Here is a 72089-nt window from a genome sequence, read left to right on the forward strand (position 1 = left end):
GTTGTATCTTATCTAGGAAATAAAGCTAGTCATACCTTCAGACCGGCCAGCCCCCGCTGTTCTTATTCATAAATCCAAATCAACATAAACAACAAACTTAAATTAAAGAGACTATGGCTGCAACTAATGAGTATTTCCATCATGGATTGATCTGCAGATAATTTTCTTCTTTCAGCTACTAATCGTTTGGTGTATCTTTAGTGAAGTGGTGTATTCTTTGCAGCAATCTTGCAAAGCCCAGGTGATGTAATGGAATGTCTTGTTATGTCTGACAGTCCAGAGAAATTCAATTTACAAAAATAAGAAACAGGGAAAGACAACTGAGAGGCTGGAACTGGACACTAATCGCCTCAGAAATTACCCCGAGAGACACGCTGAGCTGAGAGAAACATGGGTTGAGCACAAAAGCAACACAGAGACGCCCAAAAAACTAAAAAGATGTCCAAAAAACCAAAAACTAAAAAGATGTCGTTTGGAGTGAGACGTAATCTGAGCCAGCTAGAGGGAGCAACCCTGAAAAACAAAGCATTATGGGTAAAATGAGAGGGATTTTGACACCTGGCAGATTAAGATGTGCAGTCGATGTTCCCTCGGGCAAGGCACTATACTGATTTACTGAAGTGTGTGTGTGTGTGTGTGTGTGTGTGTGTTCATGACCCCTGCTAAGGCACAGTCTGTTGTTTGGTCACGCTCTCTCTCTCTCTGTCCATCCACACCCTCTTTCTCTCTTACTCTTCTTTCTCTGTTTTCTTTACTTCCTCCTTCCACTCTTTTCTCCCTCTCCCTCTCCCTCTCTCTCTTTCTCTCTCTCTTTCTCTTCCTCTCTCTCTCTCTCTCTCTCTCTCTCTATATATATATATATATATATATATATATCTCTGACTCCATCCCAAACAGGCTTCTCGTGTCCTTCATTCATGCAGAAAAAAAACACCACCCCCCTCGTCTCTTCTCTTGCTTTCTCCTGTCTTTCTTCTCATCTATCCTTAATTTTATGTTTGGCCACATCCTCCTCTTCAAAATTACCATCTGTCTCTCTACCACACACACACACACACACACACACACACACACACACACACACACACACGCGCACGCACACACACACATCTTTACACTATTTGCCAAAACTTCCAGTACTTTTTAAATATGTTACTACAATTTTCGGTAAAATATGTGTATGTTTGTTCCAAGTGTATCTTCAAAGGTTTTAAAGACTGGTGTTAATACATGATGTTCTTATTGGTAATTAACAAAAGGCTGAGGCTGTATTCGCAACCGCCGACTACATACTGACGATCGCTGTATGCCGTATGTAATATGAAACTGTTCAATCAAAAGCTGAAGGTAACAATAACACAGCTAATGTCAAACCACCACTGCTAATGCTCTAAAAAACAGAGAAATTATAAATGTGGATTTTCAGAATTTTCTGAAAAGATCAACATTTACCAGAGAGATAGGTAACATCTATCTGCTAGTATAAATCTTGTGACTAACCAGTCAGATAAAAGAGGAAAAATGTCTTGAATGTAGAAGAACAGTCAGGGTGAACAGCGTAAACCAGGGACTCTCCCGAGGTTGGAACTTCAAAGACTCAAATTATAATGGGTGTGGTCGGGGTGTGTGTGTGTGCGCGTGTGCGTGTGTACTTTGGGATTTTAACATGTATTCATGTATATGTGCGTTTAAGTGCTGACAAGTCTGGTCTGTAAAATATGTTAAAATATACATTTGAAGTCTGGGCCTTGGGTTTCATCTCATTACCATGACGACATGATGTTGGAGTCGACTGCTGACAGAATTCGATCTCTCCTCGTCGCTCACACCTCTTTCTCTCTGGTTTCCTTGTCGTGATCAGTCAAACCGGTTCATTGTCTCTGCTGGTGATTTAATTTCAGAAGACGTCAGATGCAGTAAACTCCTCGTCTTTCTTCCTCTTTTGTTCTTTTGTCGTGTTTTTGGCTAGCAGGTCACTGAACGTCTCCGCCTCTCCTTTCATCTGTCTCTTTGTCTCTTCCTGTTCATGTCTCTTAGTTATCTCCTGCCTCACTCCACACACACATACACACACAGGTTGGTATTGCCATGTGTGCGTGTGTCCCACAGTGTTGTGTGTGTATGTGCATTGTAACAGCGGGAGATCCAGGAACAGGCTCCGTGGCCTCCTCATGCCCAGTGACACTGAATGCTCCTGGACTACGACTGGGGCGGATCCCTCCTGCCGGCTCTGCAAGCTCAGCTAAATGTTTAACAAAGATGGAGGCAGAGAGGGAAGTGTGTTCCTGTGTGTGGGTGTACGTGCAACCAGCAAATTTGCACAGTTGAGGCGCTGGAACCACCAACGAAAAACCCACTGATCTATTGTCAAAATATTTGCCAGTTAAAAAATCAACTAGATTAATCAAGTAATCATTTCAGCTCAACTCCTGTTTGAAAAAGGAGGGAAAGGAGAACTGATGTTTCAACAAACCCAACTTAAAAAAGACTAACTTCTGGACTTCTAATTTATTCCTATTGGAAATGAGCAGAGGACAAATACCATATAAAGAAAGGTGTTTTGGCAATGCAACAAATATTTCAGATGTTCTCTCTACTACATTTTTGCCCTGACAGTGGGAATAAAGAGATGCAGTGCAGGAGGAGATAGTGAAGACTGTGCTGGGTTTAAAATGCAATGACATTCCCTAATGTGTGTGTATATATGCGTCAGAGAGGGTTAATGCATGCACGGATGGGTGTGTGTGCGTGAAGTCCTCTTCCAGTAAACGTGGCTGCAGAGGCTGACATGGCGTTTCCAGGAAGTGCTGACATTTAATGGCCACTGTCTCTTGAAATGTGTGTGTGTGGGCATAGTGTGAGTCTCTGTACATGTACATGGACATGAACATATACAGTGTCTGTCTGTGTGTTTGTAAGATTTTGGAAGTGACTATTGATTGGCTAACGGCCTTTTGTGCCTTTTGAAATGACTGTGTGACTAATAGACACATTCGGAGAGCAGACACACACACACATCCATGAACACATCCTTCTGTGAGTGCTGTGCTGGCTTCAGTGTTGTGATTGTGAAGCTCCAGTACATTTCAGAGAGATGTGACTCCAGCTGCAGTAATGTGTTTTTCCGGAGACTTAATATCAGGTTTTGAAGGCTGCTGCTGAGCTGCTGTGATAAAGACATGAGAGAATGAAATAAGAGCTGAGTAATTCTCCTTTTTAAAGCTGCAATAATCAATATTTTTCTGGATGAAATTACTCTTCAATGAAAAAGGGGGGTTGGTCAAAGCGAAAACAAAGAGAATTATCACCTGAATGCAGTTTCCTTCAGTTCTACACACTGTTTTATATCACTTCTCAGTTTTATTTGTATAATTGCTCCATGCCTGCACTCCTCAGCATACAGTTTTCAGGCGAGATTTCTCTAGGCAGATGAATCAGTAGCTGCTAAAATAGACCTGATCAAATATTGATCCTGCTACTGTGTGTTTTCCACCTCAGCCTGTTAGTGGTGCAGGGCTGCTCTCCTTCACCACAACCTACAGTACAGCAGCAGCATCTCAGGTGGCCGGTCATGTGAGCTGTCATGAATTAACCTTCATTCTGTGAGTAATTTAATGATGGGCCAAAATGGACTTGGCTATTGTTGGTTTTGTGTGTGTGTGTACTTGACCAAAGATCATTTGTGAGGGAAGAAGCACCACTGTACAATCAGAGTGGACTGAGTGTTTCTGGAGTTCCAACAGAGTGAGACCTCTTCTGTAGTAAAACTGTCAGCTGATCATGTCGAGTTGATGTCAGGAGTCACATTCCGCCATATTTAACTTCACAGATTTGAACCCGGATCTTTAGTGTTCAGATCAAGTAGCTCCTGAAATAAGAAATAAGGTGTGTCAGAGGCTACAGCTGTTATTTCAGTGTGTCAGGTATTTAGTCAACGTTTAGGCCAGTATAGGTAATCAGACTGGACTCTGTGTGGGAGTTGGTAGAGACCAAAAACAGAGCTAAAAGAGAGTGAATATTAGACTTAGATTCATCAGGTGGACACAAAGACGACTCTGCTGTCTGATGGATATGAAAACTGCTGGCTAACGTCTGTGCCATAACAATTCTGTATGGTGATAATCAGTTTGACGTGCTGTGTCGTTGGATTTGAAAAACCAACAGATTCAGAGCTGTAGAGAGTCTTTCACTGGCTGGACATGCAGGGTGATGTGGGTCGGAGAAACTGATAAGACAGGATTCACTGTGATGGGGAGTGAAAGCAAGGGCTGAGGGACAGGAAGGGTGAAATGGACAGAGACAAAAAGAGACCAAACTGATAGAGACTCTTTCTATAAGTTTAGAAAGAAGGGAAGGGAGAGATGAATGAAGCAAAAAGTCAAAGTTTAATAGGTGAAAGCATTGATGCAAGAAGGAAAAGAAGAAAAGGAAGGAAGGTAAAGACGCGATGGGAGGAGAAATGGAGGAGGAGATGACAAGTGGGAAAGTTGTCAGAGAAATGGATGGGTCAGACATGACAGCTCCGAGACACACTGTAATCATCCTGTGTGTGTGTGTGTGTATGTGTGTGTGTGTGTGTGTGTGTGTCTCTTGTAATTCTAGATATCATATAAGGTCTCTGACACTATGATATTTTCTCATCAGTCACACACACATACACACAAACACAGACACACACAGCACTCAGTCATAAGGGAAGTCTCTGCACACAGTAAACAAACACAGACTGTTTGTGTTGTGTTTGATTTGTTGATTCGTCGGTTGCTGTGCTGTGTTTGTCAGGTTGTGTTTGCTGGTTGCAGCTTTCTCTCCCGTCCTCAGTTACAACCCTTAAGGTTAAAGTTATCAAGAGATTAATTGATGTTATGTCTGATAATGTCTTATCCTGTTTTCTCATGCTGTGTGTAACTTAATGTTGTGTTGTTTCTAATCTAGAGCTGCAATGATCAGTTAATTAATGGACAGTCAATCAAAAGAAAATTAATCTGCACCTATTTTGATAATCGATTAATGTTTTCGGCCATTTTCAAGCAGAAATTCGGCTTGTTCACTCTCAGGATTTGCTGCTTTTCTTTGTTATTTATCACAGTCAATGAAGAGTCTTTGGGTTTTGGACAAAAGACTTTGAAGCAACCTGAAGACATTTGAGATTTGAAGATTTAAACATGTGTAAATTACTGTTGTGTGACCTCATATGCAACACTACACCTGTCAGTGATGATGACAAAATGATGATGGGGTCAAAGGTCAGGGGGAGACCAGAAACCGGTGGGGTTAGTTCCTGGCTCAGTGACACATTCTCAGGAGAGATGTCTGTATCTGGTTTAGGAACAGAGTCTCTGTGTGGTTGGGAAAACCCTCCGACTGCTGTGAAACTCACATTACTCATCCTACACTGATCATTTTTAGAAGGGCAGTTGACACACGCGGTCTGTGTTTGCGCGTGTGTGTGTGTGTGTGTGCGCGCGCGTGCAAGTGTGTGTGTGTGCCATGTAGCAGACAGTGTGGGTTTGTTTGATAACAGGTCTCTGCTGAAACTGACAGTACTGTCTGAAATATGAGACCTCTGCTGTCACATCCCCTGTGTGTGTGTGTGTGTGTGTGTGCACGTGTGTGTGTGTGTGTGTGTATTAAGCTAAATACACAGGTTCGTGTGTGCTTTAGATCAGCAGACAACAAAGGGGACATCACTTCCCTGTAAACAGTGATTGTTTGTATGTGTGGCTGTAAACACACTCTACCTTTGTGTGTGTGTGTGTTTTTGTATGTGTGTCTGGGCGTGTGTATGTGTATTTTTGCCCAGCAGGCACAATAAACAGCTGTGTGTTTAAGTTTTCCTTTTGCCTTGTCACAAACTCTCTGTGTTTGCTGTATTTCCCACTTCCTCATGTGACTCACCTTGTGACATCATGTCATGACATCACTGTCTGCGAGAGGCAGGATTGGTCAAAAGGCCGACGGAGCCTCACACTCACAGTCACTCTCCTTTACTTGACTTAACTGTGTGGCTCCGGCAGTTTCTCTTCATGCAGAGAGATTTCTTTTTATGTTGTTTCTCTGTGGACTGAAGCTGTAACCATGTTTGTGTGTCTCTGCTAAGGTAAGATCTCACAGCTTCTTTGTGAAGGGGAAGTCATCAGTTAAAGGTATTTAAAGTGAAATGATGCTTCCCCCCCACGGGAAAGTGGGGGGAAGCATCATTTCACTAATTTGCACGTTGCCATCACATCCTTCAGCAGCAGCTGCTGATCAACGCTCTTACGCTTTTACTGAAGTTTTGTGAGAAAGTCTCCTGTTTGTGAAAAGAGACACAGTGAGAATTTAGTTTGGTTGTTTTTTATTTGGCTGAGCTGCAACTCCACAGAGACAAGCTTTCCATAAGTTCTTAAGTGATCTTTTTGGTCTTTTGCTTTATGCTGTGACTTTGTCACTGATTTAAGTCATGAGTTTGTTAGTCATGTTGAGCACTTCTAAGCTTGTGAAAACAGTTTTATTATGTCTTCTGTAGCTCTGGGAGAGTTTTGTCTGAGAAAATAACCCTGATAATGTCATCAGAGGGCGTTTCCAAACCTGTTTGTTTGTTCTGGTCCAAATCAGTGGGTGAGTTGATAAATGGTTCGGTTTTACTCAAATCCATGTGGCAAACCTTCCAACTTGGTGAAAGTGCAGCTCTAAAATGTTGGACTGACCCTTTAAAAACGGTTTGTTTTAGGGATGTGACGAGAGGATATCAGCAGAACACACTCAACAACTGAACCTTTTTATTCTACAAACATTTAGAAACATAACATTTAGTGTTACTGTGTTGGCTTATTGATGAATATAATGTAATGTAGCAGTCGCTTTCCTGACATGTGGACAAGGTGGAGGCACAGAACATTCTGCCACCATGGAGAGAGCTGCTTCCTCTGCTGAGCTCAGTATTTCCATAATGATGCTGGAGCTGCTGAAAGCACCTGCAGGGAGCTGTGTGTGTGTTATCAGTTAAAATATTAAATTCATTTATTTTAAATGATGAATCATCAACATCCCTAGTGCATCTGTCTGTCTGCCTGTGCGTCTGTCTGTCTGTCTGTCTGCCTGTCTGTCTGTCTGTCTGTCTGTCTGTGCATCTGTCTGTCTGCGTGTCTGTGTGTCTGCCTGTCTGTCTGTCTGTGTGTCTGTGTGCATGTTTGTTGATTTATTCTGTGTAGCTCTGACCCAGATAGACTATCCTTGTGGGACTCTGTGTCCACTGGAGCATTTAGCAGAGCAGGTTAGCTTGCAGCGTGTGATTGTGTGTATTTATGTGTGAGGGTGTTGTGTCATTAAAATGTCCCTCTGTGCCTCTCAGCTGTGTGTTCATATTCCAGGTTGCACTTACACAACAAAGTGTGTGTGTGTGTATGTGTGTGTCTGGTCATCTGGTCAATGTCGGTCATCCTTTGAACAGGCAGAAAGTTGTTCTTTTCTTTCTGCTTTTCTGCATCTAAGTCTTTAGACACACAAACACACACACACACACACACACACACAGACACGTTTTTTTCTTGTAGTTTGGGCTTTTGACTTTATGATAAAAATCACAATAAAATTTGTTTTCTCTGTATTTCTACTGAAGTCTAAATTAACTATTAAAGTCAAAAATAACATTTTTTTTTGGTGTTTTCTAATTTACAGCCTACTTTTCAACCAACAATATCTAATATCTTTATGCTATCTTTGTTTTTTTTTTTCTTTTATCATTGGGTGAAAATCCTCTTAAACTGTTGTTGAGCATAACAGGAAAATCAAGCATTTTGCTGATGAGTAGAAACATTCATACAAAGAAGGCAGGCAGGTTTATTTGTATAGCACCTTTCAACAGCAAGGCAATTTAAAGTCCTTACATAAGATATAAAAGCAGTAAGACAGGATATAAAAGAAACAAGACAATGTAAAAACACTATTATTAGGATTTAAAATGAGTCACAGTCACATAACATAGATAAAAGCTGAAAAATAATTAACCATATTAAATAGGAGAATAAAATCTACAGAACATCTGCAGTGCAGTATGCGGTATGAGCGAACGAGCGAGTTGCCTGTGATTGGCTGATTTCCCCGCCGCTCACCCTGCCTCCTCTGTGATTGGTGTGTTTCTGTGCAGGAGCAGCCGGCTGCAGCCTAGCTGAAGATGTCTGATAATGGGGAGGTCGAGGACAAGCCCCCAGCTCCGCCCATGAGGAACACCAGCACCATGATTGGATCCTGCAACAAGGACCCTGCCCCCCTCAACCACGGCTCCAAGCCCCTTCCACCAAACCCAGAGGACAAGAAGAAGAAAGACCGCTCGATCCGATTCATCCTGACCGGAGGAGGCGATAAGAGTGAGTACTGCCATCGCTGTGTGACAGTGTGTGAAGTGACCCCCCTCAGTAACTGCCAACACTCATGTTGCCCCTGAGCAAAGCACTTCAGCCCTTTTCATTACAGACAGGAGAGAGAAAGGTGCACGAGAGTGTGTGCATTGATGGAAAGCCCATTTCACACGTTTATCTTAACCTTTACGTGTTTTGACAGTTGTCTGTGTTTTACCTGGTGGGAACAAAGCAGCGAAACATCCAATTAAAGCATATAAAAGGTTAAAATTTCTCATCTTTATTGATTTTCAAATATATCTGGTAGACATAGCATTCAACTAGGAGTGAAACTATTTCAGCCACAAAATAACCTTTAAAGTCCATCATTTTACTTGCTTTTGTGGACATTCAGAATGCTCATATTTTTGTCAGAAGAATACAGACTGAAACCATAAAATCATGTGAATGTAGACAAAGTTTGTACATATAGGAGCGACCTCTGTGAGAATGATAACTACCAGAACCTGAACTGCTGGACTCAGAAATGATGCACGTTCCATTTGTGAAAGAAGCTTCAGAAGGTGTTGCTGCAAAGGCACATAAACCTGTGTGTCAGTATGTTTGGTCTCTAAGTGGTGCAGGTGGTGTTGCTGTCATGCTATCATCATAGCTAGCACTGTGTTACAAATCACACACCGAGGCCATGGGGAGTGATGTGAGCCAGTCCATAGAAAACCCAGAGTACTGTTCATCATTCCTGTCCTTCCTGCTGCGGTGCCCCAGGTTAAAACTTGCTTAATTTTCTTTAAATTCTTAATTGCCTCCTTGAGCGGTGCTACACAGCCACCGCTGCAGCTCCGACTGCCGGCTGTGTTAATACACAGGCCAAGTCAGCAGGTCAGAGTGCAATAACTGACTTCCAGAATACTGATGTGCTGTTGGTGTTACTGAAGAGAATTTCACCACAAAATCAACATTTTTTAAAATATCAGCTGTTGCATTTAGTGTATTTTCATAAAGTGACCAAAAGACAGAAAAAATAAGTTGGATTAGATCAACAAGTATGGGCAGGCATATGATCCTAAATCTAACAAACCACTTTACGTCAGTGGTTTGCATCATTGTTTTTATCATCATTACCTTCCAGGTCGCACCAGTTACAGCCTTTCATTTTTTAAACTGTGTCTGAATTCATTGTCTCTTCAGTTTTTATCAAAATCACATCGTTGCTGAAATAGATATCATGTTTTTATAATGAGACACTGCTTGATCAATAGTCAGCAAACTCCTCTGCCTCCACTTTCTCCGTCTCCCTCTGTGTCTCAGAGCAGTGTAGTAGAGTTTACATCAGCCTGGCCTTATTGTGTCAACACTGCTATCAGACGCTCTGCAGCAGAATTCAGCTCTCTGCACCTTCTCTGCAGCTTCTTTGAAGTCTGTTTTGGAAACTACTGTTTATCTCAACCATTAAGAAATGTACTGAGGTGTGGAAATGTGCTGGTAAGAAAAGAGGAGCCCTGTTCATGGAAACATGTTAGCACTCAATGTGTGTTAACAGACATGCTGTGGTTAGCGTGCTCAAGTCCAAAGCACAGCTGAGCCTGAGGCCAGCTGAGGCTGACAGAGTACAGATTAGCCTCGGTGCTTCAGTCAGTGTGGAGCAGAGTTTGAAAATCTGGACCTGAGATGTCCTGAACTGGTCACCGTACACAGGATGCCTCTGCTCAGAGGCCAGCAGTAGGATGGTTAAAAGCCAAGTGAAGCAGAACAGTGATGAAGAAGAGCGTGCTTGCTCTGCAAAAACTTGTCCTGGATGAAATGAGGCCAAAAATAAATATTATAATTAGCAGGTTACACTGTGACAGCAGTCTCCCAGCTTCTGGGTCCGTCCTGTGTGTTAATGATGTGGTGTTTTATCTCGGCCATGTAGTGTCAGTGCTGGTGGTAGGAACTTAACATGCAACACATATGTTCTTTTTTCATGTTTGCTTAATAATGGTAAGAACCATAACTTTATTTATATAAGCCATTTAAAACTATCATTAGGACAGTACATAGTCAGAGTCATTGAGTAAAAGTAACAAATGTAACAGCTAAAGGTATAAAACAATGGATAAAAGCAACACATAAAATAACAAATCAGGTAAGTTACATAATTAAGAAAAGGCCAAACTGTAAAAGCAAGTCTGGAGAGATGATTTAAAAGAGGCTGTGAATTTTCTAGATCCTCTGGTGGGCTATTCCAAAGGGTTGGAGGTCCAAACAACAAAGGCCCTGATCCCCTCGGTCTTCAGGCTTGACCGGGAAATAACTATCAGGGTCTTATCAGAGGACAGCAAGATGCAGGCTGTGAGTAGTTTTTTAGAAGCTCAGCCAGGTAGCTCCCTGCCACAGCATGCAAGGGCTTAAAAGTCAAGATTAAAAATTAAAATCAATTCTAAAATGAACAGGCAGCCAGTGAAGGGAGGCTGAAATATGAGATATGATCTTGCTTTTGTGATTTGGCGGCTGCATTTTGGACAACTTGAAGCCATGTAATCATGTTCTGCCCAAGGCAAGTAAACACGGCTTTACAGTAATCCAGACGAGAAGTGATAAAAGCACAAATAACTCTTTGATTTCATTAAAAGCAATGAAAGATCTAATTCTGGAGATATTTCTGAAGTGGAAAAGCACGAGTGAACCAACCTGAACAGTTCAACATGAACTGGAGGTTGAGGTTGTGATCTGAAGTGACACCAAAAGGTGGGTACAGCATGATGAGTTGTGAAAGTTTGCTGCCATCCAATCCTGAAGCACAGCTCGGCAAGTATCGAGTATCATCTACATAGCAATGAAATGACATGCCGTTTGATAATGAGTAAAGAAAAAAGAAAAGAAAATAGGTCCTAGAATGGAGCCCTGCAGCACCCTTTACTTGGATCAAGCTTGAGAGGAGGTAAAGCCATGAACAGACGCAGCAAAATGTTCTGTTAGAAGAATATGAAGAGAATCACTGGATGGCAGTTCTGGAGATACCAGCCAGTGTTTGTCTCCCCTATATCACTGAATCACAGTTATTAATTGGGGGAACAAAAAAAGTACAAGTAATTATGCTAGGCGAACATCCTGCTACAGAAAAAGTGTGCAGGCCATAGTCTTTACAACTCATACAACAACAGCATTACTTCGTAGAATTCAGATGCAGTGTACTGATCTAGTAGGAGAATCCCGAACATTCAGCAGAGCATGCAGTGTGTTTCAGCAGTACACATTGTATAAAAGACTGTTTACAGTATTCTTCTGCTCATTTAGACAGATGATTCTGGCCTTGTTGTGTCAGTGCTGAGAGCAGATGCACTCACTCATAATCTCCTTATAACCAGGCAATTATTTCTATTTCGTCATCCATAAAGTGACTCTGTACAGCGATGGATATACTGCACCTGCACTGAATCTGCCAGATAAACACCTGCTAGTGATGCGCCCCTTCTTTATACTGGATTGGCATTGAACTTTAGCGCTGAGTTAAGTAATCAGATTGATAATCGGCCAGATGTGACCGATCCACAGAGTTGGTGTGCAGCCTGTCGCCTCCAGCTTCCATTACTCCCTGACATATTACTGAATTATATTAAAAATGTCTTGTATTGTAGACACACTTTTGATGAACAATTGCTGTTCCACCTCATTGATAAATAAATTGTGTTTCCTCTGGCTGCTTCACAATAAAAGCCTCATGTTTCACCAGCTGAATGCTTTTAACAGGAAGCAGCAGCAGAATGAAATGCTGTGTTTGCCTTCGCAGTAACTTAACACAGCTCTGATACAACTGTAGGAGAGTGAACAATAACGAGTGAGGCCAATCTCATTGAGATAGAATTACAAACAGGAATGCTGGATCACAGAAGTGCAGTTTGATCCTGTACTGGAAAGACAGACCCAGCCGGTAACAATGAGAACTACTGTATAAAACTGACTCATGGAAGTAAAACAATGTTTGAGTGTTAATTCAACAATGTGATTGAGTCTGTTTGACCTTACCTTCAAACCACTGTACAGATAAGAGGAGCTGTGCTGTACCAGCAGCAGTTTTACATGGCTGGCCTACTTTAGACAATACATACGCATGTACTCACACACACAGTTTCTGCTGAAACAGGCTAGCTGTTTACCCTCTGCAGTCTTTGTGCTAAGCTGAACGGCTGCTGGCAGGAACAGATAAGAGAGTGGCGTCAGTCTTCCCATCTGGAAAGTGAATAAACATATTTTGAACTATTGCTTTAAGTATTTCATTTGTCTAATTTTCTAAAATACCATGTTTTATACTTAGTGTTTTTTGTTCTATATGCTGTTTCTGGAAGAGCAAACGTTTACCTGTTGACAAACTACCTCATCAAACACCTCCACACACAGGGACACATTACCCATGATGCTTTGTGGGAGGCTGGTGGTCCTGCACCATTGTTAGTCATCCCAGGGGGATGTGCTGCCTGTGATTCTCAGTAGAGTTTCCCAGAGGATCCCCTCACATCGTTTCCAACTTATGGCGTCTGCTTTGTCGTCCTTTTCTTCGGCCTCTCTTTCCTCACTCTTCCTGCATCTTCTTTCCACTCTCATTTTCCTCCCTTATATTTCATAATTTTCTCTCTTGTGTTTTCCTTCAGCTCTCCCTCTCTGTCTGCTTCTGTATTTCTTCGTTACTTCTTTTTCACTACAACGTATTTCTCTCTGGATTTAAGACCTTTCCAGGAATGTTAATGAGCCTGAATCTCTTTGAACCTCCCATTTAGGATTTTCTCTTACAGTCGGTTTAATTATTGAATTGGTGCAGCATCTCAGCTGCTCCTCTGCAGCCTTTGAGAGCCAAGTTAGGACTCTAAAGCCTTTTGTCTGTTTGTCCTTTTTCACTTGTACGCCTTTAGTGGAACAAATGTATGGCTCATGAACACCACATCATGTTTATTACTATGTTTGAGTTTCCTCAGCCAATCCGAGGTGATGTAAAACCAAGTTTTCTGTTTTTTTCTTTCAGCCTATAAGAAGAAGGAGCGTCCAGAAATCTCTCTGCCATCTGACTTTGAACACACCATCCATGTCGGCTTCGATGCAGTTACTGGAGAGTTTACTGTAAGTGTGTGTGGTATTGTGTGTTCCTTCCCTTGTGTGTAGTAACACTCCTCAGTCAATTTACTGAACACAACCGCAGTGTGTGTCTTTGGTGTGTATTTGTGGTGTGTTTACATCACTCTTTAATTGCTTACCAAAGGACCCATGTTCATTGTTGCGTGCAAGTGTGTGTCTGTGTGCATCAGTGTGTGCGTGTCTGTGCGTTTGATACACACACACTTGGCAAATGAATGTTTTAAATAATCACATTAGACAAAGACGCCTTGTTTAGCTGACTCACTTGATCTGCCTGACCAAGCTTTTAGCTGGGAGTTAAACCGTGTGTGTGTGTGTGTGTTTGTGTGTGTGTGTGCTACTCCTTCCTTTTCTGTAATCTGGGACATTCCTGCTTCTTACTTCAACACCCATCTATATGCAAATTAATCTTTGTCATTTTGACTCAAAGCAACACAAGCTAAATATAATTCAGTGAGTAGAGCAGTGTACGGAGACGTTGGTCATATGGATGAGATGATGGTTTAACATGAAGGAATTATGAGACCTGAACAGAGTGGATGGATGGAATAATGAAGCAGGAAGTGGACGAGTGTGAGTGATGGACTGACCCAGACAGACGAGTTGAAGAGCTGGAAAACAAGGAGATGTGACCCACTTATGAGGAACAAATATGACAAGACTGCAATGTTAGGAAGCCTCTGTGTGTATGTGTGTGTGTGTGTGTGTGTGTGTGTACTATGTAAATGTTGCTGAATTGTCTGAAACGCACTGTTCATCATAAAGCAATGTAAATTTGTCTTTGACACAGCTCCTAAACAAGTGAAAAACACAATGTGCATATGGAATATAAAAAGTGTGTGTGTGTGTATGTGTGAATGTGTGTGTGTGTGTAGGGCATGCCAGAGCAGTGGGCCCGGCTCCTGCAGACGTCCAACATCACCAAACTGGAACAGAAGAAGAATCCTCAGGCTGTTCTCGATGTTTTAAAGTTCTACGACTCAAAAGAAACGGCCAACAGCCAGAAATACATGAGCTTCACAGGTACAAACACACAAACACACCCATGCACACACATGCACATCTTCCGTCTTCCCTCTGTTCTTCTAATTTCTCATTGTGTCGTTCCCTGCAGATAAAAACACAGATGCATACAGCTCCTCCACCACAACGGTAAGTCACAACTCATCCCTCATACAGGCACATGAGACTGAGATTAGACATCAGTCGACCAACTAATGATACTAATTATAGTTTCCCAAATTATGTTTGGGTTTCTGCTATTAAGAGACTAAGACTAAGTGAAACACAGGTGTTAAAGTCCACAACTGACCGGTAGATCCTTGTTCACATGGTGCTTTTGAGGGTAAACAATTTGAAGGGAGATCATCTTGAGGGGAAATGGAGCCTGGATGTAGTCTCTCGGGGTAACAAGGAATGAAAGCTGCAGTGTTAGACGATGAAGAGATTAAATAAAGGAGCGGAGGAGATGAGGTTTAAGCTCCCGGTTGACAAAGCAGAGGGGATGCGATGTCGGTGGAGAGGGAGTAACTGACGGGGTGAGATGAGACAGAGAGTGATAGAAACGGAGAGGTGAGAGGAGAACAGGAGGAGAGCAGCATATATTTTTTAGTGTGATCGCTAATTTGAAGTGCAAGTCAGCTCTTAAACTTACTTATTTGATATGATGATTGTTTTTTAAGGTTATGTCCAAAAAAACTAACAAATACCTCAAAATACTAAAACTGGTGCAGCAGCACTGAACAGCAGACGACTGAAAAGACACGGAAAGCACTCAGGATGTATATCGAAGGAATAGTTTGACATTACTTGAAATGTAGTGAGCAGCCCGTTAGCTTAGCATCTAACTTCCATAAAACATTGTACACTTTTTGTATGAATTAAAGAAACATGATATAACGTGTTAATCAGGGAGCTTTAGAGGTGCAGGGCCCTTTATTTTGTCCCCTTTGGACAGAGCCAGGCTAGCTGTTTCCCCTCTGTTCCAGGTCTCTATGCTAAGCTAAGCTAAGCTAACCCGTTGCTGGCTGTAGAGTGGCATCAGTCCTCTCATCTAACTTTTCCTTTAATAGGATTTTTTTTTGCGTTTTTTAGGTAAATTGTTGGATGGAAGACTGTTTTTCTATATGTTTATTGCTTAATGTCCATTGAGCATATATTGAGATATTAATATTCTGAGTCCTAAAATGTACTAATACGGTATGACATGTTACCGCTTCAAACGACACAGGTATTCTACCTGATGTGTGGGTAGATGTGTTTTGATTGGCCAGTGCATTTCTAATACATCTCTAAACTCAGTGATTCTTCTGGAAATGAATGAAGAAGCTTTTCTTGCAGCAGCAGCAGAAATGTTGTCTGACAGGTGCCTTTAAACAAAAAGAAGTGTAGAGGAAGTGATGATGATGATGCCACTGCTAGAGATACACTCCTCTTCCTCTCCCTCTCTCTCTCTCTCTCTCTCTCTGCATTGTGAATCAGCACCTTTTCCTCCTTTCACCGTTTCCCTGTTTCTGCAGCTTGGCCGCCAGCCGAGCATTAGACTCTTAGAGAGAGATAGAGGAGAGAAAAAGAGAGGGATGGAGAGGAGGACGTGTGGCCAGACATGACCAGAGCTCTCAGACATCAACGGTGATGACGAGAGGAAGGCGAGGGAAGGGAGAGAAAAAAGGGAGAAGAAACAGAGAGCGAAACAAGGAGGAAAGAAGGTGAAATTCAAGCAGAGAAGAAGCGCTAAAGGCCTTGGGGAGGACCGGTAGCATGATGACGGGGTGAAGCAGTAGAGGAAGTGACAGTGACAGTAGGAAACAATGATGGGTCTGGTATCGCTGTTGGCTCACGTGACGATGATGTCACTAAAGCCCCGCCCTCTCCCCCTCTATGACTTCACGCAGAGCTCCAAGGCCGTGTCGGAGACGCCCGCCATAGCGACTGTGTCCGAGGATGAGGATGAAGACGAGGCCGAGCCACCGCCAGTGATCGCCCCCCGACCAGAGCACACCAAATCAGTAAGGACACACACACAACTAACAGCTTAAACCAAACCAGAACACTAATGTAGTCCAGCCCTCTCCTAACCTCCCACACTGTAATCCTAAATCTAACCTTACAACAACAAACTTAACTTTCTTCACTTTCAAACAGTCCTCTGAAGAAGTGAGAACTGGACAAAATGTCTCACACACACACACACAAACACACGCATACGCACACACACAGTGTAGTTCTCCATACATCACCTCTGTCCAGGTAGCACTCAGTCATTAGATTTTTCTCACCCATTAATCATGAAATGGACCTGTGTCTGCCTCACTTCAGCTCTCTGATAAGACCACAGGGACCTGTGTGTGTGTGTGTGTGTGCGTGTGTGTGTTTGTGTGTGTGTGAGAGAGTGAGGCAGTCACAAGAGACGCAGAGGTTTTTTTTATTTAGAAACACTTTTCTAAGAAGCTTTATGTTCTCTGCTCAGTTAAGTCAGCACTACACACACACACACACACACATATACATACACGCACACACACGCGCACACGAACACACACACACACACAGTCAATGTGAGAATAGAATTTAAGAGAGATTTACTCTGACAAGAGGCCTCACTCTCAGACATATGTTCAGGGCTGCAGCTAAATATCATTTTCATAACTGATTAATTGATTGATTGAAACAGATTCAGTTTATCATCATTTAAGACAAAGAAAAGCAGTTGAGAAGCCCCAAATGTTTCTATCAAACAACAAATCAGTTAATTGACTAATTGTTTAACATGCTTCTTTTTATCCTCATGAAAAACGATCAGAGCTTTCCCTTGAAATTATTACATTACTGTCATGTAACTGATTTTAATGAACTGTAACTGTCACAACATCACAGTTTTCTGATCATCTCGCCTTTATATCCTTCATCCCTTCCAGACACACATAGACACTCCTGGCAATACACACACACACACAAATACACACACACACACACACACATTGTTGCTCCTCTCTCAGACAGGTTGGCGGTTGAGAGGCTGCTTCCATGGCGGCACTGCCGTTCCCACGGTGACCAGCCTACTAGTGCACCTGACTGGAGCTTCCACTATCATTATCACACACACACATGCACACACACACACACACACACACACACGCACACGCTGGTCTCTCTGTTGTTATTCGTCTTTTCATCCCGACAGTCTGAAAGCGCAGCAGGACTCGAACGTCTCACAGCTCAGTTACAGCACTTAGTTTAACTTTATGTACACTTAAAGATCAGCGTTTTCATCACTGACAGCCTGGTCTTACAGTTAGCACAAGCTACATATGACTAGACAGTATATGACGATAAGAATATGAATATTTTCAATTACTTTAATGTAAAGATTTTTATTGTGATTGTCATGAAATTATGGTTTTTGATCATTTCGAACTGTCTTACTTAATAAAATTTAATTTATCATTCAGATATACACTCGCTCAGTGATTGAGCCCCTCCCTCCTCCTCCGACCAAAGATGCTGCGACCTCCCCCATCTCTCCACCAACGGCCGCTGCCGCCACCCCTGCACCCCCTGCAGAGGGCGCTCCCAGCAGCCCTCCCAGTGCGAGCCCCGCCCCCGGGCCTTCAGTGCCCCGCCCCCAGGACAAAACCAGGAAGAAGAAGATGTCGGACGAGGAGATCCTGGAGAAACTACGTAAGATTCATTCATTCACTCAAATATACACGAAGACATACAAATTGATGTAATAGTGATTGCTGAAGTAATTTGGCATTTAAAAATCATATTACGACAAAGGCACAAAACACTAAATGGCCAAAAGTGTGTGGACACCCCAGATATTAATATTCTGAGTCCTAATATGTACTAATACGAATGTTACAGCTTCAAATGACACAGGTATTCTACCTGACACGTGTTTTGGTTGGCCAGTGCATTTCCAATACACTAAATGGCCAAAAGTGTGTGGACACCCCAGTTCACACAATGTACCTTTGGTCTGGGGGTGTTTTTCTGGTTTGGGTTACTCTAAATGATGAAGCATACAGTGATATATTTAGACTACAGTGTCCCTACAACAGTTTGGGTCCATCACTTTCCTGTTTCAACATGACAATATACCCATGCCCAAAGATGGGTCCATACACTTTTGGCCATACAGTGTGTGTAATGATGTTCTTTACATCAGGGGTTTGTTTGCACCTTTTAACTTCAGAGACCAGTTTTGTGAGAAGCTCCTGTTCTGAAAAAAACGTGTGTGCTAAAAAAAGAGAGACCCTGAAGCACTGCTCAGATTTTATTTATAGAAAAAGAAAAATGTGTAGCTACTCCCTGGAAAACATCTCTGAAAGTTGAGCTGAAGAGAAGCAGTGGCTCCACATGGATAGAGGTGGAAATGTCCTCTGTGAAACTGATGTCATTCAAAGTTCAAGGTGCCGCACTGATAGGACATGGGAAGATTAAACCAATGAGCTGCGACCAGTTAGGAATCCATCGGGGATGTGATCAAAGTGTTTTAATCTTACAAAGTCTCTTACATACTTGAACATTTTGTCTTAATTAAACTGTGCCTGTACTGTACATACAATGTACACAAATTGCACGGCAACATGTTTACATATTGATATTAACTGTTTACTGAATGTTGATATTTTAATATCATATCAACATTGGCATTGTATCGTATATCCTGTGATTTGTAGGTATTGTGTCTATAGATAGTCGTTACCCCATGTCCAGAGTCTGTAAGCGAAGCATTCTGATGCTGTTTTTGCCTGCTATAGTTCAGTGAGGGCAGAGTCTCCGGTGCTAATTTTAGTTTGGACAGGCTGTTTCATCACATTCTCTTTATATGCACACTTCAGATGGTTTGAATTTATTCTAGGCCCATTTCACCAACATGATTTTTAAACAGTATTTTATTATATTTCTAACTAGTACAACTCCGAGACAGTACTGAATATTAGATTATAACATCCCATATATGTGATGAAAAAATGTTCTCTTGTGAATTTTAACTGGGGAGTGTTTACTCTTCCATGATCTGCACACATAATGCTGTGCTCATTATTGCTTTAGGTCTCCGTATCATTATGAAAATACTGGTCTTATTGTGTGGTGTGTTTGCCAAAGTTGGTGAGGCGCTGTGAAAGATGTTACATAACGTTATCACTTCTAACAAAAGAAGCTGCCTGCAGTCTCTCACAGCGTTCCACTGATCCTGTTTAAGACTTCAGTCCCAACATGGTGGCCCAGCTGTGCTGTCCTGACACTCAGTGATGGAGCTGTGTTAGCTCGGCCACAGCTTAACTATACAGACTCACAACCTTTCCTCTTAAAGCTCTCCTCCACTAACAGTTAACACGAGCGATTCAAAGTCAAACTCAACATTCACACACACAGGCAGTGCCTGGTATTACACAAAAGTCTTTTATTTTTTAGCAACATCTTGCCATATTGAAGCCCAGATTTTATCATGACATCCATGAGTTTCGTGTCCTAAAGTTGTCAAACGTTTTCTGCATTTTACACCGTGTGCATTAGTATATTTCACCTCTGTAATGTATGAAATATGCAGAATGAATTAACGTTCACACACTTCCCTCTGACGATATATAACGCAACAGGTTTAATATGTGAATGAGTCACGAGCAGTTAAAGCAGTTTAGCGTTTAACTCTTATCTATCTGAAATCAAGTAGTAATTCCCCACAATTAAAGGGGGCTAATGTAATCTTTAAAGTCTGTATGTATTTAAAGTCATGGCCCAACCCTTCAGAGTTGAGGCTCATATTTAAAGTTTCTTCCCCATACTGAAATGTGTTGTGAATTTCTAACCCGTGAATAAAAGCCTGTATATTTTTTAAAACATGCCCCACGCCTGTCCAGATGTGCTCAGATCTCCCTCTGCTGGTAAGACCAGGATACTGCCTGTCTGTCTGTCCGTCTCTCCGATCGACAGACCCGATATCCACTGTCCCCGCCCCCACTGTCCAATCCTCACGTCTGATTGGTCGTCCCCTCTCTTTCCATCATCCAGTCTCCTGCGGTTACAGAGTGACTCCGAGTTTTGTCCTCTAATCACTTTCCTGCTGTGGACTCTGATTATTGCAGACAGAGCCCCTTCAGCTCTTTTCTTTCTGTCTGTCTTGGTTTCTTTCCTTCATGTCTTTCTTTCCATCTTTTCTTCTTCCTTAATATTTTTATTCTTTCTTTTCTCATTGATTCCTTCCCTCCATCTTTTCATTCTTTCTTTCTGTTCGGTCTTACTGTCCCAGCTGTTTGCCAGTTTGCTTTTCTTTTCTTTCCATTTTCTCTTTTTCCTTCCTGAACTGACTGTTTTTAATTTACATCTCCATCTATTTTTATTTTTATTGTGTTTTTTTTTGTCTCATCCCTCGTTCCTTCTCTTCATCTTCTTTTCCCTCAGCTCTTCAGCATGCTGCATTGACCTGAGTGTGATGAACATAGAGCAGAATTTGGATGGATAGAAAGACACCAGACTGTTCTATCCATTCAAATTCAGCGGTACTGTAGAATCAACATATAAATACCATTCAGCTGTGGATCATAGGGTCGGATTTCCTTTATCTTGCTCTCTTTCAGATCCATATGCGTTGCTGTTGTGATCAATCAATAAGTGAGTTTTTGCTTCTTTTTCTCTCTTTCTTTAACTCAGGGACGATTGTAAGTGTGGGAGACCCCAAGAAGAAATATACACGCTTTGAGAAGATCGGGCAGGGGTAAGTTATAGATCTGTCATGGCCGAGGTCACATGTCAAGTCTCCTGCTATTGTTTCAGACGCTCAGCATGTGCATTATGTAAGTGTAGCATCACATTACATCAATAGATATAATAGTCAAGAAGTTTTTTTTTGTTCTCATCTGCATTGCAAAGAAAGATTTCAGGGAATTTTTCTTTGAAAGGGAATTTCTCTAATAACTTTTTCATAATATTGACTCCTGAATGTTATTTGTATGAAGACTCAGCAGGTGTGACAGTTTTTCTTGCAAATATTCATGTTGTTTCTTCAAGTGACCTGTAAGAAACAAAAGTTTTCATCCAACAAAGAAATGATTAGAAATAACTGGAGCTCTCTGCTGTCTGTTCTCAGAGCGTCTGGGACTGTGTACACAGCTATAGACATCGCTACAGGACAAGAGGTGGGTTTCCTTTATCAGCCCTCCCTCCTCCCTTATACACGTTATTTTCATTCAAATCTACAAGTGAACAAAAGTCAGAGGATCACTGAAGTCAGTAGGATTCATCTTCTGAGGACCATGAATGTACACAATTTTGTGAAAACATCCACCCAATAGATCAAAAACAGTGCATAGATACATACATGTACATACATACTGTACATCAGTAAACATCCAACAGAAGGTTTCAGTTTTTGTAAAGACTCAAATTGAAAGCTGCTTTCGGCTCTTCAGAGCATCCACGATGAACGTACCAACAGAGGAAAGCATTAAAAAGCAGGAACTGACATCCTGAAATCAAAGAGGAAGTAGAGGGGGCATGAAGTTCACTTGGATGATGAAGACGACTCTGTACAGTGTTGTGCCTGTTTAAAGGTCAGCTGAAAGGCCAGAATCTACCGCAGGTTTCAAGTAAAATTAAGCTGAACAACGATGCTGAAGTGGGTTAAAAAGACAACTGTGAATTTAGGGAGAAATAAAGCTCAAACAGAATGCCTTTGTTAAAGTTTTGAGGGTTAGGGCAGACGCTAGATGTTAAAGGATTAAAAGGAAGTTAAAGGTATGTAGGTCCATCCAAGGTGTTCATCCAAGAGAAGCAAAGAGACTTGAGGGAAGAGGACAGTGAGTTCGGCTGGAGTTTCCACAGTGAGAACATTGTGGCAGTAACTGGTTTTAAGTCTGGCGTCAATAGCTGTGACTTCCAGGTTAATATTAAAGGAGCCCAGCTCGTCTGCCATGCTAATCCTCCTGCGTTTCACTCTCTGAGGATTAGTCTGTGCTCAGTTTTTAATGTCTGTCAGGCGGCACTACCTAACAACCTTTTACTGCCTTTGGATTTAGATAATTCTCCCTCCTCACGCCTTCTCTGGCTCGCTGTCTGTCACCTGTCATCACTTTCTTACCATTTTCCTTTTCATCCTGCGGTCTTCTTTTATTCCCTGTCACATTATCTTTTACTTTTAGTAAACCTGTCCATCTGTCTTTCTTTTATTGTACTCCTCCTGTCTTTCTCCAAACTCTCTGCCGTCGGTTTCTTTTCAGTTCTGTGTGAGTAATTTCCATGAATGTGAGTCTAACAGTCAAATATTTATCTTTTCTCTCAGGTTGCCATTAAACAGATGAACCTGCAGCAGCAGCCAAAGAAGGAACTGATCATCAATGAGATTCTGGTGATGAGGGAAAATAAAAACCCAAACATAGTCAACTACCTGGACAGGTTAGACACATTGCTTATTTTGCCAACCTGATGCACCAGATAGTTTGTTACATAGAATCATCTGGGAAGTCAAGGGGCAGGCACTTTCAAAGAATACTTGGCAGGCGATTGAACGAGCCATCTATCACCGCCTATCACTGGCTGTCAATCACAACAATGAGCCGTATGACTTAGTAAGACAGCGTAAGTCTGGCCGAAGTCAGTCAGGAGAAGAGCAAAAGCATCTTGTCCATGGAGAAAAGCCATCAGTTCCGTTCATTGCTCTTCTTTCGGTCAAGAAATACTCCCCAGTTCTGATATAACTGATACTATTGCAGCATCTACGCAGGCCTCTTCAGGAGCCGCCATTGTTGTTTTCAAACAAAAACTACGCCCACCCACACCTGCCACTGGTTCCTCACAGGAAGCTGATTGGCCACAAATACCTAATTTGAATCTTGGCGATCTGGTGAATGTGCAGATCAGTCTCTGATTTCCTCCAAAGAGCTTTACTCAAAGCTGCTGGGAGCAGCCTTTACTGATGAACTGAGAGAACTGCTCATAGAATGGGTGGGGTTGAACCCACTGCTATAGATGAATAAATCCCCTCACCATGTCTGCAGTGATTGGTTGACAGGTGACCAGTTTGTGTCAATAAATGGGAAAATATTCGTCAATATACAAGCAGGGAACAAATTAATAGAAGGAAGGAAGGCAGTCCTGTTTGTTTATGTACTCATGGAGGCTGCAGCTTTGGAAGAAGTTGGAGGATTATATTTAGTTTTGGCAGGATCACACTTGGCTGAGATCCTTCTGTTAATGTTGCTGTTCTGACAAAAAAATATTGACTGCACTAAATATGTGAAACAAGTTAAAAAACACATTCTGCTGCAAGATGAGCCAAATGTGAAACTCCCAGACTTTCCCTGGAAACACGTCTGATGTTCCAGATGTTTCACGAGCTGAAGTGAACTGTGAACCATCATCAGACCACTATGTAGTTGAAATGGCAACCTCTGCTGAAAAATGATGCCAACACGGAGGTGCCAAAAACTGCAGCTCTTCAAATGGCCACTAGAGGCTGGCTCCAAAAGTGAGTTAATCCCCATAGACCCCCATATAGAAATGCCCAATTTTAAAGGAGAAATGAACATGTTCACAGCCTGGTTCAAAAACAGTTCTGGTCTCGATAGCTAATTTACTCATGACAACTGTAAAGGGGTTGAACTTAAACTACAACTTTATATTAAGGCTTCAAGCTATGCATAATTAAGGGTGTGGCAGCTTTGAGTGACAGCAAGCCGCCATGTTTCAGCAGCCAGGCTTCATTCAGCCTGTCTCAGCTCCACCCACACTCCACCTCTTCGTCCATTTTTGGATTAGCCGAGAGTTTGGTGGAGTCAGACACTGCCGAGATGGCAATGGCCGGAGTCATTGTCTCTGAGCTCCAGAAAGCTTATGTTTTATGCTGTTTTATACAGTCTAAGATCCGGTTCAGGGTTGCTGCTGCCATGCCAACCCACTGGACATGTAGTAGGGGGGATGGGTGTCTGGTTGCCATAGTTACCTGTTTGTCTTCAGAGACATGAAGGAGCACATGCAAGACTGTAAGGTTGTCATCCCCATGGAAACAGCATTCTCACCATCACTGATTTACTGTGTGTGTGTCTGTGAGAGAGAGAAAGAGAGTGTGTGAGTTTTATAGGAATTAAATGTCAGCCAGCAGCCAAATGGTTTAGTCTACACCTGATTGCAATCAGTCTGTTTCAGTAATAATCTTAAAATAAAAAAATAAAATGAAAAAAGCAAAGTTTGGGTTCATGGGCAGTTAAATTTTATGGTACCGCTAACGTGCTAAGCCAATGTTTGCTTCGTTTTTCAGCCCCAGAGGTTGCGGCTTGGTTAAATATATCGAGTGCTGTCTGGTTGTGAAACACATTTCCGGTCTTCTAACGTCTGACAGAATCAGTTTAATTTAAATACAAGTGATATCATTAATGTAAACACCTGCATATATTGATGTTTTCCATAGTTACCTGGTGGGTGACGAGCTGTGGGTGGTGATGGAATACCTGGCTGGAGGTTCATTGACTGACGTCGTCACGGAAACCTGCATGGATGAAGCCCAGATAGCTGCTGTGTGCAGAGAGGTAGGAGACATGGAGACATTGTGGTTGGAAATGACTAAAAACACCCACTTTGACGCCGTCTCTCTGTGTTGGGTGAAAGAGTTTGAGATGTCCGACAAAAACAGGTTTTTTTTCAAGGAGCTGGCGGTGTACAGAGCTCATTTTGATACCAGGTATGGAGAATTAAAATGGCTCTGCTCAGCAAAGACCACCATATTGGGACATGTGGTTGGCCTCTCTGGACTCCCTTTGGACATTGCTGCAGCTCCTTTCACCTTTCACACTTCTCAGATCTGTTAGACTCGTTGGTCAGATGCTCAGTAACTGGAAACACCAAACATCTCTCTGTGTCTCTCCCTGTCTGTCTGTCTCTCTCTCCGTCTGTCTCTCTCTGTGTCTGTCTCTCTCTGTCTTTCCAGTGCCTGCAGGCGTTGGAGTTCCTGCACTCGAACCAGGTCATCCATCGAGACATCAAGAGCGACAACATCCTGCTGGGCATGGACGGCTCCGTCAAACTCAGTCAGTTCACAACATTTTTTTATTTCATTTTATCTACAGTAGATTTCTGAAACATCATGTAAAGGTTTGATTCAGACAGTAAGTTTCTTGATTGAGGTGTTCGTCTGAGAGAATTTCAGACGTTGGGAATACATGGACTCACTTTGTCCTCTCTCCTCCTCCCAGCTGACTTTGGCTTCTGCGCCCAGATCACTCCGGAGCAGAGTAAACGCAGCACCATGGTCGGGACTCCGTACTGGATGGCTCCGGAGGTCGTGACTCGCAAAGCCTACGGCCCCAAAGTGGACATCTGGTCCCTGGGCATCATGGCCATAGAGATGGTGGAGGGGGAGCCGCCCTACCTGAATGAAAATCCACTCAGGGTGAGGTGGTGTTTTGTTTACTGAATAGACTGACACACTGTTTTTCAAAATTCCTTTTCCACAGAAAGGTTTTGGCATTGTTTCTCAGTAAATATCCACAGTACATTAAGTTGGAAATGCTGCACATTTCTGCCTCACTGTAATTCTTAAAACCACCACTGGATGGCACCAAAGTAAAAGATTTGAAACTTCTACAGATGATTTTAAACGTGTGTGTGCATACTTACATGTGCTTCATGGCATGTAGACTCATATGTTGCTCATGTGTGTCGCCTAGGCGCTGTATCTCATAGCAACCAATGGGACACCGGAGCTGCAGAACCCAGAGAAGCTGTCGACGACATTCAGAGACTTCCTGAACCGATGTCTGGAGATGGACGTCGAGAAGAGAGGCTCAGCTAAAGAGCTGCTGCAGGTACAGCAGCTGTGTGTGTGCGTGTGTGTGTGTGTTTGACAGTTACAGTTCATCATCAGCTACATGATAGTATTGTAATATTTTTGAGGAAGACCTCTAATAATTTTTCAGGATAAAAAGTGATGTTAAACAATTAGTGTGTGAACATGAATACTGTCTGAGGACCAGATTCTGCTAATCTCATGAACCTTCCTGAGGAGGCATATGTTTAAATGAGCTAAAACCAAATCCTTCCTTGGCCAACTTATAAGCAAAGATGTACTTTTGTTATTTGGACACATGAAAAGTTAAGACAGAATCCTATAATGAAAGATAAGCTGAGCTGTGAGTCACTCTAAGATGATGATTGAGGTTGCCTACTGCTGCACATGATGACCAGTTTATCATACTTCAAGCTGGCTTCATCACCCCTCTCTTTGGCAGCCTTCAACTTGGCAACAGCTCTTTCCTCCTCAGCTGCACAGCCTCTGTCTTGAAAGCACAAACATTTTACATGTTTCCCAGGCTGTCCATCCTCCTGGTACTGGCCAACTCTCTGGGCCTGCTCAGTATCAATATTTGTGCCATCTAGTCCCAGGATGCTTCAGAGCCTTTGTCGAACCCTCTTCTCAGATTCACTTCAGTTCTCTCTTTTCGCATCTGTAACCCCATCAGTTAGTCCTCCTGTACTGATTTTCAGTGTAGTCCAGACTTGACACTGATGTGGTGCAACAACTTCCTGTAGTAATGCTTTGCAGTGAGTAAAAACAGAAGCAGAGGGCTAAATGAGTCTGGATGAGGAAATGTTGGGAAGACGTACTGATGAATTCATCCAGATGTTAACCTCTAAATATCAAACATGTTTGAAATTATCAGGACAACCTCATTGAGTTTAAGACTGGATCTGTAAACCGCTCACATTATCAGATAATCTGGGGCAAGCACTGGCACCGACCCTGGTCCCAGACCAGATTTCTCCTCAGACCGTCAGGAGGAGACTGCGTCTATTGTTAGTTTACACGTGCTGTGGACAGTTGTGAAGGACGGCCACTCTGCACATTATAGCAGCATTTTATTTCATCTGAATAATCTACATTTTAGCTGAATGATCAATCAGCTGGTAAACTAATTTTAGAATCAGCCTCTCTGTTGCTGTAAATGCTGTGTCTTGTACAGTGAACTGAAATATTTCTCTTTCTTTTCTCCACCTCAATCCCCTCCCTTCTCTTTCTCCTCCTCTGTTTCTCCTCTTCCTCTCCCATCATCTCTCTTCCCTTCCCTCCTCTCCCCTCTTTCTCTCTCTCTCCCTTCTCCTCTCCCAGCATCAGTTTCTGAAGATGGCGAAGCCTCTCTCCAGTCTGACCCCTCTCATTGTGGCTGCCAAGGAGGCTGCCAAGAACAACCGCTAGCGAGCTTTGCACTCATTATTTGTCTCTGTCTCTTTCTCTCTCTGTCTACCATCCCTTCATCCTCTCTCTTCTTTCTCCTTTTCTTTTTTTCTGGTAGATAGGAGGGTGGTGATGGCTGCCGGCTTGGTTACAAACCCTCTGAATGCCTACAGTCTTTCTCTCCCTTCTTTTTTTCTTTTGTAACCTGCACCACCTGCTCCTGCACCCTGTGACCTCGGACCCCAAGCTTGACCTCCCTAACCCCCAAACCCCCCAACCTTGACAGGGACAAGGAAGAGTAGTTCCACCCTATAACTTCTTTTTCAACACTCCACGGGACTCGGACAGGAAGATAAGGGGCCAACTGAATGACATCAGCAGTCGATCTGTGATCGAGTGATGTCATCACTGACATCAACGCCCCCTCAGCCAGTACAAACCACCCAAATGAGAGGGAGAGGGTGTTTCAACAGAGCCCAAAGACTCATGGGAGTTTTTTTTTAATGAATGTTTGTTTATTTTTTCTACCTTGTCTGTAAAAGCTCCAGACCACGTCCTGCTGCAGACTGTGTGTGTGTGTGTGTGTGTGTGTGTGTGTTAGCTAAGGTCCTAGCTTCCTGTAATGCATCTATGGGTTCCAGTGGGATTTATTTCATCATCATCTGTCTTTTTTTTTTTTTTTGATCAACTTTTCTGTGTGGGTGTGAGTCCATTGTAGCGTTACCTTCTGTAGTTTTTGACACAGAGCAGATGAGGTTTGGTTCTTTGTTGTGTCTGCAGTGTGAACTGTGAGTTAGAGATTATTAATATTAATTATAAAAAAGGAAAAGCGTGCCCGGAACCATCGATGGACTGAGTTTGGACAGATGAGGTTTTCCCTTCAACACAGTGAACCTGTTTCCGAAAGAAACATTTTCTTTTGCTCTAGAGGTTTATAATTTTATGAGGTTTTATCATGGTAAATAATTCCCAGTTGGTGATATTGGACCAGCATTTCACACGACACAGGTACCTGCAGGGCTCCAAATGAGACTCGGGTTGCAGGACTAGTTCTTAGTTCTGTCAGAGACGATGGAGCCTGTTAGAGGAGAGATCAGAGAAAAGTACAGAGAAGAGAGTGGCCTTTCTGCCTACATTACCCACAATGCAACTTGACTGCAGATTATTTGATCCTGATCATTCTTGAATAAGCCTCCCAAGTGCAAGTTAATCACAGTAAACATGGAGCTGTAATTTGGTTTGGTCAAGCCCTGTTTTATTCTGTCTTCACGGTTGGACAGCAGTTTTCTTGACAGAGCTTTAATTTTTTTTGCTCCAAACAGCGCTCGTGTTCTCCAAAAGCTTCAAAATTATGGATTTAAACAATCAAAATCAGGTGTATATAGTCCTCAGTAATCAAAAATCTAAATGCCATGTACAAATATCTAATGAACTCTGTCACTGTAATGTGACCAAGAAAAAAAAAATTGTTTACCCATAATCTACCTGCCAAACTCGCTCCATCTGCGGCTCTGGGACTTCACTGTCTGCGGGTTCGACACTGAGACTGTGAGGGGAGAATGTGCATGTCAACAACCTTTTTTTATACGGTACGTTAAATATGGAGAAAAAAATAATAAGTCGTGATAATGCTGAAACGTAAAGTGACGATTCATGAAGGACGCTTGTGTATGATAGGCAAGACGATAACTTAATCCTATTTTCAGAAGAACGAGACAAAATCAATGCTGCGATGGTGCAGCGTTGCTGTTTTTTCTGCTTGGTCGACTGTCGGGTCCCCAGGAGCCCTCTGAACATAAGGTGTATATTTTATGTGCAAAAAAGAAAAAACAAACTGCGTTGACAACAAAAAAAGACAATGTTTCAGCCTTTGTTTACAAAATCACTGTTTTTTATAATTAATCAGTGTCAGAAAATGAGTTCACCTGTTTTTGATTTGGATACTAAGATTTGAGTATTTGTTTTGGATTTTTCATCTAAAATAAAGTTTTTCTTGTTAACAGAAAAAAAAAATAAACAGCCTGCGAGAGCCCAAGTTTCCATCAGCAGCCGCGGTTGTTTGCTCTGCGTTTGAATGTTAGATGAAAAAAAAAACACCTGCAGTGTAAACATCCACCAAACATTTCCAAAACATCTATTCAAAAGTGTCACTGTGATTCCTGCTTTTAGTTGTTCTTATTGTTTTTTTTAATGTAGTGTTAATGTACCTCTGGCCTTAAACTGTTTCAAAGGTGCAAGACTACTTTAGAACCAGTCTGCTGGCAGCGACACACCAGCAACATTTTGAGGCAACAGAGAACATTTTGTTTTTTAATTGATATAAAACAATAAAAGCAGAACAATCGTTGCTTTAAAAAAAGATGAATGGGTTATTGAAATATTTGCAGATTAATTTCAGTTTAATCAGCAGCAGTGCTACAGGGAGAGGGGTCACCAAGCTGAACAAAATCACATGGTCGTCATTGTGATTTGAACCCTGCAACAACCAGCGTGAACAGTGACTGCTGAAGAAAAACAGCTGTTCACGCTGGCTGTAGGGTGGAGGATCAAAACAACATATTTAAACTGCCTGAAACTGTTGTGTCTTCGTCTGAACCCCCGGCACAGGGCTGGGCTTAAAGGACTATTCTGTGGTTTTCCATTTGATTTTCTCTTAGATCACTCAGTGGCTCAGTTGTCTGAAAACCAGGTGAAGTGTGTGTGTGTGTGTGTGTGTGTGGTTTGAAGCTTCGCTGTCAGTAAACACTCATCAAAAGAGAAAGAGTCAGAGAATATTCTCAGATGTGTGTCAATGAAAGACCACAGGATGCTTCTTTAAATTGTCCTTTAACCCTTGGTACAATATTACTTTTACCATTTAGTGTTATTTTGAAGGGGTCATATTAATCTGACACTGTGTGCTGATGCGATGGATCGGACCAAACGGTATTAATGATTAATTCTCCAGTCTATTTAACCTGATCAGAGAACAATAATAAGATTTAATTGAAAAGACAATGATAACATTCATCACATACATCCATCAGTTTTCTCTTTGTAACAGTTTGTCTACAGCGTCTTCTCTCCTCAGGGGTGAGGAAATATTGTAATGCCCCAGAATTTCAGGTTTTAGGCTGATCCACTATTAGCTGTCACATAATGACGAGCCTTGACAAACTCCACATTCTTAGTGTGAACAGCTGTCTTATGTTGCTGCCCTTCGTTTTAGAGCTCATTTAGGTTGGCTGTCATACACCAGACAGCACGAACATTTCAGTCTATACCTAATGTGAATGCTACTGCGGTAAATGCTACTGTTTGTCATGCAGGGGGTAGGAGGTTGTCCATGATCAGCTTGGTGAACATCCTCCTCTCACCTCCGTCCTTTGTAGTGTCCAGAGGGCAGTCCGGGACAGAGCCAGCTCTCCTGACCAGTTAATTAAGTCTGTTTCTGTCCCTCTCAGAGCTCTGCAGCCCCCAGCTGACTGTGTAAAAGACTGCAGATGCAACCACAGAGTCATAGAAAGTCCTCAGTAGTAAAAGTTTTTCATTTCATATGACGTAATAAAGGCTGCAGATTTACCACATACACCCTGACATCGCGGCACCTTCTGCTGTTGACTCACTGCTCATGTTGGGCTGTTGCTCACTGTTCCTGTTGCCCCCCACTCCACCAAAAAAACAGGAAATACAAACAGCGGGGGTTGTATTCTTTGAATGGGTTGAGCTGAGGGGGATAACTGTCACAGCCTCACCAACATGCTCACCTATAATGTATGATTATGTCTTCTTTCTGAAGTCACCCCGTGTACAAGTGCAGTACAGGTGCACCAGGTGAGCCGGGCCGAGCCGAGCCAAGAAAAGTTCAAAGACTGCATCTGGCATCGTGCTCCTGGCTGTGATCTGCACCACGTTGACAAAATAGAGCCCACAAAGTCAGAATTATGAGGAATTAAGCCTTAATTTTGATTTACTAAGTCTCGATTATGACCTTTGACTAACTACTGCTTAACTCATCCTTAACTTGCCCTTTGTTTAAACAGGAGTCAAATTCCTTACATGTTTATTGAACCAGTAAAGCCAATTCTGATTCTGATCCTGATACTGATGTTGTCATTTTGATTTTGTGAGTTGAACTATTGATTTAGCGTGAGTAGTTTTATTTCCAACGTGCCTAACTAAACCTCTTTTTTCAGAAATGGGCTTCCTTAACTAATTAACTCATTAACAAGATGTAAAAAGAAGCAGAAATGACCTTACTGCTGCTCAGTCACAGTTGTTATGTAATCTTGATCCAACATCTCATATTCTAACAATAAAGCTCCAGCCCGAGCAGCGCTGCACAGTGAATGAGACAGCAGCTGCTGGTGTGCCGTATCAGCTTGATCTGCATCAGTTAACCCCAATCTGCAGCCCAGTCTCCTTCTAATGGAGGCTGTCAGCTGGCAGATCTGGCTTTTTCTCAGCACCTCCTCTACCTTTCCACACGTTCATTCTCCTCGCACTCCAGTGTTCATGGCCACTGTTGTAAAAGCATCGCGTCTCCACAAAGTCAACATTTCAGGATTTAACGAAAACAGGTTCATCTTATGATTAATGAATCTGTAGTTTTTAAAACTATACATCCATCTATCCAGAGAAACTACTCCTGAATCATAATCCAATTTCAGCCATTGATCTGTATGCTAGGAATGTGAAGGAGCAGGCTGAAAACTATTCAGAGCCACCTCTAAGTCTCCAGGAGGCCAGTGTTTGATGCCCAGAGGACGCTCAAAGGAATTCAGATGTGTCTCCAAACAACAGTGTCTGGTTTGTGGAAGTTTGACTTGGTTTTATTTCTAGAGCAAAACAGCGATTAACGTACTGTACTTGACAATAAATGTCCACATGGTCATTTTGAAGGCTACAGTTCAGTGGAATAGGAGTCCTACCTTTTCACTCAGTGTCCCCTCAAAATAAAGCTACTGGAAGTCTAATTGTGTCCCCTCCTCATCCCAGACCAACTGCTCCCTCTTACTCTGTATTTTTATTGGAATAATTTCTATAGAGGGATGAAACCAAAAATGTATTTGAACACTGGACGACCCTGTCTCTCATAAATTACATTTATATGCTTCTAATTTGTAGGTTTTTTATGGACGTGTTTAGACACGCGATGCAGGTCAGGAAAAGATCATCATGTTTAATAAAGATGAAGGACAGCTGTGATCTGCAGGAGGAGTTCAGAGAGGAGCTGGACATGACAGAACTGATGTTTGAGACTAGACTCAACAGCTGGCAATGAAGAAGCAACTGATAGATCTTTCTCTGATGGACGACGTGCTACTCCAGAAGGACAAAACTTGGCAGCCAAATATGACAATCTGCAGGAGGAGTTCAGAGAGAAGCTGACAAAGAAAGAGAGTCAAGCAGCTAAAGGAAGAAAAGAACCAGCTGGCAGAGAAAGAACAGAGCTGGGAGACGAGAGTCAAGCAGCTGGAATAATAATAATAATAATAATAATAATAACAATAATAATGCGATCAGACGGTCCAGCGCTGTTCTTTACTTTTCTTGCCTTTTTTGCTGGGGACATGTCATTCTCCAGCCACACGTCCACCCAACACCCAAGTGTTTTGTCCTCTCCAAACAAATGAAAAGCAATGTCCGCAAAATGCTCCATATTTTGCCTCTTAAATCAGCTGCCAATTTGTTATTGAGCTTAATACATTAAGGGATTGCCCCTTTAGTCTCCGACTGGTAGGAATTCCTGAGCAGCCGCTCTTCTATCCAGAAATTAACACCGCCCCATTTGAGCCATTTACAAACCACAATGGACTATTTACGAGTGCTGTCTTCTTATCCGAATCTACACAGACTGTGACAGTAATTCACAGCGACACTCTCTGCACCGACGTGCACCAAGACAGTAACGTTGTGCAACGACAGTTAGGCTGATATAGCGTTCGTCATGTAGCATCACATCTTAAGGAAGCTAACTAACTAGCTCACCACAAAGTAAAATAAGCATAAAATTAATTAAGATAACCAGCAGCAGCTCACCTCTTTGTGTCGGCGGATGAAATGTGAAAGTAGCAGAAGTCGACCGGTGGACTTGAAGAGGATTTAGAGAGAAAAACTCCTGCCGGCTCCCGTTGCCGGGTCTATTTTCATACGGGAGCTTCGCGGGGATCCGCGATTGGCCGTCGGTCGAAAATTGGGAATGACCAGCCACGATTGGCCGGGGAAAAACAGAAAGGATGGGGATGTGTTGGGAGAGTCGTTAGTCCCTCGTGAAGAAGCTTAAAAGATGCACACAAAGAAATACGGATATTTAAATCTATTTTTACCGCAATATCGCCATACTAATTTAAAGGTGATATCAGGATATATATATCTTCAAATGTACACATACACCTCTGTCATGGTTTCGATAACTTTATAGGATTATAGGATGATTCTACATAAACCATAAAACAGAATAGAATATTTTCTTATTTTCTTTGTTATTCATGTCACATGCAGATGCAATGATGATTGCTGGGTAATAAGTTGTTGTCCAATCTTAAGTCTCTATTTGATCACGTGACAAGACTCCGGCTAGGTGAAACGCAAAAGTTGACCAAGCTAGCTGTCATGCCATTTAAACACAAAAGTGGCGGTTGCTATACTCCCCTGTAGTTGTCTTTCTTTTGCTCATCAGCCTCATAGACCAACTGATCAGAACACAAACACACACACGCACGCACGCACGCCTACGCGCACGCGCACAGCACAGCACAGCAAGATCAAGGCCAATAGTGATGACGTCAGAGTCGAACTCTATGCTGATATGAATACCTGACTGCACACCAGTCAATTCATATCTAAAGAGAACAGAAAACGTGTCTAAAACAATCAAGTACAAAGTGCTAAATAGTCCACAACAGACAATTTTAGTCCACAACAGCCAAGTACAGACTACAACAGGCAGTGCAATGGCACAAAGAAACAGCCCAACTAATATGGGTCAACTTGATCCTCTGGATCAATTTGAATCCTATCAGATTGCAAATCATTCACTGAATAGTGATGTGATTCCTTATGGGAAGGCAATGAATGAATGGAATAAAGAAAGACAGAAACTTGTCCAGAGCATCAAAACTTGTCAGACCAAACATGACGATCTGCAGGAGGAGTTCAAACAGGAGCTGGCCATAACAGAACTGATGTTTGAGTCTACACTCAACGAGCTGACAATAAAGAAGCAACTGATGGATCTCTCTCTGATGGACGACATGCTACAACAGAAAGACAAAACTTGGCAGACCAAATATGGCAATATGAAGGAGAAGTTCAGAGAGAAGCTGGCCAAGAAAGAAGAGAGAGTCAAAGAGCTGGAAGAAGAAAAGAACCAGCTGGCAGAGAAAGAACAGAGCTGGGAGACAAGAGTCAAGCAGCTGGAGGAAGAAAATAAGCGACTGGAGGAACTCTCTCTGATAGCCAACACCCAACTCCGGAGTGACAAATCTTGGCAGACCAAACATGACGATCTGCAGTTGAAGTTCAGAGAGGAGCTGTCCATGACAGAACTGAAGTGGGAGTCTAGACTCAACGAGCTGGCCATGAAGAAGCGACTGGAGCATCTCTCTCTGATGGATGACGCACTACTCCAGAAAGACAAAACTTGGCAGACCAAATATGACAATCTGCAGGTGGAGTTGAGAGAGGAGCTGGCCAGGAAAGAACAGAGCTGGGAGTCAAGAGTCAAGCAGCTGGAGGAAGAAAAGAACCAGCTGGCTGAGAAAGAACAGAGCTGTGAGACGAAAGTCAAAGAGCTGGAGGAAGAAAAGAACCAGCTGGCAGAGAAAGAACAGAACTGGGAGACGAGAGTTAAGCAGCTGGAGGAAGAAAATAAGCGACTGGAGGAACTCTCTCTGATAGCCAACACGCAACTGCAGAGCGACAAATCTTGGCAGACCAAACATGACGATCTGCAGTTGAAGTTCAGAGAGGAGCTGTCCATGACAGAACTGAAGTGGGAGTCTAGACTCAACGAGCTGGCCTGGAAGAAGCATCTGGAGCATCTCTCTCTGATGGATGACGCACTACTCCAGAAAGACAAAACTTGGCAGACCAAATATGACGATCTGCAGTTGAAGTTCAGAAAGAAGCTGGCCAAGAAAGAAAAGAGCTGGGAGACAACAGTCAAGCAGCTGGAAATGAAGCACCTGGAGCAAGTCTCTTTGATGGACAAGGCGCTAGTCGAGAGCGACGAATGCTGGCTGGCCAAATGTGCTGATACGCAGGAGGAGTTCAGAGAGGAGCTTGCCAAGAAAGAACAGAGCTGGGAGACGAGAGTCAAGCAGCTGCAGGAAGAAAAGAACCAGCTGGCGGAGAAAGAACAGAACTGGGAGATGAGAGTCAAAGAGCTGGAGGAAGAAAAGAACCAGCTGGAGGAGAAAGAACAGAACTGGGAGTCCAAACTCATCCAGCTGGAAATGAAGCAACGGGAGCAACTCTCTCTGATGGACAAGGCGCTAGTCCAGAGCGACGAAACCTGGCTGGCCAAATATGACGGTCTTGAGGAGGAGTTCAGAGAGAAGCTGTCCAAGAAAGAACAGAGCTGGGAGACGAGAGTCAAAGAGCTGGAGGAAAAAAATAAGCAACTGGAGGAGCTCTCTCTGATAGCCAACACGCAACTCCAGAGCGACAAATCTTGGCAGACCAAATACAGCGATCTGCAGTTGAAGTTCAGAAAGAAGCTGGCCAAGAAAGAAAAGAGCTGGGAGACAACAATCAAGCAGCTGGAAATGAAGCACCAGGAGCAAGTCTCTTTGATGGACAAGGCGCTAGTCGAGAGCGACGAATGCTGGCTGGCCAAATGTGTTGATACGCAGGAGGAGTTCAGAGAGGAGCTTGCCAAGAAAGAACAGAGCTGGGAGACGAGAGTCAAGCAGCTGCAGGAAGAAAAGAACCAGCTGGCGGAGAAAGAACAGAACTGGGAGGTGAGAGTCAAAGAGCTGGAGGAAGAAAAGAACCAGCTGGAGGAGAAAGAACAGAACTGGGAGTCCAAACTCATTCAGCTGGAAATGAAGCAACGGGAGCAACTCTCTCTGATGGAGAAGGCGCTAGTCCAGAGCGAAGAAACCTGGCTGGCCAAATATGACGGTCTTGAGGAGGAGTTCAGAGAGAAGCTGTCCAAGAAAGAACAGAGCTGGGAGATGAGAGTCAAGCAGCTGGAGGAAGAAAATAAGCAACTGGAGGAAGAAAAGAACCAGCTGGCGGAGAAAGAACAGAACTGGGAGACGAGAGTCAAGCGGCTGGAGGAAGAAAAGAACCAGCTGGCGGAGAAAGAACAGAACTTGGAGACGACAGTCAACCAGCTGGTAATGAAGCGACTGGAGTATCTCTCTCTGTAGAGACGTCCAGAATGAAAAAGCTTGACAGACCAAATATGACAATCTGCAGGAGAAGTTCAGAGAGAGGCTGGCCAAGAAAGAACAGAACTGGGAGACGAGAGTCAAGCAACTGGAGGAAGAATCAGAAGAACCAGCAGGAAGAGAAAGAACAGAACTGTGAGAGAAGAAGAGCGTTCACCCCAGGTCCCTGAACTTCTTCAAGACTGGACAGGAAATGGAGGAGAATACCACTAGTGAATGAGACAAAGCAAACCGAGTCCGGAAGTAAAAAGAAAAAGAGATAATAAAAAAAACCCCTCCCAAATGGAGGTCCAACAAACAGGTCACCAAAAAAACACCCCCTTCCCCTTCCCCTTCCGCTTCCCACCCTCTAATCAATTTCCCTTTAAGGACAGCACACAGACAGACCTCCAAATTGTTTCAGTGTGTGTGCTGTGTGGGTTTTCTCCTGGTGCTCAGGTTTCCTCCCACAATGAAAAATAATAATAATAATAATAAAAAATATTCACTTATTGTAATAAATTCTTGTATAAACTTATTCGTGTACTGAGTTCTTCATCTCATAAACATTTTCTTTTTTTCTCTCTGCACAACAGTTTTAACTTGGCAGTTTCATTGTCATTTGCTGTTGTTTTTTCAACCTAGACTGCCTTTTTTCGAGAAAAAACCTGCCTGCTGTCTTGTGGTTTCTTGAACGTTTGCCTTCATAAGACCAAAGAAGTCCTCCTCCTCTGACCCTGAATGGCTGCCTGGTGATGGGACTGACTCCAGATCCATGTGGACCTTGATGTAATCCATGCCTATACAAAACAATTTCTAGACAGAATAAAGGAAATGTGTGAAACCAATAAACGTGCACTGTATGTGTATACAGCAACCATATGAACATCGTGATAACTAGGCCATTGTGCTGTTTCTCCTTAGTCACTATTAACACATTTTCGGATCAACTGTTATATCTTAGTCTGATCAGGATCTGCTTTTTACTTTAATAAATTAAAAATACCCTCCCTGTACAACAGCAATTGCGGAACCATTTCAGTGACTTACCCAATTTCAGCAAGTCCGCATTGCTTGTTCACAAGGTGCAAAACTTCAGAAGCAAAATGGCAGCAGCAACAAGTTCAGGGTCAGAAAGCATGTCGCCAAATCGCCGCTCCTTCTTGAAGGGCCGTGATCAGTGCCTGGCAGAACCTAGATGAGGTTTTCAGGCGGTCAAGCTTCACATTTAGAAGGGTTATAGTTGGCACTAGCCATCCCATGTGGACATCCTCCTCTGCCTGCAATATGTTCAGTGCCTTGGAAATTGGGCCCATGGTTGCAATATATTCAGTCAAGAAAGCAAGTTCTGCAGGGCTGAACCTGAAACACAGAGACAAAACGCCAGAATGTAGAATGCCAATAAAAGATAAAAATAGTTGATATTAGAATATTGTCAAGTTGATGTCGCTGAAATTATGATTTGGCATTTTTAACATCAGAAAGTAGTCTATATTGAACATTTCAACATGAAGTCTTTAAGCATGAATCTGAAAACAACTTTAATTTCACCAATCATGTTTTTAGAAAATTATGTGTTTGGCTGTGCAAAATACTTAAATTATGAAACGCTAGTATTTTAAAGTAAGATCTAGTTCTACAAACACGAAACAGGTGGTTGATAAGATGATAATGTTCCAAATGATCTAAATGCAGTTAATAATACAGTTTCTTTAACAGCAGTCCCTGAAACTAGGGGAAACAATATTCACCGTCAGGGAACAGCTGGTGATATATACCAGACAGCAGATGGCGCTGTGGTGCTGAAAGCTGTGGGCCCAGACTGACCACACCTTTCACTGCTAAAGAGCTCAGAAGAAAATGTACAGCGGTGTTTGGCATCAATTGACTGGACAGTGCTGGTCCGCAACCGGACAGATAACAAGAATAGCAAGAGCTCTGCTTACCTCAATATGTTTCTTCAGATTTGACGGTGAATTTTTGAAAGCCAGTAGTTCCTGAGCGTACAGATATGTGAAAAATAAGATATGAAAAGATAAGATAAAACTTTATTTATCCCCAGGAAGAAAAACAGCAACAGAGATGATAAAGATATGAGCGAATGTTGGCATAAATGACGAGTGAAAAACAACAGGTTATTTGTTAATCAACATCAAAACAGTCTTATGTGAAGCTGGAGTTGAATAATCTGACAGCTGATGGAATGAAGGACCTGCGGTAGCGTTCCTTCTTACACGCTGGATGCAGCAGTCTGTTACTGAAGGAGCTGCTAAGGGCCCCCGCTGTGTCATGCAGAGGGTGGGAGGGGTTGTCCATGATCAGCTTGGTGAACATCCTCCTCTCACCTCCATCCTTAGTGGTGTCCAGAGGGCAGTCTGGCACAAAGCCAGCTCTCCTGACCAGTTTATTAAGTCTGTTTCTGTCCCTCTCTCTGTCCCGCTCTGCAGCCCCCAGCTAACTGTGTAAAAGACTGCAGATGCGACCACAGAGTCATAGAAAGTCCTCAGTAGTAAAGGTTTTTCATTTCATATGATGTAATACAGGCTGCAGATTTACCACATACACCCTGACATCGCGGCACCTCCTGCGTCTGCTGTTGACTCACTGCTCATGTTGGGCTGTTGCTCACTGTTCCTGTTGCCCCCCACTCCACCAAAAAAACAGGAAATACAAACAGCGGGGGTTGTATACTTTGAATGGGTTGAGCTGAGGGGCATAACTGTCACAGCCTCACCAACATGCTCACCTATAATGTATGATTATGTCTTCTTTCTGAAGTCAGCCCGTGTACAAGTGCAGTACAGGCGCACCAGGTGAGCCGGGCCGAGCCGAGCCACGAAAATTTCAAAAACTGCATCTGGTATCGTGCTCCTGGCTGTGATCTGCACCACGTCACCAAAATAGAGCCCACAAAGTCAACATTTCAGGATTTAATGAAAACAGGTTCATCTTATTATTAATGAATCTGTAGTTTTAAAACTATACAAGAGGCTATAAAGCTATGAGCGTCTTAATGAAGTGTTGGTCGGCTGTGAGCCTCCAGTTCAGATATTTCCTCATTTGATTTTGATGATGGTGTTGAAAAGCTCTCTCAAACATAGCGCTCTCACAGTGTTAAACTGAGTTGAGACCTAAATGTCGTAGCATATTATTCTGATATTAAATCATTTGCATTTGTTCTGTTTCACCACTTTTTTTTAGGGTTTTCCTTTAATTTTATCATTTTATCATTTGTTTTTCACATATTTGCACAAAACAGCAAATGTAAACCGTACAGGCTATCTGTAGCTTGTTAGCACCTTGTGTCTGCTGTGTGTGTACACTCAGTTTATGTGCACCAAGCTAAAACTAATGCGGTCTAATACAAAGTCTAATACAACCGTCCAACCTTCATGAAAGCTATATTGTTCAGTTTTTGATGAAATTCTGTTCAAGAGGTGTTGATTCAACCGATAATACGATGTTGATGTAGTTTGTGCTGCTGTTGAACTGTGTCCCATCATACTGGCAGATCTTTATATTATCAAGCCCGCACTCATTGATGTAAACGAGGTGGACAAATGCACAGCAAAACGTCCAGTGTTGAATTAACTCCCACAGAGTTGATTTCAACACTTTTTCTGGGTTTATATAGCTTCACACTCTATCTAGATTTAAATTAATACTTTTGAAATAGTTAAACATTTCACACTGTGTGAGAGTTCAACCTTTAACTCGTTGAACAGAGTTAAATTAACACTACATGATTCGACAAGTAACACTGCTGAGACACTTTTTACACCCTGGTTAGTGTTAGCTTTAGTCGCTTCAGTGTCAGGCTATCCACACAAGTGTTAAAATTATTCTAAGAATGAATGCCATTGACAAAATTTCTTTCAAAACATGACATTTATTTTGTCCTCTTACTGAACATTAAAACATTGTGAATGAAGGTAATATGTACAATCTCTCATCTGAAACATCGTACCAGCTTTGAATGTCATCAGGTTTATAAAACCTCAGCTCATATCATTTTACTGAGTAGTGCAAGATTGAAACGCCTATTAAGACTGATTTAAAATTTAATTCACTTCTATTCTAACATCCCTCATTTACACATGTAGCCAAGAAGGTGACGTGAAAAAATATTTCAATAACCTTAATAATATAATTACCTTCTGAAAGACAACGAGTCTCTCAGCTGCATCACTTGCGCTGATTTTTGGAGACTTCTGCCTGCCTGGTGGTGGCGGGAGGAGATGTATCAGCAACAACAGGCCTGAACGGTTTCCCTTCCTGTTGCTCCGTGTCCCACCCTGCAGCCCCCGTTGTACACACGTACACTGCAAGAAATGTCTGTTCTTGGTCAAAGGCTGAATATAAAAATGTCACAAATCAACTGAAAAGTCTTCCAACTGAATTCTTTAAGTTGAAATTAAAACAGAGAGGAATCATAAGATTTGTAAGTCTTCCATCAATTGTTTATATTTATTCCAAAAGTAGATCGAGTTTCAGAGATGCACAAGAATAAACAAAGACAGCTGAGACTGTCAAAGGTACTCCTTTCTTTCATTTTTATTATATATAAGGGCTAATAAAACAACTGTCACTGCAAACTGCTGTGACAGCAAGCAAAAACAAATGTCAAATCCCTGGAGGATGAGCCGTCATCAAACATGAGACTGAAGTCTTGGTCCACCTTTAAGAAAGGAAATATTAAACAACTGCTACTAAATATATTTCAACTATTCAAAACAGAATTCCTAACTTCCCGGTCCTTTTGTATCCAGGAATCTTGAAAGGTAGAGAGGACATGATCACTTCTGCCTGGGTCACTGACTAGCTTCTGACGAGGCTGAAATGTCTCTTTCATCCTCTGGAAAATCACACAGTTGTCCGTGGTATGGTTGAGCAAAGACATGGCCTCCTGGTGAGCATCCCTATTCTGCCTCTAGCTTTGTACAGCTAGACAGATAGTTAACAGCTTGAAGAAGGGAAACTCCAGATATTTTGTTGAGGATTGATGTTTTATCTTGTGTTCCCTTTCCTCCCTTAGTTTTATTTCTTTTAGTTTTCCTCTTTTCAAGTCTGTAAGACTGAAACAATCAACAGAAAATAGTCATTACAAAGGTATAATGTCTGTCATATCTTTTGCACAATAAAATAAAAAAGTCACAGTATTTGCATATCAACACATTTACACATGAACTACAGATGTGCTTATAGAAATGAAACACACATCCACAATATCGCCTAACTCATTGCGAGTCATCTGACTGCTCAGATGTAAACAAATCCATTTATTAACCTACGGCATAATGCCAAGGCCCCCTGCTGGGCGGATTAAACAATGCATCGGCAAAAAAATAAAAAGCCTCAACGGCGAGTGTAACCTGACCAAATCGATACAGTCACGAACGGAATCAATACATTACTGAAAGTAAACCTGTGCATCACACAACCCGACATGTAGATGTGTTATTACTTACAGACAAAGATCTGACCAAACTTCGTATTGAAGCAGATTCGCGGATGATTTTCGCCTCTGTTGCTTGAGCTGGTCCGTCACTGAAACGGGTCCTACTAGGAACTAAAAGTAAACTCCGCCGGGCGAAACAATCCCAATTGACCTACCTTCCCACGTCAACAGTCCTTTGAAAATTTGGGCCCCCCAGAGAAACGTCCATAGGGCTACTCGGTGGCAGTGGAAATCCATGACGAATCTTTCCTTGGACAGTTTTCAGACGCCAAGACATGTATCCCGTGCTGTTCTTTGTTATTCATGTCACATGCAGATGCAATGATGATTGCTGGGTAATATGTTGTTGTCCAATCTTAAGTCTCTATTTGATCACGTGACAAGACTCCGGCTAGGTGAAACGCAAAAGTTGACCAAGCTAGCTGTCATGCCATTTAAACACAAAAGTGGCGGTTGCTATACTCCCCTGTAGTTGTCTTTCTTTTGCTCATCAGCCTCATAGACCAACTGATCAGAACACAAACACACACACACGCACGCACGCACGCACGCGCACGCACGCACGAACACCTATGCGCACGCGCACAGCACAGCACAGCAAGATCAAGGCCAATAGTGATGACGTCAGAGTCGAACTCTATGCTGATATGAATACCTGACTGCACACCAGTCAATTCATATCTAAAGAGAACAGAAAACGTGTCTAAAACAATCAAGTACAAAGTGCTAAATAGTCCACAACAGACAATTTTAGTCCACAACAGCCAAGTACAGACTACAACAGGCAGTGCAATGGCACAAAGAAACAGCCCAACTAATATGGGTCAACTTGATCCTCTGGATCAATTTGAATCCTATCAGATTGCAAATCATTCACTGAATAGTGATGTGATTCCTTATGGGAAGGCAATGAATGAATGGAATAAAGAAAGACAGAAACTTGTCCAGAGCATCAAAACTTGTCAGACCAAACATGACGATCTGCAGGAGGAGTTCAAACAGGAGCTGGCCATAACAGAACTGATGTTTGAGTCTACACTCAACGAGCTGACAATAAAGAAGCAACTGATGGATCTCTCTCTGATGGACGACATGCTACAACAGAAAGACAAAACTTGGCAGACCAAATATGGCAATATGAAGGAGAAGTTCAGAGAGAAGCTGGCCAAGAAAGAAGAGAGAGTCAAAGAGCTGGAAGAAGAAAAGAACCAGCTGGCAGAGAAAGAACAGAGCTGGGAGACAAGAGTCAAGCAGCTGGAGGAAGAAAATAAGCGACTGGAGGAACTCTCTCTGATAGCCAACACCCAACTCCGGAGTGACAAATCTTGGCAGACCAAACATGACGATCTGCAGTTGAAGTTCAGAGAGGAGCTGTCCATGACAGAACTGAAGTGGGAGTCTAGACTCAACGAGCTGGCCATGAAGAAGCGACTGGAGCATCTCTCTCTGATGGATGACGCACTACTCCAGAAAGACAAAACTTGGCAGACCAAATATGACAATCTGCAGGTGGAGTTGAGAGAGGAGCTGGCCAGGAAAGAACAGAGCTGGGAGTCAAGAGTCAAGCAGCTGGAGGAAGAAAAGAACCAGCTGGCTGAGAAAGAACAGAGCTGTGAGACGAAAGTCAAAGAGCTGGAGGAAGAAAAGAACCAGCTGGCAGAGAAAGAACAGAACTGGGAGACGAGAGTTAAGCAGCTGGAGGAAGAAAATAAGCGACTGGAGGAACTCTCTCTGATAGCCAACACGCAACTGCAGAGCGACAAATCTTGGCAGACCAAACATGACGATCTGCAGTTGAAGTTCAGAGAGGAGCTGTCCATGACAGAACTGAAGTGGGAGTCTAGACTCAACGAGCTGGCCTGGAAGAAGCATCTGGAGCATCTCTCTCTGATGGATGACGCACTACTCCAGAAAGACAAAACTTGGCAGACCAAATATGACGATCTGCAGTTGAAGTTCAGAAAGAAGCTGGCCAAGAAAGAAAAGAGCTGGGAGACAACAGTCAAGCAGCTGGAAATGAAGCACCTGGAGCAAGTCTCTTTGATGGACAAGGCGCTAGTCGAGAGCGACGAATGCTGGCTGGCCAAATGTGTTGATACGCAGGAGGAGTTCAGAGAGGAGCTTGCCAAGAAAGAACAGAGCTGGGAGACGAGAGTCAAGCAGCTGCAGGAAGAAAAGAACCAGCTGGCGGAGAAAGAACAGAACTGGGAGATGAGAGTCAAAGAGCTGGAGGAAGAAAAGAACCAGCTGGAGGAGAAAGAACAGAACTGGGAGTCCAAACTCATCCAGCTGGAAATGAAGCAACGGGAGCAACTCTCTCTGATGGACAAGGCGCTAGTCCAGAGCAACGAAACCTGGCTGGCCAAATATGACGGTCTTGAGGAGGAGTTCAGAGAGAAGCTGTCCAAGAAAGAACAGAGCTGGGAGACGAGAGTCAAAGAGCTGGAGGAAAAAAATAAGCAACTGGAGGAGCTCTCTCTGATAGCCAACACGCAACTCCAGAGCGACAAATCTTGGCAGACCAAATACAGCGATCTGCAGTTGAAGTTCAGAAAGAAGCTGGCCAAGAAAGAAAAGAGCTGGGAGACAACAATCAAGCAGCTGGAAATGAAGCACCAGGAGCAAGTCTCTTTGATGGACAAGGCGCTAGTCGAGAGCGACGAATGCTGGCTGGTCAAATGTGTTGATACGCAGGAGGAGTTCAGAGAGGAGCTTGCCAAGAAAGAACAGAGCTGGGAGACGAGAGTCAAGCAGCTGCAGGAAGAAAAGAACCAGCTGGCGGAGAAAGAACAGAACTGGGAGGTGAGAGTCAAAGAGCTGGAGGAAGAAAAGAACCAGCTGGAGGAGAAAGAACAGAACTGGGAGTCCAAACTCATTCAGCTGGAAATGAAGCAACGGGAGCAACTCTCTCTGATGGACAAGGCGCTAGTCCAGAGCGAAGAAACCTGGCTGGCCAAATATGACGGTCTTGAGGAGGAGTTCAGAGAGAAGCTGTCCAAGAAAGAACAGAGCTGGGAGATGAGAGTCAAGCAGCTGGAGGAAGAAAATAAGCAACTGGAGGAAGAAAAGAACCAGCTGGCGGAGAAAGAACAGAACTGGGAGACGAGAGTCAAGCGGCTGGAGGAAGAAAAGAACCAGCTGGCGGAGAAAGAACAGAACTTGGAGACGACAGTCAACCAGCTGGTAATGAAGCGACTGGAGTATCTCTCTCTGTAGAGACGTCCAGAATGAAAAAGCTTGACAGACCAAATATGACAATCTGCAGGAGAAGTTCAGAGAGAGGCTGGCCAAGAAAGAACAGAACTGGGAGACGAGAGTCAAGCAACTGGAGGAAGAATCAGAAGAACCAGCAGGAAGAGAAAGAACAGAACTGTGAGAGAAGAAGAGCGTTCACCCCAGGTCCCTGAACTTCTTCAAGACTGGACAGGAAATGGAGGAGAATACCACTAGTGAATGAGACAAAGCAAACCGAGTCCGGAAGTAAAAAGAAAAAGAGATAATAAAAAAAACCCTCCCAAATGGAGGTCCAACAAACAGGTCACCAAAAAAACACCCCCTTCCCCTTCCCCTTCCGCTTCCCACCCTCTAATCAATTTCCCTTTAAGGACAGCACACAGACAGACCTCCAAATTGTTTCAGTGTGTGTGCTGTGTGGGTTTTCTCCTGGTGCTCAGGTTTCCTCCCACAATGAAAAATAATAATAATAAAAAATATTCACTTATTGTAATAAATTCTTGTATAAACTTATTCGTGTACTGAGTTCTTCATCTCATAAACATTTTCTTTTTTTCTCTCTGCACAACAGTTTTAACTTGGCAGTTTCATTGTCATTTGCTGTTGTTTTTTTAACCTAGACTGCCTTTTTTCGAGAAAAAACCTGCCTGCTGTCTTGTGGTTTCTTGAACGTTTGCCTTCATAAGACCAAAGAAGTCCTCCTCCTCTGACCCTGAATGGCTGCCTGGTGATGGGACTGACTCCAGATCCATGTGGACCTTGATGTAATCCATGCCTATACAAAACAATTTCTAGACAGAATAAAGGAAATGTGTGAAACCAATAAACGTGCACTGTATGTGTATACAGCAACCATATGAACATCGTGATAACTAGGCCATTGTGCTGTTTCTCCTTAGTCACTATTAACACATTTTCGGATCAACTGTTATATCTTAGTCTGATCAGGATCTGCTTTTTACTTTAATAAATTAAAAATACCCTCCCTGTACAACAGCAATTGCGGAACCATTTCAGTGACTTACCCAATTTCAGCAAGTCCGCATTGCTTGTTCACAAGGTGCAAAACTTCAGAAGCAAAATGGCAGCAGCAACAAGTTCAGGGTCAGAAAGCATGTCGCCAAATCGCCGCTCCTTCTTGAAGGGCCGTGATCAGTGCCTGGCAGAACCTAGATGAGGTTTTCAGGCGGTCAAGCTTCACATTTAGAAGGGTTATAGTTGGCACTAGCCATCCCATGTGGACATCCTCCTCTGCCTGCAATATGTTCAGTGCCTTGGAAATTGGGCCCATGGTTGCAATATATTCAGTCAAGAAAGCAAGTTCTGCAGGGCTGAACCTGAAACACAGAGACAAAACGCCAGAATGTAGAATGCCAATAAAAGATAAAAATAGTTGATATTAGAATATTGTCAAGTTGATGTCGCTGAAATTATGATTTGGCATTTTTAACATCAGAAAGTAGTCTATATTGAACATTTCAACATGAAGTCTTTAAGCATGAATCTGAAAACAACTTTAATTTCACCAATCATGTTTTTAGAAAATTATGTGTTTGGCTGTGCAAAATACTTAAATTATGAAACGCTAGTATTTTAAAGTAAGATCTAGTTCTACAAACACGAAACAGGTGGTTGATAAGATGATAATGTTCCAAATGATCTAAATGCAGTTAATAATACAGTTTCTTTAACAGCAGTCCCTGAAACTAGGGGAAACAATATTCACCGTCAGGGAACAGCTGGTGATATATACCAGACAGCAGATGGCGCTGTGGTGCTGAAAGCTGTGGGCCCAGACTGACCACACCTTTCACTGCTAAAGAGCTCAGAAGAAAATGTACAGCGGTGTTTGGCATCAATTGACTGGACAGTGCTGGTCCGCAACCGGACAGATAACAAGAATAGCAAGAGCTCTGCTTACCTCAATATGTTTCTTCAGATTTGACGGTGAATTTTTGAAAGCCAGTAGTTCCTGAGCGTACAGATATGTGAAAAATAAGATATGAAAAGATAAGATAAAACTTTATTTATCCCCAGGAAGAAAAACAGCAACAGAGATGATAAAGATATGAGCGAATGTTGGCATAAATGACGAGTGAAAAACAACAGGTTATTTGTTAATCAACATCAAAACAGTCTTATGTGAAGCTGGAGTTGAATAATCTGACAGCTGATGGAATGAAGGACCTGCGGTAGCGTTCCTTCTTACACGCTGGATGCAGCAGTCTGTTACTGAAGGAGCTGCTAAGGGCCCCCACTGTGTCATGCAGAGGGTGGGAGGGGTTGTCCATGATCAGCTTGGTGAACATCCTCCTCTCACCTCCATCCTTAGTGGTGTCCAGAGGGCAGTCTGGCACAAAGCCAGCTCTCCTGACCAGTTTATTAAGTCTGTTTCTGTCCCTCTCTCTGTCCCGCTCTGCAGCCCCCAGCTAACTGTGTAAAAGACTGCAGATGCGACCACAGAGTCATAGAAAGTCCTCAGTAGTAAAGGTTTTTCATTTCATATGATGTAATACAGGCTGCAGATTTACCACATACACCCTGACATCGCGGCACCTCCTGCGTCTGCTGTTGACTCACTGCTCATGTTGGGCTGTTGCTCACTGTTCCTGTTGCCCCCCACTCCACCAAAAAAACAGGAAATACAAACAGCGGGGGTTGTATACTTTGAATGGGTTGAGCTGAGGGGCATAACTGTCACAGCCTCACCAACATGCTCACCTATAATGTATGATTATGTCTTCTTTCTGAAGTCAGCCCGTGTACAAGTGCAGTACAGGCGCACCAGGTGAGCCGGGCCGAGCCGAGCCACGAAAATTTCAAAAACTGCATCTGGTATCTGTGATCTGCACCACGTCACCAAAATAGAGCCCACAAAGTCAACATTTCAGGATTTAATGAAAACAGGTTCATCTTATTATTAATGAATCTGTAGTTTTAAAACTATACAAGAGGCTATAAAGCTATGAGCGTCTTAATGAAGTGTTGGTCGGCTGTGAGCCTCCAGTTCAGATATTTCCTCATTTGATTTTGATGATGGTGTTGAAAAGCTCTCTCAAACATAGCGCTCTCACAGTGTTAAACTGAGTTGAGACCTAAATGTCGTAGCATATTATTCTGATATTAAATCATTTGCATTTGTTCTGTTTCACCACTTTTTTTAGGGTTTTCCTTTAATTTTATCATTTGTTTTTCACATATTTGCACAAAACAGCTAATGTAAACCGTACAGGCTATCTGTAGCTTGTTAGCACCTTGTGTCTGCTGTGTGTGTACACTCAGTTTGTTATGTGCATCAAGCTAAAACTAATGCGGTCTAATACAAAGTCTAATACAGCCGTCCAACCTTCATGAAAGCTATATTGTTCAGTTTTTGATGAAATTCTGTTCAAGAGGTGTTGATTCAACCGATAATACGATGTTGATGTAGTTTGTGCTGCTGTTGAACTGTGTCCCATCATACTGGCAGATCTTTATATTATCAAGCCCGCACTCATTGATGTAAACGAGGTGGACAAATGCACAGCAAAACGTCCAGTGTTGAATTAACTCCCACAGAGTTGATTTCAACACTTTTTCTGGGTTTATATAGCTTCACACTCTATCTAGATTTAAATTAATACTTTTGAAATAGTTAAACATTTCACACTGTGTGAGAGTTCAACCTTTAACTCGTTGAACAGAGTTAAATTAACACTACATGATTCGACAAGTAACACTGCTGAGACACTTTTTACACCCTGGTTAGTGTTAGCTTTAGTCGCTTCAGTGTCAGGCTATCCACACAAGTGTTAAAATTATTCTAAGAATGAATGCCATTGACAAAATTTCTTTCAAAACATGACATTTATTTTGTCCTCTTACTGAACATTAAAACATTGTGAATGAAGGTAATATGTACAATCTCTCATCTGAAACATCGTACCAGCTTTGAATGTCATCAGGTTTATAAAACCTCAGCTCATATCATTTTACTGAGTAGTGCAAGATTGAAACGCCTATTAAGACTGATTTAAAATTTAATTCACTTCTATTCTAACATCCCTCATTTACACATGTAGCCAAGAAGGTGACGTGAAAAAATATTTCAATAACCTTAATAATATAATTACCTTCTGAAAGACAACGAGTCTCTCAGCTGCATCACTTGCGCTGATTTTTGGAGACTTCTGCCTGCCTGGTGGTGGCGGGAGGAGATGTATCAGCAACAACAGGGACGCCATTTCTTGGTCAAAGGCTGAATATAAAAATGTCACAAATCAACTGAAAAGTCTTCCAATTGAATTCTTTAAGTTGAAATTAAAACAGAGAGGACTCATAAGATTTGTAAGTCTTCCATCAATTGTTTATATTTATTCCAAAAGTAGATCGAGTTTCAGAGATGCACAAGAATAAACAAAGACAGCTGAGACTGTCAAAGGTACTCCTTTCTTTCATTTTTATTATATATAAGGGCTAATAAAACAACTGTCACAGCAGTTTGCAGTGACAGCAAGCAAAAACAAATGTCAAATCCCTGGAGGATGAGCCGTCATCAAACATGAGACTGAAGTCTTGGTCCACCTTTAAGAAAGGAAATATTAAACAACTGCTACTAAATATATTTCAACTATTCAAAACAGAATTCCTAACTTCCCGGTCCTTTTGTATCCAGGAATCTTGAAAGGTAGAGAGGACATGATCACTTCTGCCTGGGTCACTGACTAGCTTCTGACGAGGCTGAAATGTCTCTTTCATCCTCTGGAAAATCACACAGTTGTCCGTGGTATGGTTGAGCAAAGACATGGCCTCCTGGTGAGCATCCCTATTCTGCCTCTAGCTTTGTACAGCTAGACAGATAGTTAACAGCTTGAAGAAGGGAAACTCCAGATATTTTGTTGAGGATTGATGTTTTATCTTGTGTTCCCTTTCCTCCCTTAGTTTTATTTCTTTTAGTTTTCCTCTTTTCAAGTCTGTAAGACTGAAACAATCAACAGAAAATAGTCATTACAAAGGTATAATGTCTGTCATATCTTTTGCACAATAAAATAAAAAAGTCACAGTATTTGCATATCAACACATTTACACATGAACTACAGATGTGCTTATAGAAATGAAACACACATCCACAATATCGCCTAACTCATTGCGAGTCATCTGACTGCTCAGATGTAAACAAATCCATTTATTAACCTACGGCATAATGCCAAGGCCCCCTGCTGGGCGGATTAAACAATGCATCGGCAAAAAAATAAAAAGCCTCAACGGCGAGTGTAACCTGACCAAATCGATACAGTCACGAACGGAATCAATACATTACTGAAAGTAAACCTGTGCATCACACAACCCGACATGTAGATGTGTTATTACTTACAGACAAAGATCTGACCAAACTTCGTATTGAAGCAGATTCGCGGATGATTTTCGGCTCTGTTGCTTGAGCTGGTCCGTCACTGAAACGGGTCCTACTAGGAACTAAAAGTAAACTCCGCCGGGCGAAACAATCCCCATTGAGCTACCTTCCCACGTCAACAGTCCTTTGAAAATTTGGGCCCCCCAGAGAAACGTCCATAGGGCTACTCGGTGGCAGTGGAAATCCATGACGAATCTTTCCTTGGACAGTTTTCAGACGCCAAGACATGTATCCCGTGCTGTTCTTTGTTATTCATGTCACATGCAGATGCAATGATGATTGCTGGGTAATAAGTTGTTGTCCAATCTTAAGTCTCTATTTGATCACGTGACAAGACTCCGGCTAGGTGAAACGCAAAAGTTGACCAAGCTAGCTGTCATGCCATTTAAACACAAAAGTGGCGGTTGCTATACTCCCCTGTAGTTGTCTTTCTTTTGCTCATCAGCCTCATAGACCAACTGATCAGAACACAAACACACACACACGCACGCGCACGCACGCGCATGCACGCACGAACACCTATGCGCACGCGCACAGCACAGCACAGCAAGATCAAGGCCAATAGTGATGACGTCAGAGTCGAACTCTATGCTGATATGAATACCTGACTGCACACCAGTCAATTCATATCGAAAGAGAACAGAAAACGTGTCTAAAACAATCAAGTACAAAGTGCTAAATAGTCCACAACAGACAATTTTAGTCCACAACAGCCAAGTACAGACTACAACAGGCAGTGCAATGGCACAAAGAAACAGCCCAACTAATATGGGTCAACTTGATCCTCTGGATCAATTTGAATCCTATCAGATTGCAAATCATTCACTGAATAGTGATGTGATTCCTTATGGGAAGGCAATGAATGAATGGAATAAAGAAAGACAGAAACTTGTCCAGAGCATCAAAACTTGTCAGACCAAACATGACGATCTGCAGGAGGAGTTCAAACAGGAGCTGGCCATAACAGAACTGATGTTTGAGTCTACACTCAACGAGCTGACAATAAAGAAGCAACTGATGGATCTCTCTCTGATGGACGACATGCTACAACAGAAAGACAAAACTTGGCAGACCAAATATGGCAATATGAAGGAGAAGTTCAGAGAGAAGCTGGCCAAGAAAGAAGAGAGAGTCAAAGAGCTGGAAGAAGAAAAGAACCAGCTGGCAGAGAAAGAACAGAGCTGGGAGACAAGAGTCAAGCAGCTGGAGGAAGAAAATAAGCGACTGGAGGAACTCTCTCTGATAGCCAACACCCAACTCCGGAGTGACAAATCTTGGCAGACCAAACATGACGATCTGCAGTTGAAGTTCAGAGAGGAGCTGTCCATGACAGAACTGAAGTGGGAGTCTAGACTCAACGAGCTGGCCATGAAGAAGCGACTGGAGCATCTCTCTCTGATGGATGACGCACTACTCCAGAAAGACAAAACTTGGCAGACCAAATATGACAATCTGCAGGTGGAGTTGAGAGAGGAGCTGGCCAGGAAAGAACAGAGCTGGGAGTCAAGAGTCAAGCAGCTGGAGGAAGAAAAGAACCAGCTGGCTGAGAAAGAACAGAGCTGTGAGACGAAAGTCAAAGAGCTGGAGGAAGAAAAGAACCAGCTGGCAGAGAAAGAACAGAACTGGGAGACGAGAGTTAAGCAGCTGGAGGAAGAAAATAAGCGACTGGAGGAACTCTCTCTGATAGCCAACACGCAACTGCAGAGCGACAAATCTTGGCAGACCAAACATGACGATCTGCAGTTGAAGTTCAGAGAGGAGCTGTCCATGACAGAACTGAAGTGGGAGTCTAGACTCAACGAGCTGGCCTGGAAGAAGCATCTGGAGCATCTCTCTCTGATGGATGACGCACTACTCCAGAAAGACAAAACTTGGCAGACCAAACATGACGATCTGCAGTTGAAGTTCAGAGAGGAGCTGTCCATGACAGAACTGAAGTGGGAGTCTAGACTCAACGAGCTGGCCTGGAAGAAGCATCTGGAGCATCTCTCTCTGATGGATGACGCACTACTCCAGAAAGACAAAACTTGGCAGACCAAATATGACGATCTGCAGTTGAAGTTCAGAAAGAAGCTGGCCAAGAAAGAAAAGAGCTGGGAGACAACAGTCAAGCAGCTGGAAATGAAGCACCTGGAGCAAGTCTCTTTGATGGACAAGGCGCTAGTCGAGAGCGACGAATGCTGGCTGGCCAAATGTGTTGATACGCAGGAGGAGTTCAGAGAGGAGCTTGCCAAGAAAGAACAGAGCTGGGAGACGAGAGTCAAGCAGCTGCAGGAAGAAAAGAACCAGCTGGCGGAGAAAGAACAGAACTGGGAGATGAGAGTCAAAGAGCTGGAGGAAGAAAAGAACCAGCTGGAGGAGAAAGAACAGAACTGGGAGTCCAAACTCATCCAGCTGGAAATGAAGCAACGGGAGCAACTCTCTCTGATGGACAAGGCGCTAGTCCAGAGCAACGAAACCTGGCTGGCCAAATATGACGGTCTTGAGGAGGAGTTCAGAGAGAAGCTGTCCAAGAAAGAACAGAGCTGGGAGACGAGAGTCAAAGAGCTGGAGGAAAAAAATAAGCAACTGGAGGAGCTCTCTCTGATAGCCAACACGCAACTCCAGAGCGACAAATCTTGGCAGACCAAATACAGCGATCTGCAGTTGAAGTTCAGAAAGAAGCTGGCCAAGAAAGAAAAGAGCTGGGAGACAACAATCAAGCAGCTGGAAATGAAGCACCAGGAGCAAGTCTCTTTGATGGACAAGGCGCTAGTCGAGAGCGACGAATGCTGGCTGGTCAAATGTGTTGATACGCAGGAGGAGTTCAGAGAGGAGCTTGCCAAGAAAGAACAGAGCTGGGAGACGAGAGTCAAGCAGCTGCAGGAAGAAAAGAACCAGCTGGCAGAGAAAGAACAGAACTGGGAGGTGAGAGTCAAAGAGCTGGAGGAAGAAAAGAACCAGCTGGAGGAGAAAGAACAGAACTGGGAGTCCAAACTCATTCAGCTGGAAATGAAGCAACGGGAGCAACTCTCTCTGATGGACAAGGCGCTAGTCCAGAGCGAAGAAACCTGGCTGGCCAAATATGACGGTCTTGAGGAGGAGTTCAGAGAGAAGCTGTCCAAGAAAGAACAGAGCTGGGAGATGAGAGTCAAGCAGCTGGAGGAAGAAAATAAGCAACTGGAGGAAGAAAAGAACCAGCTGGCGGAGAAAGAACAGAACTGGGAGACGAGAGTCAAGCGGCTGGAGGAAGAAAAGAACCAGCTGGCGGAGAAAGAACAGAACTTGGAGACGACAGTCAACCAGCTGGTAATGAAGCGACTGGAGTATCTCTCTCTGTAGAGACGTCCAGAATGAAAAAGCTTGACAGACCAAATATGACAATCTGCAGGAGAAGTTCAGAGAGAGGCTGGCCAAGAAAGAACAGAACTGGGAGACGAGAGTCAAGCAACTGGAGGAAGAATCAGAAGAACCAGCAGGAAGAGAAAGAACAGAACTGTGAGAGAAGAAGAGCGTTCACCCCAGGTCCCTGAACTTCTTCAAGACTGGACAGGAAATGGAGGAGAATACCACTAGTGAATGAGACAAAGCAAACCGAGTCCGGAAGTAAAAAGAAAAAGAGATAATAAAAAAAAACCCTCCCAAATGGAGGTCCAACAAACAGGTCACCAAAAAAACACCCCCTTCCCCTTCCCCTTCCGCTTCCCACCCTCTAATCAATTTCCCTTTAAGGACAGCACACAGACAGACCTCCAAATTGTTTCAGTGTGTGTGCTGTGTGGGTTTTCTCCTGGTGCTCAGGTTTCCTCCCACAATGAAAAATAATAATAATAATAATAATAAATATTCACTTATTGTAATAAATTCTTGTATAAACTTATTTGTGTACTGAGTTCTTCATCTCATAAACATTTTCTTTTTTTCTCTCTGCACAACAGTTTTAACTTGGCAGTTTCATTGTCATTTGCTGTTGTTTTTTTAACCTAGACTGCCTTTTTTCGAGAAAAAACCTGCCTGCTGTCTTGTGGTTTCTTGAACGTTTGCCTTCATAAGACCAAAGAAGTCCTCCTCCTCTGACCCTGAATGGCTGCCTGGTGATGGGACTGACTCCAGATCCATGTGGACCTTGATGTAATCCATGCCTATACAAAACAATTTCTAGACAGAATAAAGGAAATGTGTGAAACCAATAAACGTGCACTGTATGTGTATACAGCAACCATATGAACATCGTGATAACTAGGCCATTGTGCTGTTTCTCCTTAGTCACTATTAACACATTTTCGGATCAACTGTTATATCTTAGTCTGATCAGGATCTGCTTTTTACTTTAATAAATTAAAAATACCCTCCCTGTACAACAGCAATTGCGGAACCATTTCAGTGACTTACCCAATTTCAGCAAGTCCGCATTGCTTGTTCACAAGGTGCAAAACTTCAGAAGCAAAATGGCAGCAGCAACAAGTTCAGGGTCAGAAAGCATGTCGCCAAATCGCCGCTCCTTCTTGAAGGGCCGTGATCAGTGCCTGGCAGAACCTAGATGAGGTTTTCAGGCGGTCAAGCTTCACATTTAGAAGGGTTATAGTTGGCACTAGCCATCCCATGTGGACATCCTCCTCTGCCTGCAATATGTTCAGTGCCTTGGAAATTGGGCCCATGGTTGCAATATATTCAGTCAAGAAAGCAAGTTCTGCAGGGCTGAACCTGAAACACAGAGACAAAACGCCAGAATGTAGAATGCCAATAAAAGATAAAAATAGTTGATATTAGAATATTGTCAAGTTGATGTCGCTGAAATTATGATTTGGCATTTTTAACATCAGAAAGTAGTCTATATTGAACATTTCAACATGAAGTCTTTAAGCATGAATCTGAAAACAACTTTAATTTCACCAATCATGTTTTTAGAAAATTATGTGTTTGGCTGTGCAAAATACTTAAATTATGAAACGCTAGTATTTTAAAGTAAGATCTAGTTCTACAAACACGAAACAGGTGGTTGATAAGATGATAATGTTCCAAATGATCTAAATGCAGTTAATAATACAGTTTCTTTAACAGCAGTCCCTGAAACTAGGGGAAACAATATTCACCGTCAGGGAACAGCTGGTGATATATACCAGACAGCAGATGGCGCTGTGGTGCTGAAAGCTGTGGGCCCAGACTGACCACACCTTTCACTGCTAAAGAGCTCAGAAGAAAATGTACAGCGGTGTTTGGCATCAATTGACTGGACAGTGCTGGTCCGCAACCGGACAGATAGCCAAAATTAGTATAAGCTTAGCTAACATGTATAAGCCTGAGACAATAACTTAGAATAGCAAGAGCTCTGCTTACCTCAATATGTTTCTTCAGATTTGACGGTGAATTTTTGAAAGCCAGTAGTTCCTGAGCGTACAGATATGTGAAAAATAAGATATGAAAAGATAAGATAAAACTTTATTTATCCCCAGGAAGAAAAACAGCAACAGAGATGATAAAGATATGAGCGAATGTTGGCATAAATGACGAGTGAAAAACAACAGGTTATTTGTTAATCAACATCAAAACAGTCTTATGTGAAGCTGGAGTTGAATAATCTGACAGCTGATGGAATGAAGGACCTGCGGTAGCGTTCCTTCTTACACGCTGGATGCAGCAGTCTGTTACTGAAGGAGCTGCTAAGGGCCCCCTCTGTGTCATGCAGAGGGTGGGAGGGGTTGTCCATGATCAGCTTGGTGAACATCCTCCTCTCACCTCCATCCTTAGTGGTGTCCAGAGGGCAGTCTGGCACAAAGCCAGCTCTCCTGACCAGTTTATTAAGTCAGTTTCTGTCCCTCTCAGAGCTCTGCAGCCCCCAGCTAACTGTGTAAAAGACTGCAGATGCGACCACAGAGTCATAGAAAGTCCTCAGTAGTAAAGGTTTTTCATTTCATATGATGTAATACAGGCTGCAGATTTACCACATACACCCTGACATCGCGGCACCTCCTGCGTCTGCTGTTGACTCACTGCTCATGTTGGGCTGTTGCTCACTGTTCCTGTTGCCCCCCACTCCACCAAAAAAACAGGAAATACAAACAGCGGGGGTTGTATACTTTGAATGGGTTGAGCTGAGGGGCATAACTGTCACAGCCTCACCAACATGCTCACCTATAATGTATGATTATGTCTTCTTTCTGAAGTCAGCCCGTGTACAAGTGCAGTACAGGCGCACCAGGTGAGCCGGGCCGAGCCGAGCCACGAAAATTTCAAAAACTGCATCTGGTATCGTGCTCCTGGCTGTGATCTGCACCACGTCACCAAAATAGAGCCCACAAAGTCAACATTTCAGGATTTAATGAAAACAGGTTCATCTTATTATTAATGAATCTGTAGTTTTAAAACTATACAAGAGGCTATAAAGCTATGAGCGTCTTAATGAAGTGTTGGTCGGCTGTGAGCCTCCAGTTCAGATATTTCCTCATTTGATTTTGATGATGGTGTTGAAAAGCTCTCTCAAACATAGCGCTCTCACAGTGTTAAACTGAGTTGAGACCTAAATGTCGTAGCATATTATTCTGATATTAAATCATTTGCATTTGTTCTGTTTCACCACTTTTTTTAGGGTTTTCCTTTAATTTTATCATTTTATCATTTGTTTTTCACATATTTGCACAAAACAGCTAATGTAAACCGTACAGGCTATCTGTAGCTTGTTAGCACCTTGTGTCTGCTGTGTGTGTACACTCAGTTTGTTATGTGCACCAAGCTAAAACTAATGCGCTCTAATACAAAGTCTAATACAACCGTCCAACCTTCATGAAAGCTATATTGTTCAGTTTTTGATGAAATTCTGTTCAAGAGGTGTTGATTCAACCGATAATACGATGTTGATGTAGTTTGTGCTGCTGTTGAACTGTGTCCCATCATACTGGCAGATCTTTATATTATCAAGCCCGCACTCATTGATGTAAACGAGGTGGACAAATGCACAGCAAAACGTCCAGTGTTGAATTAACTCCCACAGAGTTGATTTCAACACTTTTTCTGGGTTTATATAGCTTCACACTCTATCTAGATTTAAATTAATACTTTTGAAATAGTTAAACATTTCACACTGTGTGAGAGTTCAACCTTTAACTCGTTGAACAGAGTTAAATTAACACTACATGATTCGACAAGTAACACTGCTGAGACACTTTTTACACCCTGGTTAGTGTTAGCTTTAGTCGCTTCAGTGTCAGGCTATCCACACAAGTGTTAAAATTATTCTAAGAATGAATGCCATTGACAAAATTTCTTTCAAAACATGACATTTATTTTGTCCTCTTACTGAACATTAAAACATTGTGAATGAAGGTAATATGTACAATCTCTCATCTGAAACATCGTACCAGCTTTGAATGTCATCAGGTTTATAAAACCTCAGCTCATATCATTTTACTGAGTAGTGCAAGATTGAAACGCCTATTAAGACTGATTTAAAATTTAATTCACTTCTATTCTAACATCCCTCATTTACACATGTAGCCAAGAAGGTGACGTGAAAAAATATTTCAATAACCTTAATAATATAATTACCTTCTGAAAGACAACGAGTCTCTCAGCTGCATCACTTGCGCTGATTTTTGGAGACTTCTGCCTGCCTGGTGGTGGCGGGAGGAGATGTATCAGCAACAACAGGGACGCCATTTCTTGGTCAAAGGCTGAATATAAAAATGTCACAAATCAACTGAAAAGTCTTCCAATTGAATTCTTTAAGTTGAAATTAAAACAGAGAGGAATCATAAGATTTGTAAGTCTTCCATCAATTGTTTATATTTATTCCAAAAGTAGATCGAGTTTCAGAGATGCACAAGAATAAACAAAGACAGCTGAGACTGTCAAAGGTACTCCTTTCTTTCATTTTTATTATATATAAGGGCTAATAAAACAACTGTCACAGCAGTTTGCAGTGACAGCAAGCAAAAACAAATGTCAAATCCCTGGAGGATGAGCCGTCATCAAACATGAGACTGAAGTCTTGGTCCACCTTTAAGAAAGGAAATATTAAACAACTGCTACTAAATATATTTCAACTATTCAAAACAGAATTCCTAACTTCCCGGTCCTTTTGTATCCAGGAATCTTGAAAGGTAGAGAGGACATGATCACTTCTGCCTGGGTCACTGACTAGCTTCTGACGAGGCTGAAATGTCTCTTTCATCCTCTGGAAAATCACACAGTTGTCCGTGGTATGGTTGAGCAAAGACATGGCCTCCTGGTGAGCATCCCTATTCTGCCTCTAGCTTTGTACAGCTAGACAGATAGTTAACAGCTTGAAGATGGGAAACTCCAGATATTTTGTTGAGGATTGATGTTTTATCTTGTGTTCCCTTTCCTCCCTTAGTTTTATTTCTTTTAGTTTTCCTCTTTTCAAGTCTGTAAGACTGAAACAATCAACAGAAAATAGTCATTACAAAAGTATAATGTCTGTCATATCTTTTGCACAATAAAATAAAAAGTCACAGTATTTGCATATCAACACATTTACACATGAACTACAGATGTGCTTATAGAAATGAAACACACACCCACAATATCGCCTAACTCATTGCGAGTCATCTGACTGCTCAGATGTAAACAAATCCATTTATTAACCTACGGCATAATGCCAAGGCCCCCTGCTGGGCGGATTAAACAATGCATCGGCAAAAAAATAAAAAGCCTCAACGGCGAGTGTAACCTGACCAAATCGATACAGTCACGAACGGAATCAATACATTACTGAAAGTAAACCTGTGCATCACACAACCCGACATGTAGATGTGTTATTACTTACAGACAAAGATCTGACCAAACTTCGTATTGAAGCAGATTCGCGGATGATTTTCGGCTCTGTTGCTTGAGCTGGTCCGTCACTGAAACGGGTCCTACTAGGAACTAAAAGTAAACTCCGCCGGGCGAAACAATCCCCATTGAGCTACCTTCCCACGTCAACAGTCCTTTGAAAATTTGGGCCCCCCAGAGAAACGTCCATAGGGCTACTCGGTGGCAGTGGAAATCCATGACGAATCTTTCCTTGGACAGATTCTACATAAACCATAAAACAGAATAGAATATTTTCTTATTTTCTTTGTTATTCATGTCACATGCAGATGCAATGATGATTGCTGGGTAATATGTTGTTGTCCAATCTTAAGTCTCTATTTGATCACGTGACAAGACTCCGGCTAGGTGAAACGCAAAAGTTGACCAAGGTAGCTGTCATGCCATTTAAACACAAAAGTGGCGGTTGCTATACTCCCCTGTAGTTGTCTTTCTTTTGCTCATCAGCCTCATAGACCAACTGATCAGAACACAAACACACACACGCACGCACGCACGCACGCCTACGCGCACGCGCACAGCACAGCACAGCAAGATCAAGGCCAATAGTGATGACGTCAGAGTCGAACTCTATGCTGATATGAATACCTGACTGCACACCAGTCAATTCATATCTAAAGAGAACAGAAAACGTGTCTAAAACAATCAAGTACAAAGTGCTAAATAGTCCACAACAGACAATTTTAGTCCACAACAGCCAAGTACAGACTACAACAGGCAGTGCAATGGCACAAAGAAACAGCCCAACTAATATGGGTCAACTTGATCCTCTGGATCAATTTGAATCCTATCAGATTGCAAATCATTCACTGAATAGTGATGTGATTCCTTATGGGAAGGCAATGAATGAATGGAATAAAGAAAGACAGAAACTTGTCCAGAGCATCAAAACTTGTCAGACCAAACATGACGATCTGCAGGAGGAGTTCAAACAGGAGCTGGCCATAACAGAACTGATGTTTGAGTCTACACTCAACGAGCTGACAATAAAGAAGCAACTGATGGATCTCTCTCTGATGGACGACATGCTACAACAGAAAGACAAAACTTGGCAGACCAAATATGGCAATATGAAGGAGAAGTTCAGAGAGAAGCTGGCCAAGAAAGAAGAGAGAGTCAAAGAGCTGGAAGAAGAAAAGAACCAGCTGGCAGAGAAAGAACAGAGCTGGGAGACAAGAGTCAAGCAGCTGGAGGAAGAAAATAAGCGACTGGAGGAACTCTCTCTGATAGCCAACACCCAACTCCAGAGTGACAAATCTTGGCAGACCAAACATGACGATCTGCAGTTGAAGTTCAGAGAGGAGCTGTCCATGACAGAACTGAAGTGGGAGTCTAGACTCAACGAGCTGGCCATGAAGAAGCGACTGGAGCATCTCTCTCTGATGGATGACGCACTACTCCAGAAAGACAAAACTTGGCAGACCAAATATGACAATCTGCAGGTGGAGTTGAGAGAGGAGCTGGCCAGGAAAGAACAGAGCTGGGAGTCAAGAGTCAAGCAGCTGGAGGAAGAAAAGAACCAGCTGGCTGAGAAAGAACAGAGCTGTGAGACGAAAGTCAAAGAGCTGGAGGAAGAAAAGAACCAGCTGGCAGAGAAAGAACAGAACTGGGAGACGAGAGTTAAGCAGCTGGAGGAAGAAAATAAGCGACTGGAGGAACTCTCTCTGATAGCCAACACGCAACTGCAGAGCGACAAATCTTGGCAGACCAAACATGACGATCTGCAGTTGAAGTTCAGAGAGGAGCTGTCCATGACAGAACTGAAGTGGGAGTCTAGACTCAACGAGCTGGCCTGGAAGAAGCATCTGGAGCATCTCTCTCTGATGGATGACGCACTACTCCAGAAAGACAAAACTTGGCAGACCAAATATGACGATCTGCAGTTGAAGTTCAGAAAGAAGCTGGCCAAGAAAGAAAAGAGCTGGGAGACAACAGTCAAGCAGCTGGAAATGAAGCACCTGGAGCAAGTCTCTTTGATGGACAAGGCGCTAGTCGAGAGCGACGAATGCTGGCTGGCCAAATGTGTTGATACGCAGGAGGAGTTCAGAGAGGAGCTTGCCAAGAAAGAACAGAGCTGGGAGACGAGAGTCAAGCAGCTGCAGGAAGAAAAGAACCAGCTGGCGGAGAAAGAACAGAACTGGGAGATGAGAGTCAAAGAGCTGGAGGAAGAAAAGAACCAGCTGGAGGAGAAAGAACAGAACTGGGAGTCCAAACTCATCCAGCTGGAAATGAAGCAACGGGAGCAACTCTCTCTGATGGACAAGGCGCTAGTCCAGAGCGACGAAACCTGGCTGGCCAAATATGACGGTCTTGAGGAGGAGTTCAGAGAGAAGCTGTCCAAGAAAGAACAGAGCTGGGAGACGAGAGTCAAAGAGCTGGAGGAAAAAAATAAGCAACTGGAGGAGCTCTCTCTGATAGCCAACACGCAACTCCAGAGCGACAAATCTTGGCAGACCAAATACAGCGATCTGCAGTTGAAGTTCAGAAAGAAGCTGGCCAAGAAAGAAAAGAGCTGGGAGACAACAATCAAGCAGCTGGAAATGAAGCACCAGGAGCAAGTCTCTTTGATGGACAAGGCGCTAGTCGAGAGCGACGAATGCTGGCTGGCCAAATGTGTTGATACGCAGGAGGAGTTCAGAGAGGAGCTTGCCAAGAAAGAACAGAGCTGGGAGACGAGAGTCAAGCAGCTGCAGGAAGAAAAGAACCAGCTGGCGGAGAAAGAACAGAACTGGGAGGTGAGAGTCAAAGAGCTGGAGGAAGAAAAGAACCAGCTGGAGGAGAAAGAACAGAACTGGGAGTCCAAACTCATTCAGCTGGAAATGAAGCAACGGGAGCAACTCTCTCTGATGGACAAGGCGCTAGTCCAGAGCGAAGAAACCTGGCTGGCCAAATATGACGGTCTTGAGGAGGAGTTCAGAGAGAAGCTGTCCAAGAAAGAACAGAGCTGGGAGATGAGAGTCAAGCAGCTGGAGGAAGAAAATAAGCAACTGGAGGAAGAAAAGAACCAGCTGGCGGAGAAAGAACAGAACTGGGAGACGAGAGTCAAGCGGCTGGAGGAAGAAAAGAACCAGCTGGCGGAGAAAGAACAGAACTTGGAGACGACAGTCAACCAGCTGGTAATGAAGCGACTGGAGTATCTCTCTCTGTAGAGACGTCCAGAATGAAAAAGCTTGACAGACCAAATATGACAATCTGCAGGAGAAGTTCAGAGAGAGGCTGGCCAAGAAAGAACAGAACTGGGAGACGAGAGTCAAGCAACTGGAGGAAGAATCAGAAGAACCAGCAGGAAGAGAAAGAACAGAACTGTGAGAGAAGAAGAGCGTTCACCCCAGGTCCCTGAACTTCTTCAAGACTGGACAGGAAATGGAGGAGAATACCACTAGTGAATGAGACAAAGCAAACCGAGTCCGGAAGTAAAAAGAAAAAGAGATAATAAAAAAAACCCTCCCAAATGGAGGTCCAACAAACAGGTCACCAAAAAAACACCCCCTTCCCCTTCCCCTTCCGCTTCCCACCCTCTAATCAATTTCCCTTTAAGGACAGCACACAGACAGACCTCCAAATTGTTTCAGTGTGTGTGCTGTGTGGGTTTTCTCCTGGTGCTCAGGTTTCCTCCCACAATGAAAAATAATAATAATAATAATAAAAAATATTCACTTATTGTAATAAATTCTTGTATAAACTTATTCGTGTACTGAGTTTTCATCTCATAAACATTTTCTTTTTTTCTCTCTGCACAACAGTTTTAACTTGGCAGTTTCATTGTCATTTGCTGTTGTTTTTTTAACCTAGACTGCCTTTTTTCGAGAAAAAACCTGCCTGCTGTCTTGTGGTTTCTTGAACGTTTGCCTTCATAAGACCAAAGAAGTCCTCCTCCTCTGACCCTGAATGGCTGCCTGGTGATGGGACTGACTCCAGATCCATGTGGACCTTGATGTAATCCATGCCTATACAAAACAATTTCTAGACAGAATAAAGGAAATGTGTGAAACCAATAAACGTGCACTGTATGTGTATACAGCAACCATATGAACATCGTGATAACTAGGCCATTGTGCTGTTTCTCCTTAGTCACTATTAACACATTTTCGGATCAACTGTTATATCTTAGTCTGATCAGGATCTGCTTTTTACTTAATAAATTAAAAATACCCTCCCTGTACAACAGCAATTGCGGAACCATTTCAGTGACTTACCCAATTTCAGCAAGTCCGCATTGCTTGTTCACAAGGTGCAAAACTTCAGAAGCAAAATGGCAGCAGCAACAAGTTCAGGGTCAGAAAGCATGTCGCCAAATCGCCGCTCCTTCTTGAAGGGCCGTGATCAGTGCCTGGCAGAACCTAGATGAGGTTTTCAGGCGGTCAAGCTTCACATTTAGAAGGGTTATAGTTGGCACTAGCCATCCCATGTGGACATCCTCCTCTGCCTGCAATATGTTCAGTGCCTTGGAAATTGGGCCCATGGTTGCAATATATTCAGTCAAGAAAGCAAGTTCTGCAGGGCTGAACCTGAAACACAGAGACAAAACGCCAGAATGTAGAATGCCAATAAAAGATAAAAATAGTTGATATTAGAATATTGTCAAGTTGATGTCGCTGAAATTATGATTTGGCATTTTTAACATCAGAAAGTAGTCTATATTGAACATTTCAACATGAAGTCTTTAAGCATGAATCTGAAAACAACTTTAATTTCACCAATCATGTTTTTAGAAAATTATGTGTTTGGCTGTGCAAAATACTTAAATTATGAAACGCTAGTATTTTAAAGTAAGATCTAGTTCTACAAACACGAAACAGGTGGTTGATAAGATGATAATGTTCCAAATGATCTAAATGCAGTTAATAATACAGTTTCTTTAACAGCAGTCCCTGAAACTAGGGGAAACAATATTCACCGTCAGGGAACAGCTGGTGATATATACCAGACAGCAGATGGCGCTGTGGTGCTGAAAGCTGTGGGCCCAGACTGACCACACCTTTCACTGCTAAAGAGCTCAGAAGAAAATGTACAGCGTGTTTGGCATCAATTGACTGGACAGTGCTGGTCCGCAACCGGACAGATAACAGAATAGCAAGAGCTCTGCTTACCTCAATATGTTTCTTCAGATTTGACGGTGAATTTTTGAAAGCCAGTAGTTCCTGAGCGTACAGATATGTGAAAAATAAGATATGAAAAGATAAGATAAAACTTTATTTATCCCCAGGAAGAAAAACAGCAACAGAGATGATAAAGATATGAGCGAATGTTGGCATAAATGACGAGTGAAAAACAACAGGTTATTTGTTAATCAACATCAAAACAGTCTTATGTGAAGCTGGAGTTGAATAATCTGACAGCTGATGGAATGAAGGACCTGCGGTAGCGTTCCTTCTTACACGCTGGATGCAGCAGTCTGTTACTGAAGGAGCTGCTAAGGGCCCCCACTGTGTCATGCAGAGGGTGGGAGGGGTTGTCCATGATCAGCTTGGTGAACATCCTCCTCTCACCTCCATCCTTAGTGGTGTCCAGAGGGCAGTCTGGCACAAAGCCAGCTCTCCTGACCAGTTTATTAAGTCAGTTTCTGTCCCTCTCTGAGCTCTGCAGCCCCCAGCTAACTGTGTAAAAGACTGCAGATGCGACCACAGAGTCATAGAAAGTCCTCAGTAGTAAAGGTTTTTCATTTCATATGATGTAATACAGGCTGCAGATTTACCACATACACCCTGACATCGCGGCACCTCCTGCGTCTGCTGTTGACTCACTGCTCATGTTGGGCTGTTGCTCACTGTTCCTGTTGCCCCCCACTCCACCAAAAAAACAGGAAATACAAACAGCGGGGGTTGTATACTTTGAATGGGTTGAGCTGAGGGGCATAACTGTCACAGCCTCACCAACATGCTCACCTATAATGTATGATTATGTCTTCTTTCTGAAGTCAGCCCGTGTACAAGTGCAGTACAGGCGCACCAGGTGAGCCGGGCCGAGCCGAGCCACGAAAATTTCAAAAACTGCATCTGGTATCGTGCTCCTGGCTGTGATCTGCACCACGTCACCAAAATAGAGCCCACAAAGTCAACATTTCAGGATTTAATGAAAACAGGTTCATCTTATTATTAATGAATCTGTAGTTTTAAAACTATACAAGAGGCTATAAAGCTATGAGCGTCTTAATGAAGTGTTGGTCGGCTGTGAGCCTCCAGTTCAGATATTTCCTCATTTGATTTTGATGATGGTGTTGAAAAGCTCTCTCAAACATAGCGCTCTCACAGTGTTAAACTGAGTTGAGACCTAAATGTCGTAGCATATTATTCTGATATTAAATCATTTGCATTTGTTCTGTTTCACCATTTTTTTAGGGTTTTCCTTTAATTTTATCATTTATCATTTGTTTTTCACATATTTGCACAAAACAGCAATGTAAACCGTACAGGCTATCTGTAGCTTGTTAGCACCTTGTGTCTGCTGTGTGTGTACACTCAGTTTTTATGTGCACCAAGCTAAAACTAATGCGGTCTAATACAAAGTCTAATACAACCGTCCAACCTTCATGAAAGCTATATTGTTCAGTTTTTGATGAAATTCTGTTCAAGAGGTGTTGATTCAACCGATAATACGATGTTGATGTAGTTTGTGCTGCTGTTGAACTGTGTCCCATCATACTGGCAGATCTTTATATTATCAAGCCCGCACTCATTGATGTAAACGAGGTGGACAAATGCACAGCAAAACGTCCAGTGTTGAATTAACTCCCACAGAGTTGATTTCAACACTTTTTCTGGGTTTAATAGCTTCACACTCTATCTAGATTTAAATTAATACTTTTGAAATAGTTAAACATTTCACACTGTGTGAGAGTTCAACCTTTAACTCGTTGAACAGAGTTAAATTAACACTACATGATTCGACAAGTAACACTGCTGAGACACTTTTTACACCCTGGTTAGTGTTAGCTTTAGTCGCTTCAGTGTCAGGCTATCCACACAAGTGTTAAAATTATTCTAAGAATGAATGCCATTGACAAAATTTCTTTCAAAACATGACATTTATTTTGTCCTCTTACTGAACATTAAAACATTGTGAATGAAGGTAATATGTACAATCTCTCATCTGAAACATCGTACCAGCTTTGAATGTCATCAGGTTTATAAAACCTCAGCTCATATCATTTTACTGAGTAGTGCAAGATTGAAACGCCTATTAAGACTGATTTAAAATTTAATTCACTTCTATTCTAACATCCCTCATTTACACATGTAGCCAAGAAGGTGACGTGAAAAAAATATTTCAATAACCTTAATAATATAATTACCTTCTGAAAGACAACGAGTCTCTCAGCTGCATCACTTGCGCTGATTTTTGGAGACTTCTGCCTGCCTGGTGGTGGCGGGAGGAGATGTATCAGCAACAACAACATGGAGCCATTTCTTGGTCAAAGGCTGAATATAAAAATGTCACAAATCAACTGAAAAGTCTTCCAATTGAATTCTTTAAGTTGAAATTAAAACAGAGAGGAATCATAAGATTTGTAAGTCTTCCATCAATTGTTTATATTTATTCCAAAAGTAGATCGAGTTTCAGAGATGCACAAGAATAAACAAAGACAGCTGAGACTGTCAAAGGTACTCCTTTCTTTCATTTTTATTATATATAAGGGCTAATAAAACAACTGTCACTGCAAACTGCTGTGACAGCAAGCAAAAACAAATGTCAAATCCCTGGAGGATGAGCCGTCATCAAACATGAGACTGAAGTCTTGGTCCACCTTTAAGAAAGGAAATATTAAACAACTGCTACTAAATATATTTCAACTATTCAAAACAGAATTCCTAACTTCCCGGTCCTTTTGTATCCAGGAATCTTGAAAGGTAGAGAGGACATGATCACTTCTGCCTGGGTCACTGACTAGCTTCTGACGAGGCTGAAATGTCTCTTTCATCCTCTGGAAAATCACACAGTTGTCCGTGGTATGGTTGAGCAAAGACATGGCCTCCTGGTGAGCATCCCTATTCTGCCTCTAGCTTTGTACAGCTAGACAGATAGTTAACAGCTTGAAGAAGGGAAACTCCAGATATTTTGTTGAGGATTGATGTTTTATCTTGTGTTCCCTTTCTCCCTAGTTTTATTTCTTTTAGTTTTCCTCTTTTCAAGTCTGTAAGACTGAAACAATCAACAGAAAATAGTCATTACAAAGGTATAATGTCTGTCAATCTTTTGCACAATAAAATAAAAAAGTCACAGTATTTGCATATCAACACATTTACACATGAACTACAGATGTGCTTATAGAAATGAAACACACATCCACAATATCGCCTAACTCATTGCGAGTCATCTGACTGCTCAGATGTAAACAAATCCATTTATTAACCTACGGCATAATGCCAAGGCCCCCTGCTGGGCGGATTAAACAATGCATCGGCAAAAAAATAAAAAGCCTCAACGGCGAGTGTAACCTGACCAAATCGATACAGTCACGAACGGAATCAATACATTACTGAAAGTAAACCTGTGCATCACACAACCCGACATGTAGATGTGTTATTACTTACAGACAAAGATCTGACCAAACTTCGTATTGAAGCAGATTCGCGGATGATTTTCGCTCTGTTGCTTGAGCTGGTCCGTCACTGAAACGGGTCTACTAGGAACTAAAAGTAAACTCCGCCGGGCGAAACAATCCCATTGAGCTACCTTCCCACGTCAACAGTCCTTTGAAAATTTGGGCCCCCCAGAGAAACGTCCATAGGGCTACTCGGTGGCAGTGGAAATCCATGACGAATCTTTCCTTGGACAGTTTTCAGACGCCAAGACATGTATCCCGTGCTGTTCTTTGTTATTCATGTCACATGCAGATGCAATGATGATTGCTGGGTAATAGTTGTTGTCCAATCTTAAGTCTCTATTTGATCACGTGACAAGACTCCGGCTAGGTGAAACGCAAAAGTTGACCAAGCTAGCTGTCATGCCATTTAAACACAAAAGTGGCGGTTGCTATACTCCCCTGTAGTTGTCTTTCTTTTGCTCATCAGCCTCATAGACCAACTGATCAGAACACAACACACACACACGCACGCACGCACGCACGCGCACGCACGCACGAACACCTATGCGCACGCGCACAGCACAGCACAGCAAGATCAAGGCCAATAGTGATGACGTCAGAGTCGAACTCTATGCTGATATGAATACCTGACTGCACACCAGTCAATTCATATCTAAAGAGAACAGAAAACGTGTCTAAAACAATCAAGTACAAAGTGCTAAATAGTCCACAACAGACAATTTTAGTCCACAACAGCCAAGTACAGACTACAACAGGCAGTGCAATGGCACAAAGAAACAGCCCAACTAATATGGGTCAACTTGATCCTCTGGATCAATTTGAATCCTATCAGATTGCAAATCATTCACTGAATAGTGATGTGATTCCTTATGGGAAGGCAATGAATGAATGGAATAAAGAAAGACAGAAACTTGTCCAGAGCATCAAAACTTGTCAGACCAAACATGACGATCTGCAGGAGGAGTTCAAACAGGAGCTGGCCATAACAGAACTGATGTTTGAGTCTACACTCAACGAGCTGACAATAAAGAAGCAACTGATGGATCTCTCTCTGATGGACGACATGCTACAACAGAAAGACAAAACTTGGCAGACCAAATATGGCAATATGAAGGAGAAGTTCAGAGAGAAGCTGGCCAAGAAAGAAGAGAGAGTCAAAGAGCTGGAAGAAGAAAAGAACCAGCTGGCAGAGAAAGAACAGAGCTGGGAGACAAGAGTCAAGCAGCTGGAGGAAGAAAATAAGCGACTGGAGGAACTCTCTCTGATAGCCAACACCCAACTCCGGAGTGACAAATCTTGGCAGACCAAACATGACGATCTGCAGTTGAAGTTCAGAGAGGAGCTGTCCATGACAGAACTGAAGTGGGAGTCTAGACTCAACGAGCTGGCCATGAAGAAGCGACTGGAGCATCTCTCTCTGATGGATGACGCACTACTCCAGAAAGACAAAACTTGGCAGACCAAATATGACAATCTGCAGGTGGAGTTGAGAGAGGAGCTGGCCAGGAAAGAACAGAGCTGGGAGTCAAGAGTCAAGCAGCTGGAGGAAGAAAAGAACCAGCTGGCTGAGAAAGAACAGAGCTGTGAGACGAAAGTCAAAGAGCTGGAGGAAGAAAAGAACCAGCTGGCAGAGAAAGAACAGAACTGGGAGACGAGAGTTAAGCAGCTGGAGGAAGAAAATAAGCGACTGGAGGAACTCTCTCTGATAGCCAACACGCAACTGCAGAGCGACAAATCTTGGCAGACCAAACATGACGATCTGCAGTTGAAGTTCAGAGAGGAGCTGTCCATGACAGAACTGAAGTGGGAGTCTAGACTCAACGAGCTGGCCTGGAAGAAGCATCTGGAGCATCTCTCTCTGATGGATGACGCACTACTCCAGAAAGACAAAACTTGGCAGACCAAATATGACGATCTGCAGTTGAAGTTCAGAAAGAAGCTGGCCAAGAAAGAAAAGAGCTGGGAGACAACAGTCAAGCAGCTGGAAATGAAGCACCTGGAGCAAGTCTCTTTGATGGACAAGGCGCTAGTCGAGAGCGACGAATGCTGGCTGGCCAAATGTGTTGATACGCAGGAGGAGTTCAGAGAGGAGCTTGCCAAGAAAGAACAGAGCTGGGAGACGAGAGTCAAGCAGCTGCAGGAAGAAAAGAACCAGCTGGCGGAGAAAGAACAGAACTGGGAGATGAGAGTCAAAGAGCTGGAGGAAGAAAAGAACCAGCTGGAGGAGAAAGAACAGAACTGGGAGTCCAAACTCATCCAGCTGGAAATGAAGCAACGGGAGCAACTCTCTCTGATGGACAAGGCGCTAGTCCAGAGCGACGAAACCTGGCTGGCCAAATATGACGGTCTTGAGGAGGAGTTCAGAGAGAAGCTGTCCAAGAAAGAACAGAGCTGGGAGACGAGAGTCAAAGAGCTGGAGGAAAAAAATAAGCAACTGGAGGAGCTCTCTCTGATAGCCAACACGCAACTCCAGAGCGACAAATCTTGGCAGACCAAATACAGCGATCTGCAGTTGAAGTTCAGAAAGAAGCTGGCCAAGAAAGAAAAGAGCTGGGAGACAACAATCAAGCAGCTGGAAATGAAGCACCAGGAGCAAGTCTCTTTGATGGACAAGGCGCTAGTCGAGAGCGACGAATGCTGGCTGGCCAAATGTGTTGATACAGGAGGAGTTCAGAGAGGAGCTTGCCAAGAAAGAACAGAGCTGGGAGACGAGAGTCAAGCAGCTGCAGGAAGAAAAGAACCAGCTGGCGGAGAAAGAACAGAACTGGGAGGTGAGAGTCAAAGAGCTGGAGGAAGAAAAGAACCAGCTGGAGAAAGAACAGAACTGGGAGTCCAAACTCATTCAGCTGGAAATGAAGCAACGGGAGCAACTCTCTCTGATGGACAAGGCGCTAGTCCAGAGCGAAGAAACCTGGCTGGCCAAATATGACGGTCTTGAGGAGGAGTTCAGAGAGAAGCTGTCCAAGAAAGAACAGAGCTGGGAGATGAGAGTCAAGCAGCTGGAGGAAGAAAATAAGCAACTGGAGGAAGAAAAGAACCAGCTGGCGGAGAAAGAACAGAACTGGGAGACGAGAGTCAAGCGGCTGGAGGAAGAAAAGAACCAGCTGGCGGAGAAAGAACAGAACTTGGAGACGACAGTCAACCAGCTGGTAATGAAGCGACTGGAGTATCTCTCTCTGTAGAGACGTCCAGAATGAAAAAGCTTGACAGACCAAATATGACAATCTGCAGGAGAAGTTCAGAGAGAGGCTGGCCAAGAAAGAACAGAACTGGGAGACGAGAGTCAAGCAACTGGAGGAAGAATCAGAAGAACCAGCAGGAAGAGAAGAACAGAACTGTGAGAGAAGAAGAGCGTTCACCCCAGGTCCCTGAACTTCTTCAAGACTGGACAGGAAATGGAGGAGAATACCACTAGTGAATGAGACAAAGCAAACCGAGTCCGGAAGTAAAAAGAAAAAGAGATAATAAAAAAAACCCTCCCAAATGGAGGTCCAACAAACAGGTCACCAAAAAAACACCCCCTTCCCCTTCCCCTTCCGCTTCCCACCCTCTAATCAATTTCCCTTTAAGGACAGCACACAGACAGACCTCCAAATTGTTTCAGTGTGTGTGCTGTGTGGGTTTTCTCCTGGTGCTCAGGTTTCCTCCCACAATGAAAAATAATAATAATAATAA

The 72089-nt window shown here is 42.8% G+C and overlaps 1 protein-coding gene across 1 annotated transcript; it reads left to right on the forward strand.

Annotated features, from left to right (window-relative positions):
- Positions 1-5978: 5978 nt before the first annotated feature.
- pak1 (p21 protein (Cdc42/Rac)-activated kinase 1) lies at positions 5979-28154 on the forward strand. Its single transcript, XM_041940320.1, has 15 exons — positions 5979-6100; positions 8129-8348; positions 13336-13430; positions 14321-14468; positions 14560-14597; positions 16340-16453; positions 17897-18125; positions 21108-21171; positions 21544-21592; positions 22735-22847; positions 24859-24976; positions 25375-25474; positions 25640-25836; positions 26114-26251; positions 27553-28154. The coding sequence occupies exons 2-15, from the start codon at positions 8156-8158 to the stop codon at positions 27637-27639; spliced, it is 1683 nt and encodes a 560-aa protein (XP_041796254.1). The 5' UTR covers positions 5979-6100; positions 8129-8155; the 3' UTR covers positions 27640-28154.
- Positions 28155-72089: the final 43935 nt, after the last annotated feature.

The sequence above is a fragment of the Chelmon rostratus genome, chromosome 7, assembly GCF_017976325.1.
Source record: "Chelmon rostratus isolate fCheRos1 chromosome 7, fCheRos1.pri, whole genome shotgun sequence".
Lineage (NCBI taxonomy): Eukaryota > Metazoa > Chordata > Actinopteri > Chaetodontiformes > Chaetodontidae > Chelmon > Chelmon rostratus.

Bases quoted from the DNA above. Each gene is read 5' to 3' on its own strand.
- pak1 (XM_041940320.1), top strand. From the start codon at position 8,156: ATGTCTGATAATGGGGAGGTCGAGGACAAGCCCCCAGCTCCGCCCATG. The intron at 14,469-14,559 runs GTACAAACACAC...CGTTCCCTGCAG, and splicing joins GAAATACATGAGCTTCACAG to ATAAAAACACAGATGCATAC. The intron at 21,172-21,543 runs GTAAGTTATAGA...GTCTGTTCTCAG, and splicing joins TTTGAGAAGATCGGGCAGGG to AGCGTCTGGGACTGTGTACA.